Source organism: Lolium rigidum, chromosome 3, assembly GCF_022539505.1.
Source record: "Lolium rigidum isolate FL_2022 chromosome 3, APGP_CSIRO_Lrig_0.1, whole genome shotgun sequence".
Lineage (NCBI taxonomy): Eukaryota > Viridiplantae > Streptophyta > Magnoliopsida > Poales > Poaceae > Lolium > Lolium rigidum.
Window position 1 is genome coordinate 27,450,903 of NC_061510.1, and position 59,915 is coordinate 27,510,817.

Consider the following 59,915-nt stretch of genomic DNA (forward strand, 5'->3'; position numbering starts at 1 on the left):
TTTCTTAAAATTTTGCACGAGTAAAATATCAAAACAATATGCTCATGCGTGATTCATTTCGATTTTTCTGAAACTTGAAAATACTATTTTAAAGATTTCTTCAAATTCAGGTTCATGTGCATTTCTACTGCGTATTTTCGGATATGGAAGCTCCTTTTATTTTATCGCAGTAGTATAATAGAAATGTTGATTTCATGAGGTGTACACACTATTAGACTTTTAAGCTTAGCTGTCATGTAGCACTCAACATTTTTTTTTGTTAAATTACTACCATTATGGTTTAATTAGGTGATTCCATATTGTCAAGCATCTCCAAACACATGACTCGACTGCTTGTCCACATCAACAGAATGTTGGACCTGGCATAAGCTATTTGGACCGAGACGGCGACCATTTCCAAATTTAAAGGTGTCAGTGTCAAGTCCATGTTTATTGCCCCTCAGTTCGCTCTTTCGAGGTAGACGTGCATCATACATCTTGCTTAGCCTCTGAAGCAACCTTCTGTTTTCTTGAATGCATGTAGTAGTCAAGAAATACACCATGAGTGTAGTGACTATACGTTGATCAGTTATCCATTGCATGCATTGAATTCAGACCATGAAGGAACGAAGACCAATATTTTAGACATCTCCCATGACCCGAATCGTCGACCATTTTCCAGCAGCACTTCTACCGCACTCGAAGTCCTATGGTATTAACATTTTCCATTCCAATGAAGGCATACACCCTGCTGAATACTTCGAACAGAAGTCGGAACAAAAGGCGACCATGGTAACATGCATGTTTATAAGTTGAGTAAATTACATAAAATTACCATAATATATTAGGGCAGAGGTTTCAGGTCATTACCATTTATGATAATTTTTCCTAAAAACTACCACTTCTAAAACATAGTGTTACAAATCGAGCTAATAGTCGTTTGGCACAGCTGTAATTCTAAATCTAACTAGCTAGTGGGGTCTAGCTATAAGAGCTGAGTTGGAAGCATCCAGGAAAAAAGAGGTGAGGTGGACATGGGGACCACCAGTCAACCCCATCTTCTCCTCCTTACTTTGACTCGTCTCCCTCCAAGGCCATGACCGGCGACACGGCATGCGCTCCTCACACTGCAGCTGCACCCGATCACCAGGAAGGTGATCACGCCGTGGCCGATCGAGGACCTCTTGCTCCACACCTTCCACATGCCGGCCTTCCTCGTCCGTGGCGACTACGCGGCGCTCCCAGCGTACTTCGCGGAGGCCGCCACCGCTGGACGAGGCCGAGAGATGGCGAAGACCGGCATCTCGCACGAGTATCTCCTCCACAACCTGGTGTTTCATGGCCATCTTCAATGCATACAACGGGTTCAAGATCTTCCTGCCGCACATGGTCAAGTGCATGGCCCGCTTCGGCCTAGCCCTACACGCCATGCTGGCCAATGAGGTCCGAGCAGCCTGCCCCGAGGGCGGCGAGATCACCGTGTTGGTCGAGGACATGGTGCCTCTGTTAAAATCGGTGGTGTGGGAGGCGCTGTGAATGAACCTGCAGGTGGAGTTCCAGTACAGGTGTGCACGGCAAGACCTGGTGGTGGAGAGCCACGGCGCGACGTACCAGGTGCGCAAGGGCGAGATGCTATTCGGGTACCAGCCCATGGCGACACGTGACCCAGGCGTGTTCAAGGAAGACAGCGAGTTTGTGCCCAAGTGGTTCGTGGATGGCGACGAGCAGGAGAGGCTGCTTGGGAACATGGTGTGGTCGAACGGGCCGGAGGACGGCGTGGTGGCATAGGGGAACAAGAAGTGCCCCGGGAAGGACATGGTGGTGGCCGTGGGAAGGATGATGGTGGCGCAGCTATTCCGGCGGTACGACACGTTCACCGGCAGCGTGGAGGACCTGCTGTTGGAGCCGATTGTCACGTTCACGTTGCTCACCAAGGCCGCGCCATTGACGGAAGACAGCCCATAGGAGAAAGAATAAGAAAAGGGGAAAGATGTGGGGCTGTCATTTGGGCTCCACGTCCAGCTCATCTTCTTCTCCACCAGTATTGCCAACTCAACACCGACATATGGGGCTCATCAATCAGGGTTGCTGTTAAAATGTCACTAGACAATAATTAGCTCGATTTGTAACCCTATGTTTCACAAATGGTAATTTTAGAAAAAATTGACATAAATGGTAGAAAACCACTACCTAATGGTGGGAGATTTGTGTAATTTACTTCTATTAATATATGCAGCAATTTACCATGGTACTTCTGTGGTCTACAAACTTGAGTGCGTCGACCTCTGTTTGGCAACCATGGCTGGTGCGCATTTTGTCGCGTACCGAGGACTGGAATGCATGAATAGTAGTCCACTTTCTTCTCATTGTTCTCTCTAGGCGACTGATTCAAGGGCGCCGTACCTCTGTACCCGGCAAAGCAAAACAGAGGACAGATTCTTCTCCCAGACATTTCATATAGCTAGTCATAGTTTTAGGACAATTATTATTTGGAATAGTGACGCCTAAGAGTTTTAGCACAAATATTAATTTGGAGATAGGAATGTTTCTCGAAACATTGCAAGGCCAGGCATTTTTGTAGGACTTTTTTTTTTCTTTTGCAGGGAAGTGGTTTTCCATTTGCTAGCGACTTTTACGTTCTTACGTGTTAACTTTGCGCCTGCTGATGTGCTGTCCCCCAATTTGTTTAAACGGGCATTATGAACAGACTGATGCAAAGTGATAGCCATAAGTAAACATATAGAGTTACAAAATGTAACATTATTTGTAAGCCAAAGGACGGGTTTCGGCGTAGAGGTTCTCATTTTCTTGACGTCAACAATAAATATCTCTTGAGCGCATGGCTTTTTTTAATTTATTGAATGAACAAGATGTTTGGCGAGAACTAATTTATACTAATAAGTATTTAGGTTCCAAAATGCCCCAAGTAAAGCTAAAGCATCAGATTCACCTTTTTGGAAAGGTCTCGTGAAGAATGAGCTTTTCAAGAGAGTTTTTTTCAAAACAGGGGATGGTGATGAATACTCGTTTTGGGGAAAACACATGGCTTGGTGATAATCCGTTAGATGAACAATACCCTTCTATTTACAATATTGTGCAACGAAAACAAGTTTCGGTGGCACAAATGTTGTGTCATATTCCGCTTAATATTACCATTACAAGAGGTCTAAATGAATATAAGTGGACGCGCTAGATCCATCTAAGGCGCTTGATAGGGTTTCAGCTGAATAATCAGCCTGATACTTTTGTTTGAAAGCTTGCAAATTCGGGTGTTTTCTCTTTCAAATCCTTGTGTCTCGATTACATGGGTGATCACGCATGTTTCATGCACAAATACATGTGGAAGATGAAGGTACAACTTAAAATAAGAATTTTTATATTGTTCGTACGTCGAAAAGTTCTTCTTACTAAAGATAATTTAGTAAAAAAAAACTATCAAGGAAATAAAAAAATGTTGTTTTTGTGACAAATGCGAAACAATTTAAACATCTATTTTTTTCTTGCCCGCTAGCAAAGATAGTTTGGCGGATTGTTCACATGGCTTCTAACATTATACCCCTAAATAACATTACGCATTTGTTTTGGAATGTTGGGTGTTGGTAAAGTATAAATCAGAGTTGGCGCTTCTGCTACCTTTGTGGGCCATATGGAAGTAACAGACAATTATATTTTTAACAAAGTAAAATCTTATTCATTTATGTAGGTTATCTCCTTGGCTACTCATTTGGATCTGTATGTGGTCCTACCTAAATCCAACAGAGAAGCACGAGAATATGGTTTATGGGTTCAACCAGCTAGAGAATGTTACATGAGATTTATACAGCCGGTGTAACTGGCGTTTTGACCTTTAGATGACATGTTACTCCCTTTCTATATTATGTTGTCCTTCTTTAGATGGTTGATTCATGTGTTAATTTTATGTGATCCATAAGGGAACACTTGTGTAATAAGAATGTTTTAATAAAGTAATAAACATCTACATGCATCTATTAATGTAGAGGCTGGGATGCACCACATTTTTTGAAAAAAAAGAATAAACAAACTGATGCTGCATTCGTAACAATGAAGATGTTAACCTTGACTATGATAGGATAGGTTTGTGTGTGGGACTGTGGGTGCCTCTCGATCGCATCATGGTCATCTTGACCGCCCGTGGAATAAAAGGATCGAAAAGGACCAGCTTGACGAACCCAATGGACTGAACCTTTGGCTTTGCCCGGTGAAAAAAATGTGAACGCTAGACTATCCTGGACATGGCAGATTCGTAGTCATCGTCTCGTGCATGCAAGATGACTTGCGATGATGCGACAGGAACGCCTAGCTAATTAGGAAAATGGCTGAGAATTCATTCATCCTCAGGGGTACGACTGTTTCTGCATCCGTCCAGCTCTGTTCGGCGGCAATGGCTGGTTCACATTTTGTAGCCTACTGTGGATAGAGACTGGAAGGAACACTGCAGAACATGTGATCTGAAGTAGTAAGCTGACGCCGCATTTACCGTGACTCTTGGCTGCCAGCAATTTCTGCGGTTTGGCGAAGAAATTAGGGTGCTAACTTTGGCGCCACACGGCCTCTCCTTTTCCCGTTGAATAGATAGTGGTGGGGATAAACAGTCCAAACGCAGAATAGTGCCGTTTTTCCTGTTGTTTTTCTCTCGGCGACCGATTCAAACGGACCGTACATATCGTATCTGGAGCGGGCAAAGCAAAACAGTCTGGATTGTCAAGTTCTTGCAGGGTACAAATTCAGACATTTCAGATAGCTAGTCATATACGGGACTACGGGAGGTAAAGATATCAGCTTCAGTTGCTGCGCGCCTCGTGTTATCTTCCACTACAACATCGAGGAACCTTGACGACGTTTCCGGCTGCCACTCTTGGTCACCGGAGAGGAGACCTCTGGGTGGACGATGCCGCGTGCGACGAACGAGGGCGTGATTTCTTCCCGGAATGGTTTTCTCGCCGCCAGGTGTGTGATCTTCCTCGGATGCGGACGAAACAGGGAAACAGACAGCGGCCATACATGGACTCTGCTGCGTCAACGCGCGCAGAGACGACTCGTCAAGTCGCGAGTCCTCCAACGACGAGACCTCACGCGGCACCAGCAGCCCCCGGAAATATTTCGCATCTGCAGCGGCGCGACGCATTTCGGACGCCCAAAAGTGGTCGCGAGCGTCCATTTGCATCGTCCGCGGACATATTTTGTCCGCTCGTCCGTTTGCGTCTGGGTGTGCTCCCACCGGGGCGACCCATTTTTTGAATTGCAACATAGTTAAAAACATTCAAAGTAGTACATATAAAAATGCATAAAAACTATACAAAGCAGATCTATAGGTCTAGACTACTTGCTTCCTGACGGGTGATGGCGTGTAACTCACACGTTCGTTGGGAACCCCAAGAGGAAGGTATGATGCGCACGATGACAAGTTTTCCCTCAGAAAGAAACCAAGGTTTATCGAACCAGGAGGAGCCAAGAAGCACGTTGAAGGTTGATGGCGGCGGGATGTAGTGCGGCGCAACACCAGGGATTCCGGCGCCAACGTAGAACCTGCACAACACAACCAAAGTACTTTGCCCCAACGAAGCAGTGAGGTTGTCAATCTCACCGGCTTCGTTGTAACAAAGGATTAACCGTATTGTGTGGAAGATGATTGTTTCCAGAGAAAACAGTAAAAACAAGTATTGCAGCAGATTTGTATTTCAGGTATTAAAGAATGGACCGGGGTCCACGGTTCACTAGAGGTGTCTCTCCCATAAGATAAAAGCATGTTGGGTGAACAAATTACGGTCGGGCAATTGACAAATAGAGAGGGCATAACAATGCACATACATGTCATGATAAGTATAGTGAGATTTAATTGGGCATTACGACAAAGTACATAGACCGCCATCCAATCGCATCTATGCCTAAAAAGTCCACCTTCGGGTTATCGTCCGAACCCCTTCCGGTATTAAGTTGCAAAGCAACGAGACAATTGCATTAAGTATGGTGCGTAATGTAATCAACAACTACATCCTCGGACATAGCGCCAATGTTTTATCCCTAGTGGCAACAGCACAACACAACCTTAGAACTTTCCGTCACATTGTCCCGGTGTCAATGCATGCATGAACCCACTATCGAGCATAAATACTCCCTCTTGGAGTTAAAAGCAAAAACTTGGCCAGAGCCTCTACTAATAACGGAGAGCATGCAAGATCATAAACAACACATATGCAATAACTTGATAATTAACATAACATGGTATTCTCTATCCATCGGATCCCGACAAACACAACATAGAGTATTACGGATAGATGATCTTGATCATGTTAGGCAGCTCACAAGATCCAACAATGAAGCACAATGAGGAGAAGACAACCATCTAGCTACTGCTATGGACCCATAGTCCAGGGGTGAACTACTCACTCATCACTCCGGAGGCGACCATGGCGGTGTAGAGTCCTCCGGGAGATGAATCCCCTCTCCGGCGAGGTACCGGAGGAGATCTCCGGAATCCCCGAGATGGGATTGGCGGCGGCGGCGTCTCTGGAAGGTTTTCCGTATCGTGGTTTTTCGCCTCGGGGGTTTCGCGACGGAGGCTTTAAGTAGGCGGAAGGGCAGAGTCGGAGGGCTGACGAGGGGCCCACACCATAGGGCGGCGCGGGCCCCCTATGGCCGCGCGGCCCTATGGTGGCGGCGCCTCCTCGCCCCACTCGTATCCCTTTCGGTCTTCTGGAAGGTTCGTGGCAAAATGGGACCCCGGGTCTTGATTTCGTCCAATTCCGAGAATATTTCGTTACTAGGATTTCTGAAACCAAAAACAGCAGAAAACAACAACTGGCTCTTCGGCATCTTGTTAATAGGTTAGTTCCAGAAAATGCACGATTATGACATAAAGTGTGCATAAAACATGTAGGTATCATCAATAATATGGCATGGATCATAAGAAATTATCGATACGTCGGAGACGTATCAGCATCCCCAAGCTTAGTTCTGCTCGTCCCGAGCGGGTAAAACGATAACAAAGATAATTTCTGAAGTGACATGCCATCATAACCTTGATCATACTATTTGTAAACATATGTAATGAATGCAGCGATCGAAACAATGGTAATGACATGAGTAAACAAGTGAATCATAAAGCAAAGACTTTTCATGAATAGTACTTCAAGACAAGCATCAATAAGTCTTGCATAAGAGTTAACTCATAAAGCAATAAATCAAAGTAAAGGTATTGAAGCAACACAAAGGAAGATTAAGTTTCAGCGGTTGCTTTCAACTTGTAACATGTATATCTCATGGATAATTGTCAACATAGAGTAATATAACAAGTGCAATATGCAAGTATGTAGGAATCAATGCACAGTTCACACAAGTGTTTGCTTCTTGAGGTGGAGAGAGATAGGTGAACTGACTCAACATAAAAGTAAAAAAGAATGGTCCTTCAAAGAGGAAAGCATCGATTGCTATATTTGTGCTAGAGCTTTTATTTTGAAAACATGAAACAATTTTGTCAACGGTAGTAATAAAGCATATGAGTTATGAAAGTTATATCTTACAAGTTGCAAGCCTCATGCATAGTATACTAATAGTGCCCGCACTTTGTCCTAATTAGCTTGGACTACCGGATCTTTGCAATGCACATGTTTTAACCAAGTGTCACAAAGGGGTACCTCCATACCGCCTGTACAAAGGTCTAAGGAGAAAGCTCGCATTTTGGATTTCTCGCTTTTGATTATTCTCAACTTAGACATCCATACCGGGACAACATGGACGACAGATAATGGACTCCTCTTTAATGCATAAGCATGTGGCAACAATTATTATTCTCATATGAGATTGAGGATATATGTCCAAAACTGAAACTTCCACCATGAATCATGGCTTTAGTTAGCGGCCCAATGTTCTTCTCTAACAATATGCATGCTCCAACCATGAAGGTGGTAGATCTCTCTTACTTCAGACAAGATGGACATGCATAGCAACTCACATGATATTCAACAAAGAATATTTGATGGCGTCCCCAGAAACATGGTTATCGCACAACAAGCAACTTAATAAGAGATAAAGTGCATAAGTACATATTCAATACCACAATAGTTTTTAAGCTATTTGTCCCATGAGCTATATATTGCAAAGGTGAATGATGGAATTTTAAAGGTAGCACTCAAGCAATTTACTTTGGAATGGCGGATAAATACCATGTAGTAGGTAGGTATGGTGGACACAAATGGCATAGTGGTTGGCTCAATGATTTTGGATGCATGAGAAGTATTCCCTCTCGATACAAGGTTTAGGCTAGCAAGGTTGTTTGAAACAAACACAAGGATGAACGGTGCAGCAAAACTCACATAAAAGACATATGGTAAACATTATAAGACTCCATACCGTCTTCCTTGTTGTTCAAAACTCAATACTAGATGTTATCTAGACTCTAGAGAAACCAAATATGCAAACCAAATTAGCAAGCTCTAAGTATTTCTTCATTAATGGGTGCAAAGTATATGATGCAAGAGCTTAAACATGAGCACAACAATTGCCAAGTATCAAATTATCCAAGACATTTTAGAGTTACTACATGTAGCATTTTCCAATTCCAACCATATAACAATTTAACGAAGAAGAAACTTCGCCATGAATACTATGAGTAGAGCCTAAGGACATAATTGTCCATATGCTACAGCGGAGCGTGTCTCTCTCCCACAAAGTGAATGCTAGGATCCATTTTATTCAAACAAAACAAAAACAAAACAAACCGACGCTCCAAGCAAAGTGCATAAGATGTGACGGAATAAAAATATAGTTTCGGGGAGGAACCTGATAATGTTGTTGATGAAGAAGGGGATGCCTTGGGCATCCCCAAGCTTAGACGCTTGAGTCTTCTTAAAATATGCAGGGGTGAACCACCGGGGCATCCCCAAGCTTAGAGCTTTCACTCTCCTTGATCATATTGCATCATACTCCTCTCTTGATCCTTGAAAACTTCCTCCACACCAAACTCGAAACAACTCATTAGAGGGTTAGTGCACAATAAAAATTAACATGTTCAGAGGTGACACAATCATTCTTAACACTTCTGGACATTGCATAAAGCTACTGGACATTAATGGATCAAAGAAATTCATCCAACATAGCAAAAGAGGCAATGCAAAATAAAAGGCAGAATCTGTCAAAACAGAACAGTCCGTAAAGATGGATTTTATTAGGGCACCAGACTTGCTCAAATGAAAATGCCCAAATTGAATGAAAGTTGCGTACATATCTGTGGATCATGCACGTAAATTGGCTTAATTTTCTGAGCTACCTACAGGGAGGTAGACCCAGATTCGTGACAGCAAAGAAATCTGGAACTGCGCAGTAATCCAAATCTAGTACTTACTTTACTATCAAAGACTTTACTTGGCACAACAAAACTCAAAACTAAGATAAGGAGAGGTTGCTACAGTAGTAAAAAACTTCCAAGACTCAAATATAAAACAAAAATACTGTAGTAAAAACATGGGTTGTCTCCCATAAGCGCTTTTCTTTAACGCCTTTCGGCTAGGCGCAGAAAGTGTAAATCAAGTAACATCAAGAGATGAAGCATCAACATCATAATTTGTTCTAATAATAGAATCATAAGGTAACTTCATTCTCTTTCTAGGGAAGTGTTCCATACCTTTCTTGAGAGGAAATTGATATTTAATATTACCTTCCTTCATATCAATAGTAGCACCAACGGTTCGAAGAAAAGGTCTTCCCAATATAATGGGGCAAGATGCATTGCATTCAATATCCAAGACAACAAAATCAACGGGGACAAAGTTATTGTTAACCATAATATGAACATTATCAACTCTCCCCAAAGGTTTCTTTTTAGCATTATCAGCGAGATTAACATCCGGATAACAGTTTTTCAATGGTGGCAAGTCAAGCATATCATAGACTTTCTTAGGCATAACAGAAATACTTGCACCAAGATCACATAAAGCATTACAATCAAAATCTTTGACTCTCATTTTAATGATGGGCTCCCAACCATCCTCTAGCTTTCTAGGAATAGAAGTTTCAAGTTTTAGTTTCTCTTCTTTAGCTTTTATGAGAGCATTTGTAATATGTTTTGTGAAAGCCAAGTTTACAGCGCTAGCATTGGGACTCTTAGCAAGTTTTTGCAAGAACTTTATAACTTCAGAGATGTGGCAATCATCAAAATCTAAATCATTACAATTTAAAGCAATGGGATTATCATCCCCAAGGTTGGAAAAAATTTCAGCAGTTTTATCACCGGCAGTTTAGCGAGTTTTAGCGAGTTTCGAGTAATTTTGCGCGCTTTGCACTAGGAGTAGAAGCATTGCCAACACCAATTATTTTACCATTAATAGTAGGAGGTGCAGCAACATGTGAATCATTAGCATTGCTAGTGGTGGTAATATTCCAAACTTTAGCTACATTTTTCTGTTTAGCTAGTTTTTCATTTTCTTCTCTATCCCACCTAGCACGCAGTTCAGCCATTAATCTTATATTCTCATTAATTCTAACTTGGATGGCATTTGCTGTAGTAACAATTTTATTTTCAATATCCCTATTAGGCATAACTTTCGATTTCAAAAGATCAACATCGGAGGCAAGACTATCAACCTTAGAAGCAAGAATATCAATTTTATTGAGCTTTTCCTCAACAGATTTGTTAAAGGCAGTTTGTGTACTAATAAATTCTTTAAGCATAGCTTCAAGTCCAGGGGGTGTATTCCTATTATTGTTGTAAGAATTACTATAAGAATTAGCATAACCGTTACCATTATTATAAGGATATGGCCTATAGTTATTACTAGAATTGTTCAGATAAGCATTGTTGTTGAAATTATTATTTTTAATGAAGTTTACATCAACATGTTCTTCTTGGGCAACCAATGAGGCTAATGGAACATTATTAGGATCAACATTAGTCCTATCATTCACAAGCATAGACATAATAGCATCAACCTTATCATTCAAGGAAGAGGATTCTTCAACGGAATTTACCTTCTTACCTTGTGGAGCTCTTTCCGTGTGCCATTCAGAGTAATTAACCATCATATTATCAAGGAGCTTTGTTGCTTCACCAAGAGTGATGGACATAAAGGTACCTCCAGCAGCTGAATCCAATAAATTCCGCGAAGAAAAATTTAGTCCTGCATAGAAGGTTTGGATGATCATCCAAGTAGTCAGTCCATGGGTTGGGCAATTTTTAACCAAAGATTTCATTATTTCCCAAGCTTGAGCAACATGTTCACTATCCAATTGTTTAAAATTCATTATGCTACTCCTCAAAGATATAATTTTAGCAGGGGGATAATATCTACCAATAAAAGCATCCTTGCATTTAGTCCAGGAATCAATACTATTCTTAGGCAGAGATAGCAATCAATCTTTAGCTCTTCCTCTTAATGAGAAAGGAAACAATTTTAATTTTATAATGTCACCATCTACATCTTTATATTTTTGCATTTCACACAATTCAGCAAAATTATTGAGATGGGCAGCAGCATCATCAGAACTAACACCAGAAAATTGCTCTCGCATAACAAGATTTAGTAAAGCAGGTTTAATTTCAAAGAATTCTGCTGTAGTAGCAGGTGGAGCAATAGGTGTGCATAGGAAATCATTATTATTTGTGCTAGTGAAGTCACACAACTTAGTATTTTCAGGGGTAGCCATTTTAGCAGTAGTAAATAAAACAAACTAGATAAAGTAAATGCAAGTAAACTAATTTTTTTGTGTTTTTGATATAGCAAACAAGACAAGTAAATAAAGTAAAGCTAGCAACTAATTTTTTTGTGTTTTGATATAAGTGCGGCAAACAAAGTAGTAAATAAAATAAAGCAAGACAAAAACAAAGTAAAGAGATTGAGAAGTGGAGACTCCCTTGCGGCGTGTCTTGATCTCCCGGCAACGGCGCCGGAAAAAGAGCTTGATGGCGTGTAACTCACACGTTCGTTGGGAACCCCAAGAGGAAGGTATGATGCGCACAGCAGCAAGTTTTCCCTCGAAAGAAACCAAGGTTTATCGAACCAGGAGGAGCCAAGAAGCACGTTGAAGGTTGATGGCGGCGGGATGTAGTGCGGCGCAACACCAGGGATTCCGGCGCCAACGTGGAACCTGCACAACACAACCAAAGTACTTTGCCCCAACGAAACAGTGAGGTTGTCAATCTCACCGGCTTGCTGTAACAAAGGATTAACCGTATTGTGTGGAAGATGATTGTTTGCAGACAAAACAGTAAAAACAAGTATTGCAGCAGATTTGTATTTCAGTATTAAAGAATGGACCGGGGTCCACAGTTCACTAGAGGTGTCTCTCCCATAAGATAAAAGCATGTTGAGTGAACAAATTACAGTCGGGCAATTGACAAATAGAGAGGGCATAACAATGCACATACATGTCATGATAAGTATAGTGAGATTTAATTGGGCATTACGACAAAGTACATAGACCGCCATCCAACTGCATATATGCCTAAAAAGTCCACCTTCAGGTTATCGTCCGAACACCTTCCAGTATTAAGTTGCAAAGCAACAGACAATTGCATTAAGTATGGTGCGTAATGTAATCAACAACTACATCCTCGGACATAGCGCCAATGTTTTATACCTAGTGGCAACAGCACAACACAACCTTAGAACTTTCTGTCACTGTCCCAGGTGTCAATGCAGGCATGAACCCACTAGCGAGCATAAATACTCCCTCTTGGAGTTAAGAGCAAAAACTTGGCCAGAGCCTCTACTAATAACGGAGAGCATGCAAGATCATAAACAACACATATGTAATAACTTGATAATTAACATAACATGGTATTCTCTATCCATCGGATCCCGACAAACACAACATAGAGTATTACGGATAGATGATCTTGATCATGTTAGGCAGCTCACAAGATCCAACAATGAAGCACAATGAGGAGAAGACAACCATCTAGCTACTGCTATGGACCCATAGTCCAGGGGTGAACTACTCACTCATCACTCCGGAGGCGACCATGGCGGTGTAGAGTCCTCCGGGAGATGAATCCCCTCTCCGGCGGGGTGCCGGAGGAGATCTCCGAATCCCCCGAGATGGGATTGGTGGCGGCGGCGTCTCCGGAAGGTTTTCCGTCTCGTGGTTTTTCGCCTCGGGGGTTTCGCGACGGAGGCTTTAAGTAGGCGGAAGGGCAGAGTCGGAGGGCTGACGAGGGGCCCACACCATAGGGCGGCGCGGGCCCCCCTCTGGCCGCGCGGCCCTATGGTGGCGGCGCCTCGTCGCCCCACTTCGTATCCCTTTCGGTCTTTTGGAAGGTTCGTGGCAAAACAGGACCCTGGGTCTTGATTTCATCCAATTCCGAGAATATTTCGTTACTAGGATTTCTGAAACCAAAAACAGCAGAAAACAGACAAGCGGCTCTTCGGCATCTTGTTAATAGGTTAGTTCCAGAAAATGCACGAATATGACATAAAGTGTGCATAAAACATGTAGGTATCATCAATAATATGGCATGGATCATAAGAAATTATCGATACGTCGGAGACGTATCAACGGGCTGGCACCGTCGTTGCGTCGCTCCATCGCCTGCTTCTCCGCCGCCTCCCACGCGGCCGCTATGGCTCGGTGCGCCGCCGCATCCTCTTGCAGGCACTGCTCCAGCCTCGCGTTGGCGCCGTCGTCCTTGAACGTCTCGAAAGACTCGACGATAGCCCTCTGCTCCGCCGCCTTCTCCTCCGGCGTCGGTGCATCAGGGTCATCGGAGGACCAAGATATCTCCGAGTCGGAGTCCTCTGCTGCAGCCGCGGCCGCCAGCCTGCGTTGTTCCAGCTCGGCGTCCAACGCCGCGTGGCCCGCCAGCTCCTCCTCTGCTTCATGCGCCGCGAGTGCCGGGGCCACGGTGTCCCTGACCGGGTGGAGGAGGTCGGTGCTATCTTCGGAGTCGAACTCCTCGGAGGAGCTCGAGGCCGGAGGAGGTGGAGTGGGAGGTGAAGGTGGAGGTGGAGGCGCGGCAGCCTGGCCGCGTCCGGCGCTGCTCATGGTGGATCTGCTGGAGGCTGAGAGGAAGCGGCGCTACGGCAGCGGCGGCTAGGGTTTAGTGGGAAGGAGATGAGATGCTCGCGCCCCTGTATATATAGGTCGGAGGCAGGGCGACGGCCACGCCACGCGTGGCATCGCCATTACTACGTGCGCAGAGGTAGGCGACGGCCACGCGCCACGCGAGGCATCGCCATTTACGCGGCCGCAGACTGCCGAAGCGACGCCTCGCTGTCAGTACTGGCGAAGAAGACGCATCGACGCTGCATCACTGCCAGGCGGGCCCGACGAAACATCCGCCAGACGCGAGCGGACACTTTCCGCGTCCGCCGAGCGTCCGCCAGAGACGCATCCCAGGCGCATATTTGGGCCAGGTTTGCGTCTCCGCGGACGGCCCGGTCACTTTGCGTTGCCCCGTTGGAGGTGGTGCCAGACACGTTTCCGGTCACGGCGGACAAAAACGGTCGCTCAGCGACCGTTTGCATCGCGCCGCTGGAGATGCCCTAAGCTAGCCAGGTTATTATTACCAATTTACCATACTCCGATTCATATTAGTTGCAGCCAGTATAGAAGACAGATACATTCGGCAAGTAATATGAATGAGAGGAGTATGAATTTGCAATTTCCGAGTAAATTCTTACAAGTCCAACATGTACCACTGAATGTGTCCAATGATAGAATAAGTGAACTAGGTGCGGTTCTGAATTATCAAGTAGAAAGTTTTCCCTTCGCTTATTTAGGATTACCCACGAGTCTTAGAGCATCTTCAGTCAAATTTTCCAAAGCAGCTCCCAAAAGGTGTCGAATCTAGTGTTTAGAGGACGCGTTGGAGTGGGGTCGTGCTTGGGACGCATCTCTCCCCAGTCACGCCCCCCATTTAGAGGCCCCAAAATAGAAATACACAAAAATAATAGTTTTCTTCAAATTTATTATATTTTATAAGTTTGAATGAAAACGACAAGGTTCATCTAAACCCTAGCATACTGGTCGCCCGGCGGTAGGTTCGACGACCCCGCCCCGTCGTCACCTCCTTTTCCCTGTTGCTCATTCGCAGTGCGCCGTCTCTCCTTCCGGAGCCCCGTGAGGAGAGCACGTCGTTCTGCCGCGTCCTTGAGGAGCTGCTGACGGTCCCCCGCGAAGAAGAGGCAGCTCGCCTCCTCAACAGGTGCCCGCTGGAAGGAGAGGTCAACGACGCGGCGCCACCGCTCATCGTTGCCCTCCTCACGGGCACGCGCGTTGTCCTGCAGCTTCTTCAGCGACTCGAAGGACTCGACGATCACCTTCTATTGTGTCGCCTGCTCCTCCGGGTCTGGCCCGTCGTCGGCCCAGTCAAGGTCGTCCTTGTTCTCGTCCTCCGCTTCCACCTCGCAGGCCGCCAAATCAGCGGCCGCCACCTTCTCCGCAGCTGCTGTTGCATATCCTCCCGCCGCTAATGATGCTCGAGCTCCTGCCTTTGCAACCTGGAGACACGACTCTTCCGTCGCAGCCTCCGCCACACGTCGCCGCTTGTCCTCCACCCTCTATGCCTGGAGACGCGACTCTTCCGCCGTGGCCTCCACCGCCCGTGTTTTCCGCTCGTGCCCAACAAACGCATCTATGGCGGCTGGTTGAGCCGCCGCCTCCCACTCCTCGTTTTCCGCCAGCTCCGGGTCTACGTCGTACTCCACACTCTCATTGTACACATGGGTGCTGACAGGTGGAGGTGGAGATGGTGGTGGTGGTGGAGATGGAGGTGGAGGTGGAGACGTTGGTGGAGGTAGCTGGCCGCCGCCGCTGCGGTTCAGCATTGAGTAGGTGGTAGGCAATCGACGATGCATGTTTGGCAGTAGAGAAAGTGATGCCAGCGGCTGTGGTGACATCCATTGAGCGGAGGCAACCTTTTATAGGCGGCAGCGACGCGAGAAGAGGTGGAAAGAAAGCGCGGGAAGAGGTGAGAAGCCACAGGAAGAAAGCGTGAGAACTAGCGGTGGCGTGCGAACGGCGGCGAGGAGGCACAGCGCCGACTGGACGTCTCACCTGTCCCTCCATCGTCATTAAGGGAAAGCTGCAATGCTTCGGCGTGAGTCAATGACGCGTCAGGTCCGCCACTCGCGTCGCGTTTCCTGGCTCTATCCGGTGTGCCCGCACCGTCCCCCTGTGGAGCGGGGATGGTCTCTGGGCGCCGGACACCGTATTGGGCCACGCCGGACGGAAAGTCCCTTGGGGGCACGCTACTGGGACCGGTTATATGTCTGGCGTGCCCCAAAAAGCTTTGGGGCCACTTGGAGGGACGCTACTGAAGATGCTCTTAGCTCTTACCAAGCCAAAAATGGAGCATCCCCTACCTTAGGCTAGGAGGATTGAGAGAAGATTACATACATGTGCTGATTTCCTAACCTTTGGCTACGAGGCGCCGTGCTTTTTTTTTGGACCGGAAAGGATTCTTGTTCTGGTGCTCGTTGTCTAATTGTTTGGGATAGAGTTTTGTTGTCTAAGGAGGAGAGCCATTTCGGCATCAAGGATCTCCACTTGGCAGAACATGTGCTTGCTCCTAAACTTTGTCCATAAATTACACCAGCCTAACCCTGTATCTTGGAAGAAATGGTTCTACTCTCATTCAGGTCGTGACTTGGGGGAAACCTCCGCTTCCCTGTCATTCCTCGAGAAGATCGTCGACAAGTGCCTCCCCCTCTACCGTGCTATCACCGGGGTGGAGGAGGTGGACGGGCACGTCTTTCTGGCTCGACAAGTGGCTGCCCGGCGATCCGCATGCGATGCGCTCCCCCGCACTCTTCTCCCAAAGTACCCATCGGCACGCCACCGTGCCGGCGGTGGTAGCCACGGGCTTGGGCCTCCAGGCTCGCCTGACTGCTGCGGCGGAGACGGAGCTTCGTTTGGTCTGCCGTCGACTCTACTTCGCTCCGTGGAGGAGTTGACCGAGGCGCCTTAGACTCTCCCTCGACACCTCGGTTTTGCTCGCGCGAGGCCTACCGATCCCTCGCGCCGGCACGCCCCCTCGACGCTTTTGCTTGCGTATCCTGGTCCCTCCGGATCCCCTCGAAGATCAGAATCTTCGCGTACCTGGCGGATATTGACCGCTTGACCACGCGGGCGAATCTCTTTCACAAGAGTTGCGCCCCCTCCGACACGTGTGATGCATGCGTCTCCCCTGATACGGGTAGGCACTTGTTCTTCGACTACCACCCTGCTGCGATGACTTGGGCCTGCCTGGATGTCCCAATCTCGGATGGGGGCTTCTTCGTGTGGGACTTGCCGGCACCTCCCCCCACTCAGGCTGCCGTTTGGCAGATTTGGATTGCGGCGATTCTGTGGTCCATTTGGAAGTCCTGCAACGACCTCGTCTTCAACGGGGTTATGCACTCCCCGAGCTCGACTCTGCGAAGGGTGTGTGATGACCTTGCCCTCTGGCGTTAGCGCCTCCGCCTCACTGATCGGGCGCCCCTCGATGCGCTGCGATCCTTCATCCTCTCGCGTGTGTAGGATGTTTGTGTTTCTCTTCCCTCCCCCACATGTTTCTCTATATGTACATTCAGACTGGCTTCTTGGCCATTTTATGGTAATATAACAAGCGGTGGGGTGTTTTGCCCCGTCCACCTCGAAAAAAAAATTCCTAACCTCTGCTGGTAAACTAGAGTTGGTAAATTCTATTCTGTCCAATCTATACTTAGTGAAATCGACATCTTTGATTGGATGTCTTCACATCTACCGCCATGGGTTTTTCGAGCCATTGATAAGATCAGAAGATCTTTCCTTTGGAAAGGAACTGATGCGGCCAAAGGCGGGCACTGCCTTGTCAATTGGCAGACAGTGTGCCAACCCAAGCAAAATGGAGGATTGTGGATTTTGAATCTGGAATTCATGCATACCGCCTTACGTGTTAAGTGGGTATGGAACCTATGAGCTGGTGATTTAAAACCATGGAACTCTCTAGCCTACCCACGTAACGAGCTTGATCGTCAAATTTTTAATGCTACTGCAAAGGTAGCCGTTGGTAGTGGAGGAAGAGTTTTCTTCTGAACTGACAAATGGTTAAATCATTATCGAAAAAAGACAAATGATTAAATGGAAAATGCGTGGAGGACATTGCGCCTGATATTTTTCTAAATATCCCTGCCCTCACCAAAGCCAGAAGAACAGTTGCGGAGGCGGTCGTCAACAACTCGTGGATCGACGATATCAAAAAACACTTGATGATTCAGGCTTTCATTGAGGCAGGTTCCTTATGGGAGGAAGTTAAAGATTTTCATATTGTTCCTGAATTGGCACATAATTGGACTTGGTCATGGGAATCGAATGGTATTTTCTCGGCCTAGTTGGTTTATCGAGCGCACTTTGCTGCGACCACTTCCTTCGACATGGCTAAGATGATCTGGAGCTCTTGGGCACCACTAATGTGCAAACTCGCGATGTGGCTGTTTGTGCGTGTGAGAGCATGTATTGTTGATCCACTTCAAAGAAGTTGGCTGCTGTACAACATCATGTGTTTTCTGCACTTCAGTCGAAGATCACGGTTGTCTCTTCATTGGGTGTGCCGTTGTTAAAAGCATGGCGAGTGCTCCAATGCTTTCCCAGAACTTTCTTTGCACGAATTCCGAAGCAAGCAGATGGCCACGATTAAGGGCGCTAATCCCCCTGATTTGTGAAAGTGACGTCACCCTAAACTCCAGCGCGAATACCCTTGCGTCCAAACCCAGACCCATCTCGGCCCGTTGGCCCTGCGGTTCCCTTCGGACAGTTTCCCGTTCATGTCACGAGGAGGCCGGCGCCGCCGTTTGGACTATCCGCCGCGCAACCACGCCGGCGACCTCCAGAGGCTGCCGCGCCCGCAGCTTTGGGCGAGGGCGCCGCACCCACCCCTGCCGTCGCCCATCGACGCCGCCCCGCGCAACCAGCCCGCCCGGCTCCTCGTCCTCCTCCCCAAGACACTTCCACCGCCCTCCTTTCCGTACTCGACAAACCCGCTGGGGCAGCAGCCATGGAGGCGGCCGCGGCCCGCGGCGCTCGCCCGTTCCCCGCGATGGGAGCGCCCATCAACGCCGCGAGGGCGGGCTGGCGGTGTGCGCCCTCTCATCGGCTTCGGGGGGGTTGTCCGTGGTGGCGAGCCTGGGGAAGGGGCGACAAGGCCTCTGTGATGACCCGCCCGCTCGTGGAGATCCTGATCAGGGACCTCAACAAGCGCGTCCCCGGCAAGATCAATAGATCATCGACCCCAAGACCAACACCGTCCCCTGGTGAGTGATTCGCTTACTCAGGAACCAGGTTCCGTCTGTACCGTCTGCTCGATTCGATCTGTTCCACCTTAACGCCTAATTCCCGATCCTTATACACTGGAGTAGATCATATGCTGGGGATGTGTTCCAGACATTCATGGGAATTTATTCGTGGGATCCTTATACAGTAATTTTGAAACAAGCTAAGCATCATTAACACATACACTGAACCCAATTGAACTAGCCATACTACCAGAACAGCTTCACCGGTATGATTGCATCATATCGGAGCTTGATATAAAAATGCTTATGGTCAAACAGAAGCGTTAGCAGCCATGCAACCAAAAGACCTGAATAAGAGGATAGAAATTTATTTATGATAGTTGATTCTCCAGATCATGTAAACAATTGCTGTGTGGCTTGTGTGCTGCTGCAAACTTGAGGATATAAACCCGTGCCATTGTCTTCTCTAACAAATGCCATAACTTAGAGGTTGAAAGAGCTGGAACAAAACCATATGCTGGTCTTCTAATTTAGATATGCACTTAAGCAGCTATCTTAGTTTGTGTGCATAAGTTTAGAAACTGTTGCCTTCACTCTGTTCTTCTGGTTTAGGTGGGAGAAAATTAACTCCGCGAGCATCTTGCCGTTGGATTTATATATATCCGCCTGCAGGAAAGGGCAACAATCAGTTCGCATAGAAGTTGTAACTAATAGGTTTATTTAATATTGAATACAAAATTTCATGGTTTATTTCTGTGGACAAACCTGCGAAAAATCAATTTTCATTTGTGTACGATCCCAGTTTTCCATGTACCACAATACAAATTTTCCACACGAGTACCTGTTATAGAAAATAGTTTGTTTTTAAATTAGTAAAACTGTGATACAAGTAAACTTTTAGTAAACATAATGTTGTAGACTCACCCATCATGTTGCTTCGGAATATTACGTATTTCTGTGATTGGCCACTTAGTCACATCGGGTAAATGGGGACTGCCATGTTTCCTTGCAATGCAGACTTCTGCCTCTATTCCCTGAAGCTGTATATTTGCACGAGATTGATGCATTTACTTTTGCCTCACTAGGGGGTTTTATTCAAAACTTATGTATTAATGTGCATAGATAGAAAATTATACCAGCAACTTGATTTTTTTCTTAGACGCATTAAACATGAACAGAGAATCAAGAATCTGAATGTCCTGTTGCTTTGTATCCATCGTAGCAAGAATCCAGTGCACCTTATCTATGTTAATGACGAAATGTACCTGCAAGAGTTATATGAATGTAACAAAAAGCTTAGTCATGAGATGTATGGGTTGATGTATCATACCATTTTACGTCCGAACACATATTTACCTTTTCATAATCAAAATAGCTTTTCACATTGGCCTTTTTTTTTTTAATTACTGCCGGACTTGGGTTGGGTTGAGGCTGTAGATTTTTTGTCAGCCATTCGGTTCTGTGTGTGCAGAACACTAGTGTATTAGCACCGATGCGAGGTGTCTGGTCATGACTTACGGGAGTGGACATGAGTTCCGCGTATGCATTGATGACCTGATACATGATTCTTATGTGAGAAGCCTGGTTCTACTATTAAGTTGAAAAATATATACATCGTATATGATGGACAGAGGTTTTATCGATAATTACCATTTCAGACATAAATGAAGTGTCTCTTGGTGTGAAGCATTTCAGAACTTGTCCCGTTAAAGTAGTTGTTTCACTCTGGAACACCACGGTTTTTTCCGCAACAGCTTTTGTCATTGAGACGACATACTCCACGGCCGCTTCTATGTGCTCAGAAGTTATGGCACTTTGAGTATTGAATAGGGAAGCTGCATATGAAATATACTTTAGACTAGCGCCCTCTTGAATCAGTTAATGTAACACCAAAAAAGAATAGGTAAGAGTGAAAATTACCACTCCATGACTGATCTTTTGGGCGTTTAGAAACTTCTGGATGGTCTTTTTTCGCGTGTCTTGGATGGTTCTTCTCTAACATCATCGGAGACTTAAGCTTCATTGGTGTCTTTCGATTTCTTTTGGATTTTCTTACTCCATGCGCCACAGTATGAACCACGGTCTCTACACGTGCTGCTGCTGAGCTACCACTAGTAGTGTCGGAGGTAGAGTCTGATTTTCTGGCGGCTGTTGGTTGGTAGTCATCGTGTGCTCCAGAATTACTAAAGCCATTTAGATCTGGATTGCTTACTGTATGATCATCCTCTTGTTTGCTATTTGCTTCGTCCCTCGTTTGATTGGCATCCTTTTTCTCCAGACGATTAAGGATATCCTGCAAGGGGAGTAGAAATTGAGCAAGTACCATTTTATCAAATCGTGAAGGAAAAGAAGAAGGCGACAAGGTTGATACCTGTACGCATTTCATCACATCAGGTATGAGAGCGACTTGTTTCATCACTTCAGGTATGAGAGCGACTTGTTTCTGCATGTCACATATCTTTTTGTTCATGTCATCAAGAACATTGCAGATTTGTTTTGTGCTGGGATTGTCTCTCTTTGTACTTCCACCTGAACCTACGCCGTTGTTTTTTTCACGGCATGCAATGATTTCATTGACAATCTGCATGAAGAAGTAGTGTACCATTATCAGTTGAACACACAAAAATATGTAAAAACACGTGTGATAAAAAAACAATGTTACAATTTGGTTTACCTTTCCATTACCGTAGCCATAATCAGAGTCATAAGCATCTCTCTTACAGGCAGTACTTTCATCCCAGTTCGTCATAAGTGGGTATGTAGAGAAGTTATATTTTTCCAAACCAATGGCTGGACGGACCTTTGCCCAATAGCAGAACTACATGATTATGAAAAATAGGAAAAAATCGTTACTAAATATCTTGTATATATTTATCTAACCAATAGAAGTAGCATTATGTTATACCTGCAGAAGAGCTAAGTTCCCTTCTGGCCAACTCGTTTGGCCTTTTACTGTTTTCTTCTTTACTAGATTGGAAATCAGAAATGGCAGTGTCAAAGAAATCCAATTCATGTTCTGTGCTCGGCGTAGATCATCTACAATTGCATAGTAATCTCTTGGCACAGAAGAAGTTGAAACTGGCATTAGCAATGTACCAAGAAGTACTAAAAGCACCCTTCTAATAAAATCATCATCAGCTGTGCCATCTGTCTCAATGGCTCTGATGAGATCATCAATTAGTATCGTATTTGTCCTGGGGTTGAGAAACTTTGAGGGGACCTCCCTTGATGTGTCAAACTTTGCTTGATTAAAAGTTTCACCGCGGTTCTTGAGTCCAGTAATTGCTTCAACATCTTCACCTGAAAGTGTTATATCTTCTGTTCCTATTCTGAACACTTTCCGAGCAGGATCGAATGCTGTTATCATGAACAACAATAACCCTGGACGCATTATCATGTGTTTTGCTCTCAGGTAAGAGCCTATTCCCCACTCTTCCAGTTTGCGGCGTTGGATAGGATTTAATTTGGATGTGAGGTCATACCACTTCTTTGGTGAGCAAGGTATTTCTTTATCTCCCATCTCTGCGCAAGGTTGGATTTGTGAGTTAGTAGATTGGTAATGCCTCACTATATTTGGATTTGTAGGATACGATCTAAGCCTGATGTGTTTTGAGTCAGGTGTAGCGACAGAAAATAGAGAGGAACATGGGACATTCCACCGAATGAAAAGAAACAGGAAAAATACACCAGATCAGCTGATAAGACAAAGGAGACATCATGCAAGGCATCATCTAGAAGGAACAGGGATCATTACCTGTTCTTACTTTGGTCTCTGCCTGTATAATCAGATTGATCTTTTATTTTTTTGAAACGGGGTAGGAGCTCTCCCTGTATGATCAAAGAGACGCCATGATCAAATTGATTTGTATGTTCCACCGTGCTTGTATGATCAGATTGGTGTGTATGTTCCGACGTCGTATGTGCCCCTTTCAAAAAAAGAAAGGTGTACGCAAGCAGCTAGCTAACTAACTCAGTCACAGTAGCTAACAACTTGAATAAATTTCGGATCCCCGTCCAAAGCGTGGCTACCGTTCCTCTCAGGATAAACATTACCAACACGAACTCCCAACAGTAGTTGGAAAAAATAAAAAATAAGGAAACAAGGCATGCATGCATTTCAAGACGAACTTTCACAAAAATAATTGAGCAGCAAAATCTTGATTATACTGTACATATTTAATATCGTTGGATTCATATTAAAATATTGATGTTAATTTTATATCAACAATCTTTGTATGTTTAGAATAATTGTTAGTCATGGGTAGAAAGGTGCCGAAACAAGGGTTTTCGGGGCAAAACGACGCAAACTTGGCCAAAAAGTAGCAAACCACCTTGGATTGGGGCAATATTTGGCACACTTGTGAATGGCGGTATGGAACACCATGTACTCCTTGTGTTGCCCCAATTTATTGTGTGTTTCAGGGTCACCTCGTGGTAGGAAGGTGCCGAAACAAGGGTTTTCGGGGCAAAACGACGCAAACTTGGCCAAAAAATAGCAAACCACCTTGGATTGGGGCAATATTTGGCACACTTGTGAATGGCGGCATGGCACACCATGTACTCCTTATGTTGCCCCAATTTATTGTGTGTTTCAGGGTCACCTCGTGGTAGGAAGGTGCCGAAACAAGGGTTTTCGGGGCAAAACGACGCAAACTTGGCCAAAAAATAGCAAACCACCTTGGATTGGGGCAATATTTGGCACACTTGTGAATGGCGGTATGGCACACCATGTACTCCTTGTGTTGCCCCAATTTATTGTGTGTTTCAGGGTCACCTCGTGGTAGGAAGGTGCCGAAACAAGGGTTTTCGGGGCAAAACGACGCAAACTTGGCCAAAAAGTAGCAAACCACCTTGGATTGGGGCAATATTTGGCACACTTGTGAATGGCGGCATGGAATACCATGTACTACTTGTGTTGCCCCAATTTATTGTGTGTTTCAGGGTCACCTCGTGGTAGGAAGGTGCCGAAACAAGGGTTTTCGGGGCAAAACGACGCAAACTTGGCAAAAAAATAGCAAACCACCTTGGATTGGGGCAATATTTGGCACACTTGTGAATGGCGGTATGGAACACCATGTACTCCTTGTGTTGCCCCAATTTATTGTGTGTTTCAGGGTCACCTCGTGGTAGGAAGGTGCCGAAACAAGGGTTTTCGGGGCAAAACGACGCAAACTTGGCCAAAAAATAGCAAACCACCTTGGATTGGGGCAATATTTGGCACACTTGTGAATGGCGGCATGGAATACCATGTACTACTTGTGTTGCCCCAATTTATTGTGTGTTTCAGGGTCACCTCGTGGTAGGAAGGTGCCGAAACAAGGGTTTTCGGGGCAAAACGACGCAAACTTGGCCAAAAAATAGCAAACCACCTCGGATTGGGGCAATATTTGGCACACTTGTGAATGGCGGTATGGCACACCATGTACTCCTTGTGTTGCCCCAATTTTTTGTGTGTTTCAGGGTCACCTCGTGGTAGGAAGGTGCCGAAACAAGGGTTTTCGGGGCAAAACGACGCAAACTTGGCCAAAAAATAGCAAACCACCTTGGATTGGGGCAATATTTGGCACACTTGTGAATGGCGGTATGGCACACCATGTACTCCTTTTGTTGCCCCAATTTATTGTGTGTTTCGAGGTCACCTCGTGGTAGGAAGGTGCCGAAACAAGGGTTTTCGGGGCAAAACGACGCAAACTTGGCCAAAAAGTAGCAAACCACCTTGGATTGGGGCAATATTTGGCACACTTGTGAATGGCGGCATGGCACACCATCTATTCCTTATGTTGCCCCAATTTATTGTGTGTTTCAGGGTCACCTCGTGGTAGGAAGGTGCCGAAACAAGGGTTTTCGGGGCAAAACGACGCAAACTTGGCCAAAAAATAGCAAACCACCTTGGATTGGGGCAATATTTGGCACACTTGTGAATGGCGGCATGGCACACCATCTACTCCTTGTGTTGCCCCAATTTATTGTGTGTTTCAGGGTCACCTCGTGGTAGGAAGGTGCCGAAACAAGGGTTTTCGGGGCAAAACGACGCAAACTTGGCCAAAAAATAGCAAACCACCTTGGATTGGGGCAATATTTGGCACACTTGTGAATGGCGGTATGGCACACCATGTACTCCTTTTGTTGCCCCAATTTATTGTGTGTTTCAGGGTCACCTCGTGGTAGGAAGGTGCCGAAACAAGGGTTTTCGGGGCAAAACGACGCAAACTTGGCCAAAAAATAGCAAACCACCTTGTATTGGGGCAATATTTGGCACACTTGTGAATGGCGGCATGGCACACCATCTATTACTTATGTTGCCCCAATTTATTGTGTGTTTCAGGGTCACCTCGTGGTAGGAAGGTGCCGAAACAAGGGTTTTCGGGGCAAAACGACGCAAACTTGGCCAAAAAATAGCAAACCACCTTGGATTGGGGCAATATTTGGCACACTTGTGAATGGCGGTATGGCACACCATGTACTCCTTTTGTTGCCCCAATTTATTGTGTGTTTCAGGGTCACCTCGTGGTAGGAAGGTGCCGAAACAAGGGTTTTCGGGGCAAAACGACGCAAACTTGGCCAAAAAATAGCAAACCACCTTGTATTGGGGCAATATTTGGCACACTTGTGAATGGCGGTATGGAACACCATGTACTCCTTGTGTTGCCCCAATTTATTGTGTGTTTCAGGGTCACCTCGTGGTAGGAAGGTGCCGAAACAAGGGTTTTCGGGGCAAAACGACGCAAACTTGGCCAAAAAATAGCAAACCACCTTGGATTGGGGCAATATTTGGCACACTTGTGAATGGCGGCATGGAATACCATGTACTACTTGTGTTGCCCCAATTTATTGTGTGTTTCAGGGTCACCTCGTGGTAGGAAGGTGCCGAGACGAGTCGAGTCACGAGTTACTCGTTTAGCTCGCGAGTTTCGAGTTTTAATTCCAGGCCTAGCCGCAAGTACTACTAGATTAGGGTTTAGGTTTAAATTTCATCGAATTTCGTTTGAATCTATGTAATATATAGAAAGTTTGAATGAATTCAACTATTTTCGCTTAATTTTTAAAAATCTTAAATTATGTTTGGGGGACGCGACTGAGAAGCGACGTTCCAAAGATGCGGCACGAGGAAAACATGTCCAAAATGTGTAGATGGCCTTATTGGTAAAGCCATTCTTCCTTAAATGTTGGCCTAGTTTAGAATATGAAAACAGCTGGTACATCTAAATCCGAACGGTTCACATTTTGGTTAAAAAATAACTCAAAAAAGAAACTCAAAGTTCTAGATGCGCACGTTCCATAGACTCCTACCACGATAGCTCAGAAACCACCCGTTACAAAAATGAGGTAAGAACCACCGCACGCCCCACACCCACTCGCCCACTCATCTCTCACATCCCGTCTATCTCCCCGGCGACTCCGCCGCCTCGCGCCACCATCTTCCTCACTGCTTCACGCGCTGACCTGCCCTGCAGCCGCTGTGCTCTCTAGCCCCAGCCTCGCGCAACCCGAGGATGATGAGTATGAGGAAGACGAGGAGTAAGGTGACGGGGAGGAGTTTGTGGAGGAGGACCTGGTCGAATGGGGTACATGAGCGGCTCACATCCCCGTTCTCTGCTACGCCACGGTACTCTATTTTCCTCCCTCTCTCTATACCAAGATCCTGGCAGGTCCGTCTGTTTGATTTATACGATTCTAATTGGAGGTCGAATTTCGCATTTCTCATCGCCAACAGCGAGGGAAGAGGTGGCAGAGGGCTTGTGCTGGGGGGAGGTTGCGGCCCAGGATCGACTTGTTTTGAGGTAAAAGAAAAAAAACACAAGGTGAATTGGGCTGGATCGAGACGGTGTCAATTTTCTTGACTATTTTCTAATTGTTACAGGATTGGAAAGAAAAGACGAAGCTACATCACATCATAACTGCTGCGATGAAGTTGCTACAGAAAATGGAACAGGTACTAAATGTGGATTCATGTTATCCTCTATCCTCAAAATTATCTTTCAGCAGCTGATTTGCTGAGTTCGCTAAATATTTTTCCTGTTATCTCGGGAAAGCAATGTCCTTAGTTTTCACACTAGGTTGCTTAGTCTTTGCAACTTTGACAACAATAGCACCAGAATAGTCAAGTACCATCCATGTATTTCAGACAGGATACAAAATGAATATGACAAGACAGGTAGCAATAGTTTTGTGTATCGCAACAAGCATTGTTCTCTGAATTAATACAGAAATAACACTACCATATTCAACTAGCGTAAATTTATTTCGTACTATATAGGAACTGAATATCATAGGACAGGCAGCTTCACATCTGTATCAGACTTCGGATTTCTGCTTTCACGTCATCGTTGTCGTTGAGATCATCTAGGAGCAACTCAACAAGAGCACGTAGACGGAAGGCGTGAACAGCAGACTGGAAAAAAAATTATAAGTGCATTAATATTTTGTACATCAAATTGCAAAAAATTATTCATCCACTGGTATTAAATATGCTAACCTCTCCAAATCCTTCTGGCAAGTAATATCCATTCCAATACTCAATGAACCTCAGTACATATAACCCACAGGAACACCTTCAGACAATACATAAAGTGATTGGTAATGAAACTGAATCCGTGTGCAGGTAATACTAGAATATGAGATCTCCTAGAACTTACCCGTCTTGTTGTTTAGGCATGTCTTCCTCCTGGATGACTTCCCAATTCAAAACATTGTCCTCAGGCCTATTCTCAATTAGGATAGAGTTGATCCCCATAATCTGCACCTCAGTAAAATCTCTGTTAGCATGTTAAGGTTTTCGCTACAGAAATCATCATGCATAAGTAATACTATTTTAAACCATGGTTAGAATACCTCACCATTTTATCAATTTGGGTTCTATACGTGCTAAGATCCCATAGCGAGTCCAGTACTTGGAACATTTTCCTATGGTTGTTCTTCACAAGCAATATCCAATGCTTTACCCTCCCTCGTTTCACTATCATGGGAAAGTAGACCTGCATGTAGAAAAAACTGTTTAGATTGAAGTCGTGTTTCTTAGGTTATATCAAACTTGCATACATTATGAACCATAAATAAATCAAAAACACCATACCCGTTCGTACTCCATTAGAATTTCAGCCAGCTCAGGCGTATTCGCTGGTAGGTTAAGGCCAGTGATAGTGGCCATAATGCTGCAGTGTTGCACGCTCCAGACAATGAACTGTTTGGCATTTACTTTAGAAGCACGCCGATGCATTATCAACTTTGAGTATGCTTCCATGACCTGCACCATTAAGAGACAATTATTCATCTACTCGTCAGTATATTATGCTAACCATTAGAAGAAACATAACCCACGTGATCGTCCAGCCACTTGGTACCGCCGTCTGTCCTTTTATCATAGGTCAAACATTTCAAATCTTTTGCAGCCACCCAAGTATTGTAAGCACCTATGTGCACAAGTTTGATAGTCGGACTGGCGCTGCAATAGTGTTGCACATATCGTACACAAACCGCTTCTTCTGCAGTAAGTCCTGCAAGTTTTATAATTGTTTCATGTCAGATTGGATTAAAATAACACATGTGTAGGAAATACATCTTCGGACATTAATTACCTCTGTTTTTCCGTAGATGTGTATTTAATTTTAGTTTCAGCATAGGTGATCTTAGTTTAGGGTTCACCTTCCTTAGTCTAACTCTTGCTGTTGCTTTGGAGGTGTGGATATCTTGACACTTGGAAGAATTGTCCAGTCCATCTCTACATTCTTCTTTAACAAATTTAGAAGATCCTTTGGTTTCCCTTTTTTCGAATGCAGAGCGGGTAATACTTCGGCAATCAGAAGAGTTTTCCAGTGAATCAGCTGATTCATTTTCTTTGCTGGACGAACGTATTTTATCATTTGACTTATATTGTTCTCCGGTCAGATCAGTAATGTTTTGATCTATGCCATGACCCTGAGATAGATCGCAATTAGTAACATAATAAATTCAAACAAGTCAGTAGTAGTACAAAATGTTTAGATGATCCTTCGTTGCAATAGAAAAATGGATATGTTTTATCATTATCACAATACATCAAAACTTCAGAACATACTTTTCTGGTTGACATTACTGTAGGGCATGATCTAGGTGAATGCTGTGCTTAGGTACTTTATAGTAACAGGTTCTGTGTGGAGAACATCTCTATTGATGCAGGCCATCTATTGATTCCGTGTAAACCATACATTCCTAGCCATGGGTTCCAGCATGAAGAGACATGATCAGGTCATTTTTTGGACTCACATCCCCCACCTGGAACATTTGTCTTTTTACCCTCGAAATTTTTCTAGTTACAGAATCACTATATAATCTAGTCCAAAATCACAACTGTTATAAAGGTACTACGTTAGCATATAGAAATTATTGTGTCCCTATGAATAAGATCCAGTGATTCAGGTTGCATTGTGTAATATAACCAGCTATATCACTACATATGATCTAGTTCTGGGTGCTGCTATAAATGTTTATGCATGCTAGCAAGCATAAGGAAAGCCCGGTTTTTTAGTGATACAGTAATCAGCAATCACAGGTTCGATTTTTCACAAAAGAATACAATTACTGAACTATGCGACTGCATATTCCTAAGCTTTTGTCTTTCAACTCAACTGCAAAAAATTGTAGTTTTAGGCAGAAGTGATCTTACCTCATGTTTTGAAAATGACCGAACTATGCTCTCCAACGTAGAGATTCGCCTCAAAGCTTCGTCCAGCTTATTGTCCATATGATTTAGAGTACCTTGTTGGTCTTGCACAATCTTAAGAATTTCACCTACCGGATCAGAGTCTTTTGTGCCGTGATGCGAATCAATTTTTGTATCCATTACATACAAAAGATACAACGATGATTTTTTTGTGCAGGGATGAAAATGAACTTCAGAAGAGGGTCGGATATCAGCGAGTCCTTACGGCGCAGTTTGGGAAATATGGGAGTTTGCTTCAGGAAAGATGGGAGCTTGATGCGTCGAGGTCGTCAGACTGGGTAGATCGACAAAGACGGTGTGCACGACGAGTTCGCTGGGAGGAGGCAGAGTGGTTGCGAGGGCGCATGACTCGGAGCTGCTATTTAACGAGAAGAAATCATCGGACGTTTGTTTTTACTTCAATCTCGTGTGATGCTGTTACCGGATAAGGATTGTTGTGATTCTGTTGCGTTTTTAAATAATCTCATGTAAATCTGTTACCGGATAAGGATTGTTGTGATTCTGTTGCATAATCCCAGCAACTTATTACGTGTTTTGCACTACAGGTCCGGTCAGCTCGACCCTGTTACTAGATCGATGCACCTGAAGGCTTTGTTTGGCCCACAAGTTCTGAGCGGTTGTTAAAGAGTTTATTCCAAGCATAATTAATGAAATAAGTACCCACAAATTCACTAAATGGGGCATTTGGCTGAAGAGTATCCAAACGAGTAAGACAGACTTTTTGAACCAAAACTCGTCGGATCGGAAGGGGATTTAGACGCAAGGGATACCTCGTCGGATCTGAAGAATAAAGCAAAAGGCCATTGCCTATGCCACTGTGAATCAAGGAGAAAGATCAAACAGCACAGAGGATCTTTGCCTGACTCCGGCGATGGAGGGGCGAGGATAGCGGCGCGCCTTCGGCTCGTGCTAGTGTCTGTAGTCGTCGCTAGGTGGTCCGAGTACCAATTTGTAATTTCTTTTACTTTTTGGGCTATTTGTACTACTGTTGATGATTATTAATAGATCGGTGGATTTCTCGCAAAAAAAAAAAAAAATAGCCCAATGACTTTTCTACCCGCGTCAAATACCATGTATTGATCAATACCGAATTTTCATATTTCAGAATCAAAGAGAATCATCCGCAATTTTGCAGCAAATAGATTTACATAACAACACAGATCCTCAAAATATACGCAGATCCTCATGGTAGCTGCTCTTTTCAGTGTACAGACTGTGGGGCGTGAGATTCATGTCCTTCAAGGCCGTGAATCATTCTCTCTCCCGTAACACATTGCAACTCACCGTGAATAAGTCAGTCTTGTGCATGGCCTGGAAAAAAGATGACAGTCACCGGAAAAATACACAAAGATTTCAGCGACCTTCTAGCTGGGGCCAAGGGTTGCTTAACTTTGTCCTTAGACATTCATGACAGTACCTGCAAGTTTATGCTAAAGCCACTTCAACGCTGAATCCATAGAACCTATACAATTACCTGCGAAGCAACACAATTGCTCTTGTTATACAAAAAAAAAATTGCATACAAATCCCTAAACAATTTAACCCAGCATGTAGCATCAACTTACTTTGGTTGTGCCTCAGGACACTTACGAATGTCATGGCCAGGTTCGCGGCATCCACTGCATAGTCTCGGTTTTGGTGGTTCATCAAATGACTTAATTCTCCCTTTAGGTGCACCCTTGGTCACTACACATTTGGGATCTAGGACCGAACCTCGAGTCTTGGGAGCACCTTCCCTTCGACTGCCTTCACCAGCATGCGCTGGGGCATCATTGGCTGGTTTGGAAGAACTTTTATGCCTCGAAATCTGACCAACAAGATAGTCCTTCACCTCCACAAAGGCATCATCACTACCGGATGCCAAGTCAAATAGCTCAGACCCTAGTGATCTCAACTCATGATAGCGTGATTGCTTCTTTGTCCAAACATGCAAGTCACTTTTTCTAACTGAAGGAAGGCCAGCTTTCGCATTTTTCGACACACGCTGCAACACACAACACTTGGGTATCTCCGTCATCCCAGCATGTTTTAACACAAGAAAAATATGCTTGCAAGGTATGCCATCACGCTCAATCTTTCGGCAGTTGCATTTGATGTCAGAATCAGATCCAAGACATGTGTAGTCAACAGAGAACTCTCGCCCAGGTATGACGTTTGAAATCAACCTGTACCTTGTACGGCTGCCATCCAAAATCACCTCACCAACATCAAACATGCTTACCAGATGTAGCTGTTCTTGAACTAGCTCAAAATTTGCAAACGTGAAGACATGTGCAGCAGCCTTCTCAATTTCGCGGCAATCTGTAACAGCTACAGGCCATGATTGTGATGCTATAGTATCCAACTCTGACTCTCTACGGCGCATCTCCGAAACACAAATTTCATAGTGTTGTACCAAATCATACAACGACATGAAACCATCAAGATGCACGTGCAGCCGTGAATTTAAACTCTCACTTCGCTGGTTAGTTCTCATGCCCATGAAATACTTGCCGCATAAAAACGCGGCAGCCCACAACCTCCTCTTTTTGTACATTCTGTTCAGCCACTCCTTGTTCCTGTTTGTTTGGTACTTCTGAACGAAAGCGCTCCACTTCTCCTCAAAGACATCAGGTGGGCAAACCTCATATATAAATGACCTAAATAACCTGAGGTATGAGAAGTGAAGATGTTTCTTCATATTCTTCTCAATGTGCCACGAACACACACGATGATCTGTTCCAGGAAGTATCTGACGGATTGCTTTTATCATTGCATTGTCACTGTCTGTAATAATAGACTTTGGTTTTTTCTGGCACATTGCCCTCAAAAAGGTGCGAAGCAACCACTTATATGTGCTTACCTTCTCATCTGACACAATGCCACATCCAAATACAACGGTCTGGCGATGGTGGTTCAGTCCCACAAATGGAACAAAAGGCATCTTGTACCTGTTCATCCGGTAAGTACTGTCGAATACGACAACATCACCAAATGATTGGTAATCCATCCGGGACTGCCCATCACACCAAAACAGGGTTTTTAGACGGCCTTCACTGTCAACTTCGTAATCAAAAAAAAATTCTGGATCCTTATCCCGTCTATCCTTCAAGACCTTTAGTGTAGCATTTGCATCACCATCCTCAATTCTCGACCTCTTGTACCTAGATGAGAAATTGTATATGTCCTTCTTGATGAAACCAACTTTATCTCCATGAGTGCACTCAAAGACATCCATGATCCGATGCTTACGGATGCCCTTCGATTCATACATCATTATTTCTGACTTCTGGTAGTCCTTCATTCTCCTATGTGATCTAAGATACTGAGTTCCATCAGGACTTGTTAAGGTGTGGTTATGGTCATCCAGAAAGTTGTCCACAAACCATACTCCGCGATATTTATCAAGTCTAATACTCAGTTCAGCCGTACAATGCTCTCGAGTCTCAGCTCTTTCCCTTCTTTTTCGATCCTTGATGTCCCTTTTTGCTGGATCACGACACCCTTCCTTAGAGCAAACAAATCTCCTATAGAAAATATCTCCTACTTTTTTCTCACGCCTCACGATGTCCTTCCTGACGCTGAACCCTTTCTTTTCAGCATAAGAATTATAGAAACTGTAACATTCTTCTTCACTTTCAAATGTCATCTGGACAATTTCCCAGTACTCATCCATCGCTTCATTTTCTTTCCCAAAATTGCTAAACATGCCATCCATGGTTCCACAATCATGAGGCCCAATCAAATCGCTGTTTTCCTATCATCAATACAAAAAGTTTGCTAATTAGATTTAGTTCATCATGATTCCTATCCCAAGTACATGAATGGACAAACATTATAAGTAGCTAGGTCTAACATGTTCAGAACATAACAGCCTTACCTCTATATTTTCTCTGTCAGACGTATTCCACTCGCTATCAGACGTATTCCACCCAAATGCATCACCATGACATTCGTCCATCTCATCTTCACTGCCAGTAATAAGAATGCCATCAAATGACAATAATGGAAACTATATCATGCGACTAAAACAGTCATTCGCAAAGTGGTCATACTGATCTTAAGAGTTCATCATTGACTCAGTTTAGAAATGTGCTTCATTCTATTCAGTTAGAAACACACAGGTTTTCTGGCACAAAATTTTCCGGAATGCCCAGTAGATCTATTCATGGGCACACGGAATTGCTAGAACTAACACGAATCAGAAGATCCAGGTGAAATTTCGACAGAACATGCTATGTCAATATAGTAGACAACACCAGGCTCATGAGGAAAGCCCAGGAGATCTACGCATCAGGAATGAATGACTAGCTAACAACGCCCATAACTGATGCTGTACCCTCGAGGTGCATACCTTTCCGACGACATGGTCGAGCAGCGGCTCGAGCACTGCTCGAGCACTGGAGGCGTTGGAGGATAGTGTTGGAGGAGCCGGTTGCCGGGCGGCGCTCGAGTAAACAGTTGACGGGCGGCGCTCGTGTAGATGGTCGCGCGGGGCGCCGGTCGTGCGGCGCTCGAGTAGACGGTTGCCGGGCGGCGCGGCGCCGGTCGTGCAGCGCTCGAGTAGACGGTTGCCGGGCGGGGCTCGAGTAGACGGTCGCGTGGGGCGCCGGTCGTGCGGCGGAGGCGTCGGAGAGGAGGTCGTGCGGGATCCCGTACGATAGCGACGGCGGCAGGAGCTGGCCGCGCGCGTAGCGGCGGGTCGTGGAGGTCTCCCCAAGTGAGAGCTCACGGGTCGGAGCAGCAGTTCGCGGGATGCCGCTCGAGAAGAAGCTCGCCCAGGCGATGAGCGCTGGCGGAGGCAGAACCGGGCAGCGGCGTTAGAGGCAGAGGTCGACGCTGTGCGGAGGAGGCGCGGACCGAGCGGTCGGGCTGCAGAACGTCCAGGCGAGGGGACGGATCGTGACTGGGTATGGGTAGATCGTGGCCTCAACCAGGGGCTGGGCTGGGCGGGGCGGGCTAACGGGCCGAGCTCGACCTGGGCGCAGGAGGATTTCTGCGGGAGAGAAGTGCTCCTGTGACGTCACTTCTATTTCTTTAGGAAACCCAGGTGGGATTAGCTCCCTTAATCACAGCCATCCGTCTGCTTTGGAATTCGTGCAAACAAAAGTTGGAAAGCACAGGAGCAGGTCTCTGTTCTTGTCTGAGCTGACTTAGAGAATCTCCAGCCGTCCCCCAAAGCAACCTTATAAAGGTTTTAGGGTGCGGCTGACTTAGAGAATCTCCAGCCGTCCCCCAAAGCAACCTTATAAAGGTTTTAGGGTGCGGCAGATAATTATTCGTTCCCAGACGCGCCCCAAAGCTTCCTTCCGTCCGACGCGGTCCAATACGGTGTCCGACGCTTCGAGCTCGTTCCCGGTCCACAGGGGATGCTCCGGGCACGCAGGACCCAACGAAAAGCGAGGCGGGCTTCCACCTGTTGGCGACCACATCCACAACGGTTGGTTCCCGCCGTTTATCTCGTCGCGCCTCCCCTCCAGCGCCTCCCACCTCTCCGCCGCCGCTCGATTTGCTTGCCGTCTCGGCGGCAAATCTCTTCTGAGTCGGGCACCATCGTGGCGGTTGTCTCCCTCGCCGGCCTTTTCGCCACCTCCGCTTCGCCAACGCGTCCTGATGGCGTGTATTTCACACGTTCGTTGGGCAACCCCAAGAGGAAGGTATGATGCGCACAGCAGCAAGTTTTCCCTCAGAAAGAAACCAAGGTTTATCGAACCGAGGAGGAGCCAAGAAGCACGTTGAAGGTTGATGGCGGCGGGATGTAGTGCGGCGCAACACCGGAGATTCCGGCGCCAACATGGAACCCGCACAACACAACCAAAGTACTTTGCCCCAACGAAACGGTGAGGTTGTCAATCTCACCGGCTTGCTTTGTAACAAAGGATTAACCGTATTGTGTGGAAGATGATTGTTTGCAGAGAAAACGAGTAAAAACAAGTATTGCGAGCGATTTGTATTTCGAGTATTAAAGAATGGACCGGGGTCCACGAGTTCACTAGAGGTGTCTCTCCCATAAGATAAAAGCATGTTGGGTGAACAAATTACGGTCGGGCAATTGACAAATAGAGAGGGCATAACAATGCACATACATGGCATGATAAGTATAGTGAGATTTAATTGGGCATTACGACAAAGTACATAGACCGCCATCCAACCGCATCTATGCCTAAAAAGTCCACCTTCGAGTTATCGTCCGAACCCCTTTCGGTATTAAGTTGCAAAGCAACGGACAATTGCATTAAGTATGGTGCGTAATGTAATCAACAACTACATCCTCGGACATAGCGCCAATGTTTTATCCCTAGTGGCAATAGCACAACACAACCTTAGAACTTTCATCACATCGTCCCGGTGTCAATGCAGGCATGAACCCACTATCGAGCATAAATACTCCCTCTTGGAGTTAAAAGCAAAAACTTGGCCGGAGCCTCTACTAGTAACGGAGAGCATGCAAGATCATAAACAACACATATGCAATAACTTGATAATTAACATAACATGGTATTCTCTATCCATCGGATCCCGACAAACACAACATAGAGTATTACGGATAGATGATCTTGATCATGTTAGGCAGCTCACAAGATCCAACAATGAAGCACAATGAGGAGAAGACAACCATCTAGCTACTGCTATGGACCCATAGTCCAGGGGTGAACTACTCACTCATCACTCCAGGAGGCGACCATGGCGGTGTAAAGTCCTCCGGGAGATGAATCCCCTCTTCGGCAGGGTGCCGGAGGAGATCTCGAGAATCCCCGAGATGGGATCGGCGGCGGCGGCGTCTCGGTGAGGTTTTCCGTATCGTGGTTTTTTCGCATCGGGGGTTTCGCGACGGAGGCTTTAAGTAGGCGGAAGGGCGAGTCGGGGGCCGACGAGGGGCCCACACCACGGGCGGCGCGGGCCCCCTTGGCCGCGACGCCTTGTGGTTTGGCCACCTCGTGGCCCCACTTCGTATGCTCTTCGGTCTTCTGGAAGGTTCGTGGCAAAATAGGCCCCCGGGTCTTCGTTTCGTCCAATTCCGAGAATATTTCGTTACTAGGATTTCGAAACCAAAAACAGCGAGAAAACGACAAGCGGCACTTCGGCATCTTGTTAATAGGTTAGTTCCAGAAAATGCACGAATATGACATAAAGTGTGCATAAAACATGTAGGTATCATCAATAATATGGCATAGAACATAAGAAATTATCGATACGTCGGAGACGTATCAAGCATCCCCAAGCTTAGTTACTGCTCGTCCCGAGCAGGTAAAACGATAACAAAGATAATTTCTGAAGTGATATGCCATCATAACCTTGATCATACTATTTGTAACATATGTAGTGGATGCAGCGATCAAAACAATGGTAATGACATGAGTAAACAACTGAATCATAAAGCAAAGACTTTTCATGAATAGTACTTCAAGACAAGTATTAATAAGTCTTGCATAAGAGTTAACTCATAAAGCAATAAATCAAAGTAAAGGTATTGAAGCAACACAAAGGAAGATTAAGTTTCAGCGGTTGCTTTCAACTTGTAACATGTATATCTCATGGATAATTGTCAACATAGAGTAATATAACAAGTACAATATGCAAGTATGTAGGAATCAATGGACAGGTTCACACAAGTGTTTGCTTCTTGAGGTGGAGAGAGATAGGTGAACTGACTCAACATAAAAGTAAAAGAATGGTCCTTCAAAGAGGAAAGCATCGATTGCTATATTTGTGCTAGAGCTTTTATTTTGAAAACATGAAACAATTTTGTCAACGGTAGTAATAAAGCATATGAGTTATGAAGGTTATATCTTACAAGTTGCAAGTCTCATGCATAGTATACTAATAGTGTCCGCACCTTGTCCTAATTAGCTTGGACTACCGGATCTTTGCAATGCACATGTTTTAACCAAGTGTCACAATGGGGTACCTCCATGCCGCCTGTACAATGGTCTAAGGAGAAAGCTCGCATTTTGGATTTCTCGCTTTTGATTATTCTCAACTTAGACATCCATACCGGGACAACATGGACAACAGATAATGGACTCCTCTTTAATGCATAAGCATGTGGCAACAATTATTATTCTCATATGAGATTGAGGATATGTGTCCAAACTGAAACTTCCACCATGGATCATGGCTTTAGTTAGCGGTCCAATGTTCTTCTCTAACAATATGCATGCTCCAACCATGAAGGTGGTAGATCTCTCTTACTTCAGACAAGACGGACATGCATAGCAACTCACATGATATTCAACAAAGAATAGTTGATGGCGTCCCCGGAAACATGGTTATCGCACAACAAGCAACTTAATAAGAGATAAAGTGCATAAGTACATATTCAATACCACAATAGTTTTTAAGCTATTTGTCCCATGAGCTATATATTGCAAAGGTGAATGATGGAATTTTAAAGGTAGCACTCAAGCAATTTACTTTGGAATGGCGGATAAATACCATGTAGTAGGTAGGTATGGTGGACACAAATGGCATAGTGGTTGGCTCAAGTATTTTGGATGCATGAGAAGTATTCCCTCTCGATACAAGGTTTAGGCTAGCAAGGTTATTTGAAACAAACACAAGGATGAACGGTACAACAAAACTCACATAAAAGACATATTGTAAACATTATAAGATTCTATACCGTCTTCCTTGTTGTTCAAAACTCAATACTAGATGTTATCTAGACTCTAGAGAAACCAAATATGCAAACCAAATTAGCAAGCTCTAAGTGTTTCTTCATTAATGGGTGCAAAGTATATGATGCAAGAGCTTAAACATGAGCACAACAATTGCCAAGTATCAAATTATCCAAGACATTTTAGAGTTACTACATGTAGCATTTTCCAATTCCAACCATATAACAATTTAACGAAGAAGAAACTTCGCCATGAATACTATGAGTAGAGCCTAAGGACATATTTGTCCATATGCTACAGCGGAGCGTGTCTCTCTCCCATAAAGTGAATGCTAGGATCCATTTTATTCAAACAAAACAAAAAACAAAAACAAGCCGACGCTCCAAGCAAAGTACATAAGATGTGACGGAATAAAAATATAGTTTCAGGGGAGGAACCTGATAATGTTGTCGATGAAGAAGGGGATGCCTTGAGCATCCCCAAGCTTAGACGCTTGAGTCTTCTTAGAATATGCAGGGGTGAACCACGGGGCATCCCCAAGCTTAGAGCTTTCACTCTCCTTAATCATATTGCATCATACTCCTCTCTTGATCCTTGAAAACTTCCTCCACACCAAACTCGAAACAACTCATTAGAGGGTTAGTGCATAATAAAAATTAACATGTTCAGAGGTGACACAATCATTCTTAACACTTCTGGACATTGCATAAAGCTACTGGACATTAATGGATCAAAGAAATTCATCCAACATAGCAAAAGAGGCAATGCAAAATAAAAAGGCAGAATCTGTCAAAACAGAATAGTCCGTAAAGATGGATTTTATTAGGCCACCAGACTTACTCAAATGAAAATGCTTAAATTGAATGAAAGTTGCGTACATATCTGAGGATCATGAACGTAAATTGGCTTAATTTTCTGAGCTACCTACAGGTAGGTAGACCCAGATTCGTGACAGCAAAGAAATGCTGGAACTGCGCAGTAATCCAAATCTAGTACTTACTTTACTATCAAAGACTTTACTTGGCACAACAAAACTCAAAACTAAGATAAGGAGAGGTTGCTACAGTAGTAAACAGCTTCCAAGACACAAATATAAAACAAAAATACTGGAGTAAAAACATGGGTTGTCTCCCATAAGCGCTTTTCTTTAACGCCTTTCAGCTAGGCGCAGAAAGTGTAACTCAAGTGACATCGAAGGATGAAGCATCAACATCATAATTTGTTCTAATAATAGAATCATAAGGTACCTTCATTCTCTTTCTAGGGAAGTGTTCCATACCTTTCTTGAGAGGAAAATGATATTTAATATTACCTTCCTTCATATCAATAGTAGCACCAACGGTTCGAAGAAAAGGTCTTCCCAATATAATGGGGCAAGATGCATTGCATTCAATATCCAAGACAACAAAATCAACGGGGACAAGGTTATTGTTAACCATAATATGAACATTATCAACTTTCCCCAAAGGTTTCTTTTTAGCATTATCGGCGAGATTAACATCCGGATAACGAGTTTTTCAATGGTGGCAAGTCAAGCATATCATAGACTTTTTTAGGCATAACGAAATACTTGCACCAAGATCACATAAAGCATTACAATCAAAATCTTTGACTCTCATTTTAATGATGGGCTCCCAACCATCCTCTAGCTTTCTAGGAATAGAAGTTTCAAGTTTTAGTTTCTCTTCTCTAGCTTTTATGAGAGCATTTGTAATATGTTTTGTGAAAGCCAAGTTTATAGCACTAGCATTAGGACTTTTAGCAAGTTTTTGCAAGAACATTATAACTTCAGAGATGTGGCAATCATCAAAATCTAAATCATTACAATCTAAAGCAATGGGATTATCATCCCCAAGGTTGGAAAAAATTTCAGCGGTTTATCACGAGCGGTTTCGAGCAGTTTTAGCGAGTTTCGAGGTAATTTTGCGCGCTTTGCACTAGGAGTAGAAGCATTGCCAACACCAATTATTTTACCATTAATAGTAGGAGGTGCAGCAACATGTGAATTATTAGCATTGCTAGTGGTGGTAATAGTCCAAACTTTAGCTACATTTTCCTCTTTAGCTAGTTTTTCATTTTCTTCTCTATCCCACCTAGCACGCGAGTTCAGCCATTAATCTTATATTCTCATTAATTCTAACTTGGATGGCATTTGCTGTAGTAACAATTTTATTTTCAATATCCCTATTAGGCATAACTTTCGATTTCAAAAGATCAACATCGGAGGCAAGACTATCAACCTTAGAAGCAAGAATATCAATTTTATTGAGCTTTTCCTCAACGATTTGTTAAAGGCAGTTTGTGTACTAATAAATTCTTTAAGCATAGCTTCAAGTCCAGGGGTGTATTCCTATTATTGTTGTAAGAATTCCCATAAGAATTAGCATAACCGTTACCATTATTATAAGGATATGGCCTATAGTTATTACTAGAATTGTTCCGATAAGCATTGTTGTTGAAATTATTATTTTGTAATGAAGTTTACATCAACATGTTCTTCTTGAGCAACCAATGAAGCTAATGGAACATTATTAGGATCAACATTAGTCCTATCATTCACAAGCATAGACATAATAGCATCAACCTTATCATTCAAGGAAGAGGATTCTTCAACGGAATTTACCTTCTTACCTTGTGGAGCTCTTTCCGTGTGCCATTCAGAGTAATTAATCATCATATTATCAAGAAGCTTTGTTGCTTCACCAAGAGTGATGGACATAAAGGTACCTCCAGCAGCTGAATCCAATAAATTCCGCGAAGAAAAATTTAGTCCTGCATAGAAGGTTTGGATGATCATCCAAGTAGTCGGTCCATGGGTTGGGCAATTTTTAACCAAAGATTTCATTCTTTCCCAAGCTTGAGCAACATGTTCATTATCCAATTGTTTAAAATTCATTATGCTACTCCTCAAAGATATAATTTTAGCAGGGGGATAATATCTACCAATAAAAGCATCCTTGCATTTAGTCCATGAATCAATACTATTCTTAGGCGAGAGATAGCAACCAATCTTTAGCTCTTCCTCTTAATGAGAAAGGAAACAATTTTAATTTTATAATGTCACCATCTACATCTTTATACTTTTGCATTTCACATAGTTCAACAAAATTATTGAGATGGGCAGCAGACATCATCGGAACTAACACCGAGAAAATTGCTCTCGCATAACAAGATTCGATAAAGCGGGTTTAATTTCAAAGAATTCCGTTGTAGTAGCGAGGTGGAGCAATAGGTGTGCATAGGAAATCATTATTATTTGTGCTAGTGAAGTCACACAACTTAGTATTTTCAGGGGTAGCCATTTTAGCAGTAGTAAATAAAGCAAACTAGATAAAGTAAATGCAAGTAAACTAATTTTTTTGTGTTTTTGATATAGCAAACAAGACAGTAAATAAAGTAAAGCTAGCAACTAATTTTTTTGTGTTTTGATATAATGCAGCAAACAAAGTAGTAAATAAAATAAAGCAAGACAAAACAAAGTAAAGAGATTGAGAAGTGGAGACTCCCCTTGCAGCGTGTCTTGATCTCCCCGGCAACGGTGCCAGAAAAAGAGCTTGATGGCGTGTATTTCACACGTTCGTTGGGCAACCCCAAGAGGAAGGTATGATGCGCACAGCAGCAAGTTTTCCCTCGAGAAAGAAACCAAGGTTTATCGAACCGGGAGGAGCCAAGAAGCACGTTGAAGGTTGATGGCGGCGGGATGTAGTGCGGCGCAACACTAGAGATTCCGGCGCCAACGTGGAACTCGCACAACACAACCAAAGTACTTTGCCCCAACGAAACGGTGAGGTTATCAATCTCACCGGCTTGTTGTAACAAAGGATTAACCGTATTGTGTGGAAGATGATTGTTTGCGAGAGAAAACGAGTAAAAACAAGTATTGCGACAGATTTGTATTTCGAGTATTAAAGAATGGACCGGGGTCCACGAGTTCACTAGAGGTGTCTCTCCCATAAGATAAAAGCATGTTGGGTGAACAAATTACGGTCGGGCAATTGACAAATAGAGAGGGCATAACAATGCACATACATGGCATGATAAGTATAGTGAGATTTAATTGGGCATTACGACAAAGTACATAGACCGCCATCCAACTACATCTATGCCTAAAAAGTTCACCTTCGGGTTATCGTCCGAACCCCTTCCGGTATTAAGTTGCAAAGCAACGGACAATTGCATTAAGTATGGTGCGTAATGTAATCAACAACTACATCCTCGGACATAGCGCCAATGTTTTATCCCTAGTGGCAACAGCACAACATAACCTTAGAACTTTACATCATCTGTCCCAGGTGTCAATGCGGGCATGAACCCACTATCGAGCATAAATACTCCCTCTTGGAGTTAAAAGCAAAAAACTTGGCCAGAGCCTCTACTAGTAACGGAGAGCATGCAAGATCATAAACAACACATATGTAATAACTTGATAATTAACATAACATGGTATTCTCTATCCATCGGATCCCGACAAACACAACATAGAGTATTACGGATAGATGATCTTGATCATGTTAGGCAGCTCACAAGATCCAACAATGAAGCACAATGAGGAGAAGACAACCATCTAGCTACTGCTATGGACCCATAGTCCGAGGGTGAACTACTCACTCATCACTCCGGAGGCGACCATGGCGGTGTAAAGACCTCCGGGAGATGAATCCCCTCTCCGGCGAGGTGCCGGAGGAGATCTCCAGAATCCCCGAGATGGGATCGGCGGCGGCGGCGTCTCGGTAAGGTTTTCCGTATCGTGGTTTTTCGCATCGGGGGTTTCGCGACGGAGGCTTTAAGTAGGCGGAAGGGCAGAGTCGGGGGCTGACGAGGGGCCCACACCACAGGGCGGCGCGGGCCCCCCCTTGGCCGCGCCGCCTTGTGGTTTGGCCACCTCGTGGCCCCACTTCGTATGCTCTTCGGTCTTCTGGAAGGTTCGTGGCAAAATAGGCCCCTGGGTCTTCGTTTCGTCCAATTCCGAGAATATTTTGTTACTAGGATTTCTGAAACCAAAAACAGCGAGAAAATAGCAAGCTGGCACTTCGGCATCTTGTTAATAGGTTAGTTCCAGAAAATGCACGAATATGACATAAAGTGTGCATAAAACTTGTAGGTATCATCAATAATATGGCATAGAACATAAGAAATTATCGATACGTCGGAGACGTATCACGTCCCAGAACGTGCTGTGAAATCTGCCCCACCTCCACACACAGAAGGTGTTCGACGCCTTGTCAGGTAGGCGCGATAGGTTGTTGTTTGTTGCCTCCTCTGCCGCGGCTGAATTTTAACAATTTATTTTGCTTCAGACATGAATAGCGATGAGTAGATGATTGTCGGACTATTGGAGGAAGAGCAAGCCTTCGACGACGACATTCGGGAGTATTTGTCAATCATCGCGTCCCTCTAGAAAATGCTTGACGCCGAGGCGGAGAAGCGGAAGAGGCCGCGCCGCAGAGGTTCAAGGCCGGGAAGAAAGAAGTCGAAGTCCCGGCAGAGGATGGAGGGGCATACCATGATGCACAACGACTACTTCGCAGATGACGCAACACATACCGACAATTTTCAGCGCCGGTATAGGATGAGCAAGGGTTTGTTCATTAATATCCTCGACGGCGTTCGAGAGTTCGACCTCTACTTCAAGCTGAAGCACGACGTTGTAGACATTGCCAGGTTCTCGTCGATTCAGAAGTGTACCGCCGCTATGAGGATGCTTGCATACGGAGCACCTGCCGATACACATGACGACTACCTTCACATGAGTGAGTCTACTGCCGTTGAGTGCATGTACAAGTTTTGTCGAGCTGTGGTGGGAAAGTTTTGCAAATACTACTTGAGAGTGCCAACTGAAGAAGATACTGCAAGGATCATGATACAAAATGTTGCGAGAGTATTTCCTAGGATGCTTGGAAGCATTGATTACATGCACTGGTCATGAAAGAACTGCCCGTTTTCTTGGCAAGGTATATACAAAGGGCGTCATGGATATTGCAGTGTGGTGCTTAAAGCCGTGGGAGATTATGACATGTGGATTTGATATTCTTTCTTTGGCATGGTGGGATCACATAATGACATCAACGTGTTGCAGCGGTCTCCGGTGTTCAGCAAGCTAGTGGAAAGTCATGCTCCACCATGCAACTATGAGATCAATGGCCACCAATATACCAAAGGCTATTATCTAGCCGATGCTATATATCCAAAATAGGTCACTTTTTTCAAAACAATCTCTGCTCCATCAGGTCAGAATAATTGTCACTTTGCTTCGCGATAGGAGGCTTGCAGGAAGGATGTCGAGCGGGCATTTGTTGTGCTTCAAGCTCAATTTGTAATTGTCTGGTACCCTGCTCTAAGCTGGTCTCACGATCAAATATGGGAGGTGATGGAGGCTTGTGTGATAATAAACAACATGATCATCGAGTATGAACGCAAGAATCAGGTCAGGAGATATGTTGGTCCCTATGAGTGTCAGAGCTCTCTTGCGGAGGTGGATCATGACGTACCTGTAGATTTTGCTGATTTCCTTGCCATGTACGCAGAGATCCGTGATAGCAATATTCACGAGCAAGTTCAAAATGATTTCGTTGGGCATATTTGAAGGGTCAAAGGATTATCAGCAAATGCTGCGGTGCCTTGATCTAGCTTCACTTATTATATTTGTTTAGTTGTTTTATTGTTTATTGTATTTTAATTTTAAAACAATTTTAGCAAACACATTTATTTATTTGTATGCTATGTCTAATAAAATGGTTGTGTTTTTGAAAACCCTATCAAAAAAAGTTTAGGGCCGCGTTTGGGGGACGCGGCTGGGGAGCGACATCCTCCAAACGCAGCACGAAGAAAACGTGTCCCCCAAACGCTAAATTCGACGTTATTTGGGAGTCGTTTTGGGACGCAGCTGAGCATCTCCACTCGTTTGGCCTCCCCACGCCGAAATCCCGACGAAACAACCGCCGGATTGGACGAAATTAATTCGTGGGGAGAACCATATTCCCACTCGTCCACCCGGAGTTCGCCGGACAAAGTCGAAATTCAAACAAAACGTTGTCCCGCTACAAATAGGTCGGCAAAAGGATCAGCCACATATCGGCGATCGGAGGGAAATTACGCTGAAACAGGGGCGTCGGCAGTCCCGTCTGGCACGGCGGTGTCTGATGGCCCAGTTTCCTCACACGCCGTGGTCGAAGCGGCCGTAGACGACGTCGTAGACGGTGAGGGCGAAGCACTAGCCGGAGTGGGTCGGAGGATATCGGTGCGGTGACCCTCGTACCAAATCCTCGTCCATCAGGGCTGTGTTGCCGCCCATCAGAAACGCCAAGTCACCGACAGGATTTGGCGGTCCAGTCGCCGACTACGAGGGTCCACAAGCCCCTTTCGCACCAAATTCTTTCGTCCGGACTCCCCGAGCGCGCCTCGGGGGACCGGGGGTGGCGTGGGCTCGCCGGATGAATTTAGGCCCAAATCCGGACGAAATCGAGGAACCGGGGGCGCGACTGGGCCGAATTACGCCGTCCGGATGGGAAAATCGTCCCTCGGGGGCCTCGTCGGGGGAGACGAGTGGGGATGCTCTTACTCCCAGGACATGTCAATGATGGTTCTATCCTTACATGAGTGGTGGCGTCTAAATAGCTCAAGGCTGCATGGCATGACTTGTGCGAGGCTGAAAGTCAAGTTGATCATGTGGAGCATCAGGCCGGCGAGAAAGAAATGGAAGAGTCTTTGGTAATATCTACAAGCCTATTGACATTCTTACTGAGAAGATCAAAACTGATTCCCAACATATAGACTGGTTGTCTGCCGAATTCCCTCTTTGGCAGTCGACCGCTCCCGCGGTCACTCCTCTGTCGCGTGAAGCGCTCCGCGTGAAGCGCTCCCTTTCCGTTTTTGTCGTTTTTTTATATTGCACGCTTTCCCCTTTCATTTTCGACCGGGAGGCAATGTGCGAGGATGGGAGGTGGGCGCCCTGGTCTCTACTCGGAGGGACATTGGTGCAGAGTCCGAGCTTGATGTGGTGGCACGACGAGGTCGATTCCATTCACCGGCGGCATGAATTTTGCGGTCGTGCGGTGGTGCGACGAGGTCGAGATTTGCTCGACGATGAGGCAAACGGGGCTGTTGGGGCAGATGTGACGGTGGATAGCTGCGGCTGCACGGTGGTGTGCTGGTACCCAGACAGACGCTGATGGTTGAGTGGTGTGGCGGCGGGGTTGGATAGCCGGTGGCGTCGTGAGTCAACAAGAAGGACACTGGTCATGGGCAGCGTATGAAGGAGACGGTGGAGTCGGGGCGTTGATTCCTGGGAAGCGGTCGTGAGGATGTTGGGCTTGGTGATGTGAGGAAATTGTAGTTCATGTGACTGTCTAGGCTTCTTTGTATTCTTTATTTATTTCAATTATATATATTGGATCATGTAATTAAGGTAAAACTGAAGTTAACAATACCTTTTTTACAATTCCCTTTACAAATATTTTTGAGTCATTTGTTATGCTAATTCATGTTTGTTTAGACCAACTCTTATAATTTTGTTTTTCGAGCTAGTGGTTTTTTTTAACAATTCCCTTTTGGGGCCATTGCTATTCCATTTAACAATTTCCTTTCTTTTGTTATTTGGTACTAGAATTCATATTCCTTTGGATCAACTTTAATAATTCCCTTTATCTGCCTAGTGCTTTTTTAGGGGGGGGGATAACGGGTGGGAACATCACTTGCAACTCAAATGAACTACCACTTGCTACTCACATTAAGTATTGTTTTCATCAAGGTTGTTTCTCATGTTCTTGGGGAAATAACGAGCATAGGGTTTACAATTTGGAGTCGGTAACTATTCATATTTTAGCGTTGATGAATAATATAGACGGTTGATAACTTATGAGCTAACAAATCCCCAAAAAATTCTAAATAAAATTACCATTTTGGGTTGGTAAATTTTCATATTTACCATTGATAAATAACGGGTAGATGGTTTGATAAATTATGAGCTAAAAAAGTACCCATAATATTCTAAACAAAATTGGCTTTTTTGGGTGTGTAACTTGTCACATTACCAGAGGGTTAATAAATTGTGAGTTAAAATATTGCCAAAATATTGAAAATAAAATTAACTTCTAGGGTGGGTAATTCTTCAAATTTACCGTTGATAAATAAAGGGCATATGGTTTGATAAATTATGAGCTAAAAAGTACACAACATATTCGAATTTAAATTTGCCTTTTCAGGTTGGTAACTTTTCACATTTACCATTGATAATAATGGAGAAGAGGGTTGATAAATTTTGAGCTAAAAAGATTGCCAAAATGTTGAAAATAAATTAGATTCTCGGGTAGGTAACTTTTCACATTTACTGTTGATAAATAACTGGAAGATGCTTTGATAAATTATGAGCTAAGAAAATCCCCAAAATACACTAAATGAAATTGGATTTTTGGGTCGGTAACTTTTCGCATTTACTATTGATAAATAATGGGGTAGAGGGTTGATAAATTTGAGCTAAAAATTCCAAAATATTCAAAATATAATTAGCTTTTTGGGTCAGTAACTATTTATAGTTATTGTTGATATATAAGGGGGCAAAGGTTTGATAAACTGTGAGCTACAAAAGTCGATAAAATATTCAAAATGAAATTAGATTGTGGGTTAGGTAATTGTTTACATTTGTTGTTGATACATAACGGGGTGGAGGGTAGATTAATTGTGAGCTAATAAAATTATTAAAGTATTCGAATTTTATTTACCTTTTCGGGTCACTAATTTTTTCCATTATAATTGATAAATAAAGGGGTAGATGGTTGATAAATTGTAAGCTAAAGAGAGTCACAAAAAGATTCAAAATAAAGTTAGCTTTTCGAGTACATAATTGTTCACATTACCGCTGATAAATTGGAAGCTAAAAACTTCGTCAAAATATTGAAAATGAAACTAGCTTTTAGATCCGTCATTGTTCACGTTTACCGTTGATAAATAATGAGGCAGAGTGTTAATAAATTATGACCTAAAAAATTAGTCAAATAAATTTCAAATAAAATAAACTTTTAGGATTAGTTACTTCTTATTTTTTTACCATTGATAAATAATCCGCGGAGGGTGGATAACTTTTATGGGTTCTTTTACAGTTTGGGACATGTTTATGTTTGTCTTTACCAAATTATTTTATGATACAAATATGTTTACGCTTCCATTATGACACCAAGAGAAGCTAGCGGCTGACCGCTATTTAGGGTCGCCCGTTGTCTGCCGCTATAGCTTATAGGTTGTAGTTCGTTTTTTCTTTGGTCGTCCCCTTTAAGCCTGCCATTTTTTCGATAATAGGCATTTTATTACTTTAGAAGCAATATATCCGGTATCTGCATAGTTATGATGCACATAGCTGTACCAGTAGAGTCATTATAACTAAAAAACCAACAAAGTTCTCGACAAAGTACACAAAAATGAATGAAGTGAAAGAAAAAATATTAAGCAGGAGGGCCTAGTCGGAAGTCACGCTGCCACCCATGTTTGAAAAAAATCCCTCGTTTCATCCTCCAATCATGTAGATACATCAGTAAAGAGGCCGCAATGCTCCACTCGCTGAAGAGGAAACCATAAACAGAGTGTAGCTGTGCACCGGTAGATAACCTGCATAAGAGAAGAATATGCATTGTTACAAACCTTGTCATTTCTACATAGCCATAGCGATCAAATAATGGCAATCGCTCGCATCCTAATAAGACGCTTAAACTGGTATTGACACCATTAAGCTAGTTGCCAAAAATATTCGCAACACGACGTGGTGGGTACAAGGTACGTAGAACCTATCTGGATGGCTAACCATATAGATCTAGCAATTACACTGGAAGAATAAGTGTTTTATGATCTCATCATGACGACAAAAACACATGTTTTTTACTTCCATGCCAATTGCGTTTGGCTTATCCTTGGTGAGAATCACACCACGACGAAGATACCACACAAATATCTTTGTTTTAAGAGGTGTCTTCATCTTCCAAATTTTGAATTATTATTGATAAGAATATCAGGTTGGATTAAAGCATTGCACATGCAAGCCACCGAGAATGAACCACTCCTAGTAAGATTCCAATGAAACTCATCAGACCCCTACGTTAGATGTACCGAATCTATACGTTGCAACAAGTCATTCCATGATTCTTATCTAGGTCTAATGAGACTTCTTGTGAACACCACGTTCGGTGGGAAAGTTTCCAACACCTTAGAGAGAGTGTCGCCTTTGTGACGCACAATATTATACAACACCGGATATTATTCTCGGAGCGTGGCATTACCTAGCCATTTATCCTCCCATGAACGAATTTCCGACACATCCCTAGAGAAAGATCCGTGTGAAAAGAAGAACCTCTTCGTTGCCATATAAGACATGTCTGACATTTATGTACGGTAATCGGTCTTCTTCTTTATCCTTAATATATATACATGCATTTCTCCTGCATGGTTTGTAAAAAACTATGTTCTGTCCTCTTTACCAACTTTCTTTGTAAGTTCTCTCACAATATATGTTAGGCTGTTGGAGCAAGAAGATAATTAAATACCAAAGGTATTGTTTATGGAGAAACAAAGACCTGAATAAGAGAAACATTTCCCTAGCCGCTTGGGAAGTGGTATGCAAGCCAAAAGATAAGGGGGATTAGGTGTTGTGGATTTAAAAGATAAGGGGGAGATAACACAAAATAATTTCACATAATTGCAATGAGGAAAAATATCTTCCAATTAGACAAGAGGAAGGAACTATTGTTGGCCAAGAAAATTTGAAAACTTACATATCTGAGAACTAAAGAACCTATTCGGCCCACCTATACCCAGTAATTGCACTGTGATAGAATTCATGACACGGGATCGGAAGAAAATGCAATTTTGATAGATGATTTTCAGAGAAAGAGGTTTATTGTAAGGGTATTTTACCCTTATCCATTATTTTGGTAACAATGACACCGTGCTAGAGTATTTGGTCTAATATGTTTGTAAGGATAATCTCAGGTATTAGGCAATGAGGCATAAATGGTGTATCAAAGGAACAAGAAGGCTAAAGGAGACCCCCCACTTCAACAACAATCGAAAAGGGGTCTACAGCAGAAATCCGGTCTGCAGCCCGGTCCAACCGGGCCAGCAACCGGCCAGTCCGGCGCACAACTCGGTCCACCGGTCGCCAAACGGGGCAAGTCCGGCGCACGACCCGGTCGACCGGCCGCCAACCGGGCTCCACACGAGAACATAGCAAATTCGGTTGCCGACCGGTCAACCGGCCTACAGACCGGCGGGTCCGGCGCACGGCCCGGTCGACCGGTCGCCAACCGGGCGCCAACCGGAGGAGCTCCAGGACGATGCAAAGGGTGGCCGGTCGCTGGTCCGGTCCGACCGGGCTCACCACCGGGCTGTCCGGTCTGTGGCCCGGTCAACCGGGATTCTCGAGGAAAAAGCTGAGGTGGCAAGTGACCAACGGCCATATTTCGAAGAACACTATAAATAGGCATTCTCCTACCTCTGAACAATGAACAGAAAAACAAAGCTCCAGGACTGGCTCGGTTCCTGCTAAGTTCTACCAAAACATTTGGGAGGTGATAAAAAAAATTGATGGCTATGTTCGAAGTTTTCCAAAGAGGGGAGCTACCTCTTTTCCATTTGAACTTTGTGATGATTCTACTACTTCCTGTGAAAGAGAATACTATTCAAATTCAGCAGTACCATCCATACCTCTTTTAAATGTAAGCTTTAAAGTATTCATCAAAGCTGGGACAAACCGAACAGCTAATATTGTTGATAATGTGATACAACCGACTCAAACGGTTGTCATGTCGGGTAGACACATACTTGAAGGTGTGTTATACTCTATGCGACCATCCATGAAATTCATAGAGAAAGGTAGATGCGATTTTCTTTAAAATTGATTTTAGAAAGGCATATGATAGGGTGAATAAGATTTTTTTGCAACATGCATTAAGGATGAAAGGATTTGACCCTAAATGGTGTAATTGGATCCACAATTATATTGACAAAGGTAGTGTGGCCTAGTACCTGCTCCCAACTTCAGACTGTTGCGTCCCGTCGAGGCTGAGGCATACTTGCGCCGCAGCCTTGATCAGCTGGCGGCATCGCGACACATTTTTCAGTTCGCCGTCACGACGAAGCAGTGGGGCAGACCACTCCTCCACCAACATCGACGCCGGCTTCTCCTTCAATGTAACCTTGCGCAGCTTCGCCGACCCCTTCACAACCGCCTTCTTCCTCGGGGCATGTCCGAAACGGTGACGCTGGAACATGCGCTGGAGAGGAGGGCAGGAGCTGGATGGCAGGGCGGGAGAAATGAAGCGGCGGACGAGAGTGGAAGGAAATTGGGAAATATAAGTAGGGTTTTGGGGCTAGTAACTATCAAGCGGGCCCACGGACAAAATCCGACGTGTCACCGGGCGTGGGCGCCCCAATTCAAACCTTGTCTGGGGGGGCCTGCGGGGAATTGCCAACAATTTTATTAGGACAGAAAACATGTTGGCTATTTTTAAGACGTGCCGATGTGAGTCCAAAAATAATGCCTCGTGACCACTGTCGCCGCCGCAACCACGCTTCGCCCCGATGGTCCATTGCCGCCGGTAGGAACCCACTCCACCACCGCATACAATCCACCGCAACCCTCGCCACCTCGCCGGCCTTTCCCACCATCGCCATTCACCCGTTCCCACCACCACTGCTATCTCCATCCCCACCGCGCTCTCACCTTGCACGCGAGGTGTTCGGCTATTTTCCAATGCAATGGACTCGGACGATGAGGACGTCATGGCCGCGCTCATGGACGAGGAGCTCGCTGTCGCGGCTGCTACCAGGGATGCCGCTGGAGACAACGAACATCTGGTGATCCTCATCTCCCTCTTGGCCATGATCGCCGAGGAGGACAAGCCGACCATTGGTGGCTTTGTGTCGGGGCGTCGCAAGAGCAAGCCAAGGCAGAAGATGGAAGGCTACTGCATGCTCTACGCCGACTACTTCACCAATGATCCATTGCACGGCGATACCGTATTCCTACATTGTTTTCGGATGAGTAGGAAGCTCTTCCTGAATATAGTCGAGAATTTGAGGGAGATCGACTACTTCAAATTGAAGAGAGATGTCGTCGGCGAACTTGGTTTCTCGACAATTCAAAAATGCACGGTGGTTCTTCGGATGCTTGCCTATGGAATTGCAGGTGATACACATGATGACTATCTGCGCATGGCAGAGTCCACGACCATTGATTGCATGTATAGATTCTACAGGGCAATTGTGGAGGTGTTTGGAAAGACCTATCCACGCACACTCAATGCGGCAGACAGAGCTTGGATATTGGCACAAAATGCAGAGAGAGGTTTTCCTGGGATGCTTGGCAGCATCGACTGTATGCACTGGCATGGAATAACTGTCCATTTGCACAACATGGCATGTATAAGGGACACAAGGGTGCATGCAGTGTGGTGCTTGAGGCAGTGGCTGACCAGGACCTGTGGATTTGGCATGTGTTCTTCGGCATGGCAGGATCACACAATGATATCACTGTGCTGCAGTGCTCCGACGTGTTCAAGAAGCTTGTCGAAGGCAATGCCCCTCCGGTGCAGTTTGAGATCAATGGCCACGAATATGACAAGGGCTACTATCTTGCAGATAGCATCTATCCAAGATGGTCACATTTGTGAAGACAATCTCGAACCATGTACCTGGAGGGAAGAAAGTTTGGTTTGCTCAAATGCGGGAGGCTGCCAGAAAGGATGTGGAGAGGGCATTTGGGGTGACGCGAGCTCGCTTTGACATTTTCTGATACCCCGCTCTTACATGGTCCAAAGAGAAGATGTGGGAGGTAATGATATGTTGTGTCATACTACAAAACATGATCATCGAGAGAGAGTGGGAATTTCCAGTGTTTTACACTGAACCATATGAACGGATGGATCCTCTTGCAGATGTTGATCACAATATGCCTCCTGCATTTGTTGCTTTTCTCGCTAGACGTCAAGAAGTCTGAGACTACAACACTCATCACCAACTGTAAGATGATCTGGTGGAGCATTTGTGGATTCTCAAAGACGGCGTCTAGTTTGTTTATTTCTTTGCCATTGTGATTTAAAGTTTTAAATTTGTGTGGTTTGATGAACCTAAATTATTTGTGTGCTATATTGAGCTTGTTGAATTATGTCCAATATTTGTATAAGTTGTAATAAATTATCACAGTTTATTTGTTATTTAAATTTAAATTATATATGAAATTGTATTGGATGTCATATGAGATACACGGCTGGACGTCGACATTTTCCCATTTTTTATTTTACGCCGACACTCCTCATACCGTCCCTAAAACAGCTGCGTTGGATACCATATGGAAAGGACGAGTGGAGATGAAAACTGAAGACAGTAGAGAGAGTATAGCTTTGCAGTCTTGAAGAGCCCACGTGTCGATCAGGCATTCACTAGCCACAACTCTCATTTCCGTCTCCGGATACTGCGTGTTGTACTGCTGTAGCAACTTTACCCACCATCTTTGCCCAAAACGATCAAAGGGGTGCTGCTCTCGCGGTTTCTCCTCGTCTCCGCTCTCCACGGCGACGCAGGCGGGGGTGGGGGACCGGCGAGGCAGCAATCGATGAACGGGTTCACCCCAGGTAACCAGCCACATTCCGATTGTTCTTGCTTCCTGGCCAACGGAGGCAGCAGCGGTGTATATCTTGGTTCTGCTAAATGTTTCCTTTTCTGGAAAAAATCCACTATTTCGTAGATGCCCTTTCTTGAAACGATTTCTGGTCCGTTTGCCAGGCCGGAGCGCCGGCGGCGCCGGCGGAAGCTGCTGCGAGATGGGTGGCGGGGGCGGCGGCGACTGCGAGAGCTGCGCTATATGGAGGGAGCACTACTGGAACCACACGAGCGACAACAAGAAGCAGTTCCTTGTCGTGGCTTCCGACGATTTCAGGCACAGCATGGTGAGATCTGTTAACCGAATGGCCGTTTCTTCCCTCGCATTGTCTGATTCAGGTTTTGTCAACCGCTGGCTTTGATTCCGATGTTGTTGCTTCTAGAAAAGAAGATGTTATGGGGGTTTTAAATAAAGTGTTCAAAATTTAACTGACGACGCCAAGATTGCTAGCCAGTAGCCAGCCCTTCTTAATTAGATTGCTGGGATGTGCCTGTTAGCCAGCGCACTTCTCTCGTCTCCTAGTGTGAGGATCGAACACAGTAACTCTCAATTCTGTCACAAACACACACGAAGAGAAAGAAAAAACACGCATATTTTTTCCTGCACCCCTTTAGCTTTGGGTAGCCTTAAGTTTTCCTTTTTCAGCAGCTCTCTGCTTTCTTGGATACTGACACCTGAACACTTTGGCATCATGCACTACAGTACAGTGCACCTTATCAGCCTCAGCTTACTAGAGTATAGTTGCTACAGCAAGTTGCAACTCAATGCTTACACAGGTTATTTTAGTTACAAGAAAAAGATTGTAGTATATATAACAGTACCTAATTTTTTATTGGAATGTTAGTTGCAATATTAGCTACGTTACGCGATGAAGTATTTATATTTGCCAACATAGGTGCCATTAACAAAGTTGTTTCTGGATATGTTTCCTACAAAGAATTGCTTGGGACCATACAAAAGGGGTAGCAGCAAACCACGTGTTAGAGGGGAAAATGTGTATGTAACTCTTCATGGAGATAATTAGTACACTGCTGGTGTACTATCATGAGTGTGCTATTCTTATCCATGTCACTGAAGAAAAACAGAGAGATGCTGTTTCAGATGCTACAGCACCAAGATGGTTAGCCAGCCCTTCTTGATTAGAATAAATGGTTGTGCTTTGTTTTCCATTTCTACATTAAGTTCATTCTTAGCTATGTTGCGCAATACATTACTTATACTTGCCTAGAAATTTTTTCCCCTCACATTGTTTGATTCAGGTTCTGTGAACCTCCAACGTTGATTCTGATGTTGCTTCTAGATAAATTGTTATTAGGATGTCGGGCAGTTCAGAATTAACTTCAAGTTTGTTTCCTGTTGCTTCAAGAAAAGTAAATGTTAATTTTACTGAAAATACTGAGAGATGCAGCTTCAGATGTTACGGCACCAGGATAGTTTGCCAACCCTTCTTGATTCTAGCCCAAAAAATGCTTAGTTTTTCTTTGCAATGTTAATTGCAGTCTTAGCTACGCTGCTGGATATAGTACTCATACATTTATATTTGTGTAGGATAGTTGGCATATACTGTAGATGATATTTGTTTCAGGATATTGTTCTTAGACAGAATTGCTTTAGAGCGTACAGATGTAGCAGGAAAAAACACTTTGTTGGAGGAAATAAATGTGTATGAAACTCTCAAGGACATAATTGGAACACTGCTTGTGTACTACCATAAGTGTGCTACTCCCTATTAATATTCACGAAAATGACTCGTGTCATTTAAGCCTAAAATTCTTCTGTTCAGCACATTATGTGTGTCCTGAGGCTTTAGGGTTGATCAAGTTTCATTAAAAAAGGAGAGATGCTGTTTCATACTGTACAACACCAAGATTGTTAGCCTAGCCTTATTGATTAGATTAAAGGGCTGTCTTCGTTTCTTATTGCAATTTTTATTTCATTCTTAGCAATGTCGTACAGTATAGTACCTATATTATCCGAGGATGTTTAGCACGTAGATGACAGATTTGTTTCAGGGTATTTTTCTTATAAAGAATTGCTTCAGAACATACAAAGAGGTAGCAGGAAAACACTTTGCTGGTGGGAAAATTAATGCTTATGAAACTCTCTATGGAGATAATGAGTATTACCGTGAGTGTGTTATTAATGTTCCCAAAAATGGTATTTGGTAACTCTTGTCATTTCAGCCCAATTTTTTTTTCTTCAACCCATAATATGTGTTCTAAACATATGATTGTTTGTTTCCAATTCCTTTGGTAGTCATGTAATCTGAATTGTGTCTACATTTCGTGCAAATTTCATGAAGCTCACTTGCTAGAAACGGTGAAACTCATGACTCTAACCAATGTGTCTCTTCTTCCTTGACCTCCAAACAGCGCATACCGCAGGAGGTTGGAAGCCATCTGAGGAAAATGATCCCTGAATCTGAGCTTGTCAAACTAGAAGATCCCAATGGCAGTGTATACCCCGTTGAAGTTAGTAGGGAGCTCGGAGCTATAGTTCTTAGGTCTGGATGGAATGGATTTGTGAATGCGCATCACATAGAAGAAAATAACTCCATTCTGTTTGTGTACCGTGGGAACTCCAGCTTTAAGGTTCACGTATTCAATTCAGTCGGTCATGAGAAGTACTTGTCCTGTTCTAAACCACCATCTGGGATATTTGGAGCAGTTCCTCCTCATGCTCCTTGTGATCATCATGTTCTGAATGGTAGAGTGAACCAGAATCTTGAAGTCGAATTAATGATTTTGCTATGCTTTTGTGATGATTCTAACAATATATTTGATGTGTAGAACAAGTGGTGCCTAATGTAGGACATGCTCAGACCTCCACTGACTTTGACTATACCATTTTACCTGAGTGCCGTCTAACAATGGCACAAGATGAGAAAGTAGTACAAATGGCTCACACCATCAGGTCTGAAGTTCCTCTGTATGTGGCAGTCATGAACAAGAGCAATGTCTGCTTGAAGAACTGCTATGTTGTAAGTTGCATCTTTCCCCAGGTCATTTCTTGGTTATGTTAGTTATTCCAATTCACAGGACCTACTATTGATGGTCAAGATTTCATCTTCTTATTCTTATCCTTTTTTTTTGGTTCCGGTAGTACATACCACTGAGACTTGTGGATAATTTCAAAGAGGAGATTGCTATATATACTGTTCAACTTCAAGACCCTGACAAACCTGTATGCGTTGTGGGAGCAAAGAAGCACAGTGATGATCTAATAGTCCTAAAATCTGGGTGGAATACTTTCGTAGCTTCTCAGTGCATACAAGAGAATGACATCCTCATTTTCAGAAGTAAGGAGAAAACTTGCCTGGAAGTTTTCATCCTTGACCCAAGCGGTCGTGGGAAAATCTCTTCATGTTCTGCCATGGGAAATCGTTCTTCCAGTGCCCAGGAAATGCCTGATGATTCAGCGCAAATTGTTTGTTCACCCCCACCTCATATCATTGACTTGACCAATTCTGATGACGATGACATCGTGAGAGAAGGCGTGAGAAAATCTTGCAGGGTGCAAAATCGGGTGAAACGCAGTACTGCAAAAACTCAGAAGATGGCTTCAACATCATCCCCTTCTACTAAATCAGGTAATCTTATTCTTGCTGCCTATGCTTTCAAATGAATTTTGCTCATTTTACGCTCACCCTAAGAGAGTATGGTACTGTTTCCAGGATACGGAGCTCGCAAGCCGCATGATCGGGCATCTGTGAAGCTTGAAGTCAGTTCTGAACCTTTGTCCAACAACCTCCAGGGGCCTTTCCGACGGCCCTACATTGTAGCCCGGCAGACAACTCTACCTATGCAAGTGAAGCGGAAAGTTGAGGAGAAAGTCCATGCAATTGGATCTGAACTTCCTATTTTTGTGAAAGAGATGACCACTACAAATATTGATGGTGGCAGCCACACCCCGGGTGAAATGGTGAGGCTAAATACTTTATCTACAGCTGCAAATATGGATGGGGTCCTCTTATTTTAATTTTTTTGTTGATTCTGTAATGAAATCTTGAGGCTGGCGTCGGCGTTACATTTCCAGTGAATTTATCTACCATTAGTATGGATTTCAAGAATTGATCAACTGTCCTGACACTTTTTTTGGATAGGGTTTCGGCATGGTGTATGCTTCTGCATGTCTCCCGGACAAGACACAGCCTGTCCTGCTTCAGCTGGAGGATAGGAAGAAGCAGTGGCACGCCATGTTGAGCGTCTCGTCTCGCAACCAGAGGCGGCTTCACAATGGCTGGAAGGAATTCGTTGAGGAAAACCAGCTGAAGGTGAGAGACATCTGCCTCTTCGAGGTGTCAAGCAGGAACAGTACGAGCCTCACGATGACGGTCCATCTGGTCCGCTCAGTCGGAAGCGGAGCCGTAGCTCTCAGTCATGCCATGGATCCTTTATCTGTGGTTCTGTAATGTGGCATTGAACTCTGAAACCCTGCCCGTGAGATGAGAGAGCAAATTACTGAACAACTTGATGTGAATTTGTTTAGGTTATTCATGCTTATAGAACGACTCTCCCTTGTAGCACTATCTAAAAATTTGGGGAAAGACCGAACCCTATTTGTTAAGAAAGTGCTCAGCTAGTTCGCGGACAAACAATGACAAGGTATGGAGATGGAGATGGTCTTTTGGGCGGTAACTGTCGTGTTGTAGGTGGAGGTGGATTGGGAGGCGTCGCTGACGGTAGACAGGGTGGCGCTGGTGATGGTGGATCGCGAGGCGTTGGCGGAGGTAGATTCAACATCTCGCCACAACCCGAATATGTCTATTCCGCACTTCGATGGTGAGAACCCTCGCATCTCGAAGGATAGATCACTTAACTGTTCAACATCAACCCTTCTTTATGGCTGGTTTCGGTAACTCTACACATGGTCGGCAGCACAGCACTGGTTGTAAGCGTATCGCCCGTGACATGAAATTTCTACCTGGCCTATGTTGATGGCAGCAGTCATGGAGAAGTTCTGTGCAGATGACTATCGATGGTACACCGTACATGAAACAACTCTTAGCTCTCAAGCAAACAACTTCAGTTGAAGAGTATTAGTTGCAGTCCGAGGCAGTGTCATATCACATTTTCATTTAGACTTCTCATTATGATGAACAATTCTTGATGTACCAATTCATCAGTTTCTTGGAATCGGAACTGAGTGGGACTATGGAAGCTCAGATTTTGGGCACGGTTGATCGAGCAATACTCTTGGCAAGAGTACAAGAGGAAGTGATGACTGAAGCGAAGCCGTGGGCTCATAAGCACAACAATGTCAATCGTTCTGAACCGGCAGTGCACAAACCAGATGCAGCTAAAAGTGTGGTGAGAGCTAACAAATTGGCATGGAACCGGCAGTGTTCTGAATCGTTCTTCCTATGTTAGCTCCTCTATACCATCAGAGATCCAATCAGTGTTGAGCAAGTTCCCTAATGTGTTTACCACTCCCACAAAATTACCACCTAAGAGGCATAATGACCATGCCATCTCTCTCAAGACCCTTTAACAGCAGGCCATACAGATACTCTCCAGCACCACAAAGATGAAAGTGAAAAGCAAGTAAAAGGCATGTTAGAAGCTGGCATTATTGTGCATAATATGTCACCTATGCATCTCTAGTATTGCTGGTCCAAAAGAAGGATGGATCTTGGCGGGTTTGTGTGGATTATAAAAGACTAAATGAGTTGATTGTGGGAAAAACTTTCCCATGCCCATGATTGATGAGCTGCTTGATGAATTATCTAGGTCTCCATTTTTTTGCCAAATTGGACTTAAGAGTTGGCTATCATTAGATCGGAATGATGCCTTCTA

General features: G+C 44.4%; 2 protein-coding genes, 1 long non-coding RNA gene and 1 pseudogene across 9 annotated transcripts; 3 read left to right on the plus strand and 1 right to left on the minus strand.

Moving 5' to 3' along the window:
* The window catches only part of LOC124694549, a 6,530-nt pseudogene extending 4,586 nt beyond the window's left edge, over positions 1 to 1,944 (plus strand).
* A 17,097-nt stretch (positions 1,945 to 19,041) lies between these two features.
* On the plus strand, positions 19,042 to 23,076 carry LOC124701343. 2 transcript variants are annotated; one of them, XR_007001992.1, is made up of 3 exons: positions 19,042 to 19,202; positions 21,463 to 22,685; positions 22,770 to 23,076. It is a non-coding gene; the product is annotated as an uncharacterized LOC124701343 (long non-coding RNA). The 2 variants fall into 2 exon arrangements; XR_007001993.1 differs by having other exon boundaries at positions 22,803 to 23,076.
* Positions 19,305 to 34,380, minus strand: LOC124701342 (protein FAR1-RELATED SEQUENCE 5-like). Of its 6 annotated transcripts, XM_047233401.1 has the most exons (11): positions 22,939 to 23,098; positions 22,090 to 22,706; positions 21,859 to 22,002; positions 21,556 to 21,765; positions 21,105 to 21,477; positions 20,835 to 21,019; positions 20,541 to 20,738; positions 20,321 to 20,449; positions 20,109 to 20,224; positions 19,950 to 20,025; positions 19,305 to 19,850 (listed from the first exon to the last, which is right to left on the minus strand). In XM_047233401.1, the coding sequence occupies exons 2-11, from the start codon at positions 22,702 to 22,704 to the stop codon at positions 19,740 to 19,742; spliced, it is 2,157 nt and encodes a 718-aa protein (XP_047089357.1). In that variant the 5' UTR covers positions 22,705 to 22,706; positions 22,939 to 23,098; the 3' UTR covers positions 19,305 to 19,739. The 6 variants fall into 6 exon arrangements, 5 of the variants coding, with proteins under 5 accessions (XP_047089357.1, XP_047089358.1, XP_047089354.1 ...); XM_047233402.1 differs by having other exon boundaries at positions 22,090 to 23,098; XM_047233400.1 differs by lacking the exons at positions 19,305 to 19,850; positions 19,950 to 20,025; positions 20,109 to 20,224; ... (6 more) ...; positions 22,090 to 22,706; positions 22,939 to 23,098 and adding exons at positions 21,779 to 21,840; positions 31,307 to 31,357; positions 31,449 to 33,619; positions 33,743 to 33,833; positions 34,217 to 34,380.
* Positions 34,381 to 54,329: 19,949 nt separating this feature from the next.
* Positions 54,330 to 58,564, plus strand: LOC124695291 (B3 domain-containing protein LOC_Os12g40080-like). Its single transcript, XM_047228149.1, has 6 exons — positions 54,330 to 54,406; positions 56,493 to 56,826; positions 56,910 to 57,100; positions 57,223 to 57,709; positions 57,794 to 58,041; positions 58,223 to 58,564. The coding sequence occupies exons 1-6, from the start codon at positions 54,404 to 54,406 to the stop codon at positions 58,529 to 58,531; spliced, it is 1,572 nt and encodes a 523-aa protein (XP_047084105.1). The 5' UTR covers positions 54,330 to 54,403; the 3' UTR covers positions 58,532 to 58,564.
* The last annotated feature ends 1,351 nt before the right edge of the window (positions 58,565 to 59,915 follow it).

Excerpts from the sequence above, each read along its gene's own strand:
- LOC124701342 (XM_047233398.1), bottom strand. Across the intron at positions 33,620-33,742 it reads CTGACAGAGAAAATATAGAG|GAAAACAGCGATTTGATTGG; the intron begins GTAAGGCTGTTA and ends TATTGATGATAG. Across the intron at positions 21,766-31,448 it reads TGTCCTGAGGCACAACCAAA|ATTGTCAATGAAATCATTGC; the intron begins GTAAGTTGATGC and ends TTCTTCATGCAG.
- LOC124695291 (XM_047228149.1), top strand. Across the intron at positions 57,710-57,793 it reads ATCCCCTTCTACTAAATCAG|GATACGGAGCTCGCAAGCCG; the intron begins GTAATCTTATTC and ends TACTGTTTCCAG. Across the intron at positions 58,042-58,222 it reads GCCACACCCCGGGTGAAATG|GGTTTCGGCATGGTGTATGC; the intron begins GTGAGGCTAAAT and ends TTTTTTGGATAG.